Consider the following 62,404-nt stretch of genomic DNA (forward strand, 5'->3'; position numbering starts at 1 on the left):
TTACGACCCGATTCATCATATCTACTATAGTACTCACCACCTCGATCCGATCTGATGATTTTCACTTTTCTATCTAATTGTCTTTCAACCTCAGTAAGAACCATCTCAAGGACCGTAGCGGCTTGAGATTTCTCATGTAGCAAATAAATATATCTATACCGTGAAAAATCATCTATGAAGGTGATAAAATACTTTTCTCCCCCAAAACATTCTGTGGAGAAAGGTTCACATATATCTGTATGAATTATTTCAAGAAGCTCCTTACTCCTTGTGGCACTTTTCTTTGTATGTTTGGTTTGCTTTCCTTTAATGCAATCCACACACATACCGAGATCAGTAAAATCCAAAATCGGAAGAATCCCTAACTTTACTAATCTCTGTAACCTTTCTTTGGAGATATGCCCCAACCTTTTATGCCACAAGTCATAAGACTTTTCATTAATCATGTTCCTTTTCATTCCAATACAAACTTCATGGTGTTGGGTGTAAACATTTTTAACAAAGGTATTATCAAGGCAAAGCTGATAAAGGCCATTAGAAAGGAAACCAGAACCAATAGGAATAACATTCTTAAACAAACTAAAACAACCATTCTGAAAGGAAAAAGAGTAGCCATCAATGTCAAGTCTTGACAAGGAAATCAAATTACGCCTTACAGAAGGCACAAAAATAGTATCATGAAGGTCTAAACAATGACTGATACTTAAAATTAAACGAAAGGTTCCAATGGCCAAAACTTCGGCCTTATTCTCATTTCCTATGAAGATGAAACATTCAATTGGATTTGGTGTACGGCTTGTAAGGAATCCCTGCATTGTTAAGGAAACATGAACATTAGCACCCGAATCTAACCACCAAGTATTAGTAGGAACGCTTACAAGATTTGATTCGAAACATACACAAGCATAAAGCTTACCCTTCTTTTCGAACCAAGCCTTATGCTTTGGACACTCAGCTTTCATGTGTCCAGGCTTCCTACAGAAATGACATTATGTATCCTTTCCTTGAACCTAATTGCCTTTAGCAGGTCCCTTTCCCTTTGGTGGTGCTTGTTTCTTTCCTTTCCCATAATGGTGCTTTTTATTTCCAGCTTCTTGAGTCACAAAATTAGCAGAAAAAGTCCCTTGTTGTTTTAGTCTTATCTCCTCCTGAACCACCATACTAGCCAACTCATTCACATTCCATTTATCCTTGATAGAATTGTAGTGCATCTGGAATGGACCATACTGAGGTGGCAATGAGTTCAGGATGAATTGAACAATAAAGGACTCCTCTACTTTCATTCCTAGAGTTTCAAGTTTGGCAGCTATATTTGTCATCTCAAGGATATGCTCTTGCATTCCCTTAGCCCCATTATATTTCATGGTGGCAAGTCTAGCCATTAAGGTCCCCGCTAAAGACTTATCTGCTGAGCGAAATCTCTCCTCAACACTTGTCAAAAAGGTTTTGGCATCCTCTGTACTAGGGAGTGAGTGTTTGATGTTTCCAGCTATGGTCATTCTTAAAAACATGAGGCTCAACCTATTTGATCTCTCCCAGGCTTTGAAATTGTCTTTCTCATCTTTGCTACTGTTTTCAGTAAGAGCAGCTGGTTTTGGGGTCAAAAAGGATAAATCTAGATCAAGAACTCCTAAGGTGAATCTGACCCTCTCCATCCATTCTGAAAAATTACTCCCATTCAGCATAGGGACAGATGATGCTTGTGAATGTAAAGAGACCGGCACACTTACTGCAAAGAATTTCAATTTAATCACATTAATGCTTTGAATTAGACACTCATAAATATAATAATCAGAATTTAAATCATAATGGATGAAATAGGGTATCATTAAAATCCAACCTTTGGGAGGATCCTAACATACAAGTGTTCCTTCCAGCATTTAAATTCTGTGGATGAACTAGTAGTATCATCAAAATTCCTCCTTTGGGTAGGAAATTTTCACATACAAATTGTTCCTTCCAATATTAAAAATTAGTAGATGAACTAATCGTATCATTAAGATCCAACCTTTGGGAGGATCCTAACATACAAGTGTTCCCTCCAATATAATCCATTCATAATTATGATGTCAAATATTTGTCATCTAAAATCAAGTAAGATTTTGTACCTTTGGGCAAACAAATTCTCACATGATTTTAGTACAAATAGATTATCTCAAACAATTCATGTCCAATCAATAAATAAAATTCATCAAGCAATAATGGAATTTTACATATAATGGACTAAGATACAAATTAATACATGCCCAACCATAATAAAATTCAATTAACAGTTAAGAATTTAACACATAATGGGCACAAGGTAATCTAGAGGTAATAAGAATAATTTTCACAATTTTTTTTTTTTATATGTCAGATGAAGTCAGATGCACCATTATTTAAATTACATAAACAGATATTATCATCTATCTAACCAGTTAGATGTCCTTATCATTGCTGATTAAACAAGAAACAAATTACTTTGAGGGCCTATAAACCAAGATCTAATTCTTTCATGTTTTGGGAGAAACACCATTACGTTCATGAATCAAGACATCACCTTGTTGAAAGATGGTATATTGCAATCAGTAATATACTTCCTTCTCATGAATAGATGCCTATAGTGTTTTTTCACATGAACAATATGTTCCAAGAATATAGACAGACCCATGTTTTACATAATAGGAAAGAAAAACATAATAGAAAAACTAATAACTTGGTTATTAGCAGACCTGCATAGGAAGCTAATAACAGCAAGCTCATAAATCAGCATTCCCAGCTAACTGTATCAAAATAGTGGGAGGAGTTACAAGGACGGCCACATACAGGTTTATCTTCATTTTCCTATTTATTCGCTAGAGGTGGGAGATGATAAAAAAATGGTGCTGATGTCCACAGGCTTTGCTCAGCCAGCACAAGCATTTGATGCATTCTAAGTGAGTATTCATTCCTGTCAATATAACACTGTAGGCGTAAGCAGTGGATTTGTCATTTATGCATAAAATACAATGTTCCAACTTTCAAGCCTGTTGGGTCAGATTTACGTCAGATCATGTAAAGATTCAAATTTACTATATGGAAACCCTGCTTTTATAAGCCCAAAAACAATTCGGACCAAGCCAAACTGTAACAATAATAACAGGCACAACAACCATTGCAACTTCAAAAAAAAAGAAATATTCCTTAACATGAACAGAAGGACAGAAAATATTTTAAGAACTAAACAAAGGTATGAACAAACAAAATGCAGAGAAGTTTATTTTGCCATTAATAACTTCTATAGGAATGCTTAGTATGAATATACAATTGTGAAAAACTTGTCCACAATTTTTAGAACTGATATGTAACACAGCAACTGTATCCACAAAGTAAATGTTGATGAGTCAATTTGACAAACACGTGGAAGGCATGCATATTTATATAGCTCTAAGACAAATTTTTGATAATAGGTTATAAAACTAAGTAGACAGAAATGAAGTACATAAATCCATCATAATCTTCAAACCTTATTTGATGGCAGATTCTTAATATCAATGGAAAAACATAATAATCCACAACAATGGGTCTGATACCAAATGTTATATTTTCAAATATGAAAATACATCAAGATCTTGGATTATCATGTTAATCACATGCCAATGATATCAATAGTTGGAAAGAAGATAGGGAAAAGGGTTGGTAGTGAGGATCTTGATTTTTTTACCTTCAAGAACTTTAACTGCCGTGATATTGCCTAACCAAAAAAAGGAAGAGGTAGGATATAGTTGGAGCTATGATTTTACACTATAGCAACGAATAAATTAGAGTAGGACAAGATAACTAAAGCAGGAAAACTAAAGATAGATGCAAGAATAAATAAAAGATAAAGATAAAGATAATGATAAGTTATTTGATTGGCTAATTTTTTTTTTTTTAAGAGTTACAATTTATATTATAAGTAACTTCTATTAACCACTAGGATAGGTGTCACTATTTAACTTTTGACACTTGTCCTTGTTGGTTTGTACCACATGGATGATCATAGTCATCAGTCTAAAATGATGAAAAATATATATAAATTCTAAAAATGATAATTTAAAAAGTATTTTTAAATTACAAAAATATATTATGCATCATATATCTTTTATTTATAGACTATATATTGTTATATTGTAAATAGCATATTTCATTATACTACACGTTATAAAATCCATGAAATATATTTCAGCGAATGAGGAAAATAATGTATAACTCATTGTTATATTGTTATATACTATATATGATTAATTATAAACTATATTATATATCACATGGTATTAATATTATAGTAGATTGAATGGCATTACTTTAATATATACATATGTTTATGTCCTCTATATTGTAATATAATAATTTATTAAAAATACATTATTTAATTCTAATATTTATTATATCTTCTAAGGTATGTTGTAATGAATAATGATTATATTTTTAAATATTATGTTATATTTTTGTACAAACTTGAGTATGCTATGAAGCTATCTTGACAAGTTTTGCATTAACATGGGCTCATTCAGTTTCCAAATATAGAATTGAAATCAATCATTCATTATTAATCCTGGAAATGGGTATCCTAGAATCGGAAAAATAATTCATATTTTTTATTTTTGACAGCAAACATAATTTTATTTTATTTCTTTATTATTTTTAAAAGCAGAAAAATCTGCAAATGGTGGTGGTTCTAGTTTTGATGTACAAAATCTAGAGATATTGTGCCGGTGACAATTACAGATTGAAAGATATGATAAGACATCGACGAGGGTACATATTATATTAAGCCAGGGTTCTGGTATTAGCTAGTGGTGGTGGGGCTCTAAAGGCAAAACCTAAGATTGCATATCAGCTCTTTTATTATTATTATTTTTCATTATTTTTGTTGTTGTTTTTGTCGTTGTTGTGATCACCATCGTAATCATCATTTTTCTATCGTAATGTAGGCGTATTCCCGGATCTCCCGGATCCGCTAGAGCGCTACCGGATACCCCACGGCGCCATTGCGTGGGTGGAGGAGCGATTCCAGGCCATGGCCATGGGTAGGTTTGAAGGCTAAATAAAACACGATTCCGTCTTTTCTTGCCACTGTTGGATAATCAATGAAGCACCGGCATCAATTGATTAAAGGCATTTGTTTATGTTTATGTTTTTTTTTTTTTTTTGAAGTCCTTGATCTAACCTTGTTCATGTATTTCTTTCATTTTTACGATAATGCATCAATAAATTATTTTTAAAAATAACTATAGCAAGAAATTTTGTTTTTTTTCTTCTCCAACTAAATTTAAAATTGAATAGACAAAATCCCAATTAAGAGGACAATTTGGTGAAACCCAACCTATTTAGGTTGTAAGATATTTTTCAGGATATCTTACATGATTACCAATTTTTAGTAAACATTAATCAAAGATCAATTTAAATATATACTACTTTGAGACTTTCAATTAGAAAAATTATACAAGAAAATTTGTTCTCTTTAATTTAGTTTTTTATATTCTCTATTTTATTTTTATTTACTATTATCGACTTTGGACTATAGCTGCTTTATACTGTGTATTGTATATGCCCATTTGCTTTAAATTTTAATTGCTTGGACAACTGCTTAGATTTATCCTCAATTATAAGGTTAATATACATTGAACTTTGTAGTTTTAGAATTCCATAATAGTAAAGACTAAGAAACATCTAATTAGTAAATGCTAGAGTTGCTCCACTAGAGATGAGGCTATGAGATTCCAAACTAGTACCGCAGTTCTTGCTCTCGACCTCTTGCACAACCTTCTGGTTCGAGACAAGGACTTGCGTTGGATTGGCGCATGCTCAACTGCAACCCAACCTGATTTCATTTTATGGTCATGATTTTAGATTTAAACATAACCCATTAGCTGATAAGGTCAGCTCGCGTCCGATCCACGAAAATAATTTTAAATCTAGTGGGTGATGCAGAACCAGAATGAAGTCAATTTGAAGCCATGTAGGAGACTTTGTTTTAGGTTTGGTTGAGTCTTGTTTAGAGTCCTTGTTTAGTTTAAATTGGGTCCTAAATTATGTTTGTTTCAGTTTTAAATTTGGACTTAATTAGGAGTTCATTTGATTAGAGTTTGATTAGGGATTAGGGTGAGTCATGGCCATAGTTTGGGTGCCGTATAAAGGAGTTGTAGAGGGGGCGCCGTCCTCATTCTTTTGGATCCATTGTTTTTCCTTCCGGTGAATGAAAAAAAAAAAAAAAAAGAGAAAACTCTGCAAGGCTCTGTTAAGAGCCCCAAAAACCCCTGTTCCTTCTTTGCTTGGGAGATTCAATCCGGCAGTAGAACAGAGGTCATCTTCTTCACCTCGCTTCCCCTCATCATTTGGTATCAGAGCAGGCGTCTCCTGCTTCGATGGCGGATGACAACGGCGTAGGTGTCCGCCCCGTCGACGGCGATCACGGGGAACGAGCCCTTTGGGCAGCGATCCGCGGGTTGGAGGGAGCCGTGCGTGAAATCCAGCAAAACCTCCAAGCCATGCGGATCGAAAACGTTGTGGATCCCAACCAGGAGCGTGTGCAGACTCGCGAGGATCTCCCTCACGGTCCACCGGCACCGGTGCGAGATCCACCCCATCAGCGGCGCCAGCGAGTTCCTCCGGAGTCTTCCGATGAAGAGGAGGGAGCCGCGGTCTATGGGACGGTCGGTGGACCGCATCTGCACCCAGGTGAGTACGGCTTCATTGGGGGCGAACGGGACCGAAGGCCCTTCTACCACCGCTTTCCGGATGAGGGGCCGCCTGAGGAAGAGCTTGGTGGGTGGCGTCCATGGAGGAATCAAGACCGTGCGGGCCACGGGCTCCGTGGACTCGACCGAAGACCCCCTGGGGATATGGCTCTTGACGGTTGGCCACCTGATGACGATGGAGTATTCTACGAAGCACAGGAGCCGCGTCCACGGGTGAACAGGGTCCCTGCAGGAGGTAGGAATGCGGAACCCGTGAGGAATAGGCTCCCTTGGGGCGTTCGTGATAGGGGCTCCCCTGATTTCAGATTAAAGGTGGATCTCCCTGCATTTAACGGTAATCTTCACATTGAGGGATTTTGGATTGGTTGGCCGAGGTAGAAAAATTTTTCGATTATATGGAGATCCCAGATCAGAAGAAGGTGAAGCTGGTCGCGTATAAATTGAAGGGAGGAGCATCTGCATGGTGGGATCAACTGCAACATAACCGTCTACGGCAAGGGAAGATGCAGATCACCACCTGGCGCAAGATGAAACAACATTTGCGTGGCCGTTTTCTCCCGCCTGACTACGAGCAGGCACTCTACCATCAGTACCAGAACTGCCGACAGGGCCCCCGGACGGTGACCGAATACACTGATGAATTCAACCGCCTCAATGCCCGCAACAACTTGTCAGAAACAGAAAATCAGCAAGTGGCAAGGTACATTGGTGGGTTGAAGCCGGCCATCCGAGATCAGGTGGATTTATATCCGGTGTGGAGCCTGTCGGAAGCTACAAGTTTGGCCTTAAAACTAGAGGCGCAGGCGACACGAAAGGCACACCAATTTCAGCCCATGAATAGAGCATCATCCTCGCGCTCCACCATAGCAAAGCAGAAGACTGTTGAAGGGGCGGCCACCTCGAGTCAACCACCACCGATATCCACATCGAGAGGAGCCGGAAATTTCAGCAGGCAGCAGGCGGCCCCAAAAGGTAGTGGCAACCCCTACGAGAGACCCATGCCTATAAAATGTTACAGATGTCAGGAGGTTGGGCATCGGTCTAACGAGTGTCCGAGGCGACGGCCAGTCCATGTAGTCGAAGCTGAGGATGAAGAAGAAATGCCGCATGAGGAGGAGGATCATGAAGAGGGGCAGACCGACGATGAAGACGTCGAGGTGACGGCGCCGGATCAGGGAGTTCCGGCCTCCTTTGTAGTTCAGCGAATTTTATTTGCCCCGAAGAATGAAGAAGAATCGCAACGCCACAGCATCTTCAAAACTTGCTGCACTATCAACAAAACTGTGTGCAACGTGATTATTGACAGCGGCAGCAGCGAAAACATTGTTTCCTCCGCATTGGTTCGTGCGATGGGATTGAAGACAGAAAAGCACCCGTCTCCTTATAAGATTGGATGGATTAAAAAGGGAGCTGAAACGAGAGTAGAGGATGTATGCCGAGTGCCATTGTCCATCGGAAGGTACTACAAGGATGAAGTGGTGTGCGATGTGGTGGATATGGATGCATGTCATGTTCTACTCGGGCGTCCATGCCAGCATGACACAGATGTCACATTCAGGGGCCGAGACAACACATACTTGTTCCGATGGCAGGGTAGGAAAATTTTGTTGGTGCCTATGAAAGAGAAGCTTACCCCCAAAACTTCTCAAGTGGAGGGGAAGTCTTTCCTTGCAGTTTCTGGTGCGCAGTTCATGGCGGAACTCAAGGGGGCTGAAGAGGTTATGGTGTTGATTGTTAAGGGGACGGAGATGCCTATCCTGCAGCAGGTGCCCGAGGAGTTCAAAGAATTGTTGACAGAGTTCAAAGACATCACTCCTGCAGAACTACCAAATGGACTGCCTCCCATGCGAGATATTCAGCATCATATTGATTTGGTGCCCGGTGCAAGTCTCCCCAATCTGCCTCATTACCGCATGAGTCCCAAGGAGAGCAAAATTCTGCAGCAACAAGTTGAAGACTTGATCAAGAAGGGGCTGATCCGGGAAAGCATGAGTCCGTGTGCGGTGCCTGCACTTTTGACGCCGAAGAAGGATGGGAGTTGGCGTATGTGCGTGGACAGCCGTGCGATCAACAGGATAACAGTAAAATACCGGTTTCCCATACCCCGTTTGAATGATATGCTCGACATGTTAGAAGGAGCCAAGGTCTTCTCCAAAATTGACTTACGAAGCGGCTACCATCAAATCCGGATTCGCCCTGGTGATGAGTGGAAGACGGCGTTCAAGACGAAGGATGGGTTATATGAGTGGATGGTCATGCCTTTTGGCCTATCCAATGCACCGAGCACCTTCATGAGAATAATGAATTAGGTACTAAAATCATTTATTGGAAAGTTCGTCGTCGTCTACTTTGATGATATTTTGATCTATAGTCGCAATGAAATTGAGCATAAGGAGCACTTGAGAGCAGTTTTGCTTGCTTTATGGGAGAATCAGTTGTTTGTTAATCTTAAGAAGTGTCATTTTGTTACAAAACGCTTGGTGTTCCTGGGATTTGTTGTTGGGGCTGATGGCATACAGGTTGATGAAGAGAAGGTAAAGGCAATACGGGAGTGGCCGATTCCTACAAATGTTAGCCAAGTCCGCAGCTTTCATGGGTTAGCGACATTCTATCGGCGTTTCATTCGAAACTTCAGTACCATCGTCTCTCCCATCACCGAATGCATGAAGAAGGGCCAATTTCAATGGAAGGAGCAGCAACAAGCAAGTTTTGAACTGATAAAAGAAAAGCTAACTTCTGCACTAGTACTAGCATTACCGAGTTTTGAGAAGCTATTTGAAGTGGAGTGTGATGCTTCTGTGGTCGGCATAGGGGCTGTTTTGACCCAAGAAGGACGGCCCGTGGAGTACTTCAGTGAAAAACTTAGTGAAGCACGGCAAAAATGGACAACCTACGAGCTAGAGTTCTATGCCATCATCCGGGCGTTGAAGCATTGGGAGCATTACCTTATTCAAAAAGAATTTGTTCTGTACAGCGACCATCAAGCCTTGAAGTACATCAATAATCAGAACAATTTGAACCGAATGCATGTTCGATGGGTAAGCTTCTTGCAGAAATTTTCCTTTGTGTTGAAGCATCGGTCCGGGCAGCAGAATCGGGTGGCAGATGCTTTGAGTCGACGCAATGCTTTATTGACTACTATGCAGGCAGAGGTCGTGGGGTTTGAATATTTGAAAGAGTTGTATGCAGAGGATGAGGACTTCAAAGATGTATGGGCAAAGTGTACAAGTCATCAAGCAACTGGAGACTTCAACATTCAGGATGGTTATCTATTTTGCGGCAATTCCTTATGTATTCCCAGATCCTCATTGCGAGAAAAGCTGATTAGAGACCTTCATGGTGGCGGTCTTAGTGGGCATATGGGTCGGGACAAGACCATTGCCAGTCTCACGGAAAGGTATCATTGGCCGCAGCTGAGAAGAGATGTTGGAAAATTTATTCAAAGGTGCTATACTTGCCAAACAGCGAAGGGACAGTCGCAAAACACTGGATTATATATGCCTCTACCTGTGCCAAATGCTATTTGGGAGGATCTGTCGATGGATTTTGTGTTGGGACTTCCCCGAACACAAAGGGGTGTAGATTCAGTCTTCGTGGTGGTGGACAGGTTCTCCAAGATGGCGCATTTCATCCCTTGCAAGAAGACATCAGATGCATCCCACATTGCAAGGTTGTTCTTTCGAGAGATTGTTCGATTGCATGGAGTACCACAATCTATAACATCAGATCGGGATTCCAAATTTTTGAGTCACTTCTGGCTTACTCTTTGGAGGATGTTTGACACTTCATTAAATTTCAGTAGCACTGCGCATCCTCAGACTGATGGACAGACAGAAGTGGTTAACAGGACACTGGATAATTTGATCCGTTGTATTTGTGGGAGTACCCCGAAACATTGGGATTATGCCTTGGCCCAAGCAGAGTTTGCCTACAACAATGCTGTCCATAGTGGAACCGGAAGGTCGCCTTTCTCCATTGTCTATTCAAAGGCACCAAAGCACGCATTGGATCTGGCGCGCCTACCGAAAATTTTGGGAAAGAGTGTGGCTGCAGAACATTTGGCAGAGGAGGTTCAAGCTATACAGTTGGAGGTGAAGAAGCGCCTCGAGGACACAAATGCTAAATACAAATCAACGACAGATAAGCATCGAAGGCACAAAGAATTTCGAGAAGGCGACATGGTGATAGTTTTCCTGCGCAAAGAAAGATTTCTCGTGGGAACTTACAGCAAATGGAAGCCAAGAAAGTATGGCCCATACAAAATTTTGAAAAAGATCAATAACAATGCTTACGTTGTGGACCTACCAGATGATATGGGAATTTCAAAGACTTTTAATGTCGCTGATATCTATGAATACCATAATCCTGAAGAGCAGTTATATCCTGATACGAACTCGAGGACGAGTTGTGTTCAAGTGGAGGGGACTGATGCAGAACCAGAATGAAGTCAATTTGAAGCCATGTAGGAGACTTTGTTTTAGGTTTGGTTGAGTCTTGTTTAGAGTCCTTGTTTAGTTTAAATTGGGTCCTAAATTATGTTTGTTTCAGTTTTAAATTTGGACTTAATTAGGAGTTCATTTGATTAGAGTTTGATTAGGGATTAGGGTGAGTCATGGCCATAGTTTGGGTGCCGTATAAAGGAGTTGTAGAGGGGGCGCCGTCCTCATTCTTTTGGATCCATTGTTTTTCCTTCCGGTGAATGAAAAAAAAAAAAAAGAGAACTCTGCAAGGCTCTGTTAAGAGCCCCAAAAACCCCTGTTCCTTCTTTGCTTGGGAGATTCAATCCGGCAGTAGAACAGAGGTCATCTTCTTCACCTCGCTTCCCCTCATCAGTGGGTCACTCAAGTCGTGGTCAACCACGACGCAGACCTAACTCCGAATATTTGGATTTGCGATAGGGATTGGGCCAGGATTACATCAAGTCTGGTTTGTAGTTCGTGACAAACATCTAGATATTTTTTTATAGCTAAAATATAATAGTTTATAATTAAATGTGAAACTCTTAAAAACTTAAATATAACCAAAAAAGAGCCAACTTAAACTAGAACTTTCATTCAAAATTTTTTAATTTTATCCAAGAAATTGATCATTTTTAAATTTGCAAAGTACGATTTTAATATATATTGATATGTTTCAAAGTATTATAAATAAGAATCCACCAAAATAAATAATGAATAATGAATGTTTAAATATAATTTAAGCAGATAATGGGAGATGTAATTGTTGAGATGAAAAGGGGGAATTAGTTTAAATGATAGTTCGTCTAGTGGATTGAAAAAGATATGTCGAGTGAAGGAAAACGAGACTTATATAATTTAGAGTTTTGAGTAGGGCCGTATCGTATTTGAATCGATTTAGACCTATTTTTTGTTGATCTAAATTTGACCTAGATGATAAGTTAGGTTGGGTCGGATTGGGTTGAAAATATAAGACCCGCATCCAACTCGGACTTTAGATCAGCTCCAATTTTTGAGCCCAACCCATGTACAGATGCATACCAGATCTAATTGGGTTGGAACTGCATTGGGTTATGAGTCAACCCGGCCTTTTTGTGATCCTATTTGTGACCATGCCATTACTAATGAGCAGTTGGGTCTGACAAATCTCCATTCCAGACTGGGTTGGCATCATCGAGCTAGATGAGGGCCGGAGATACCGAAGCCCTATTCTTTTCTTTGGATTACTCCACTAATGATCGATTTCCCCATGCTATATTGTTGTACAACTGAATAGATGGGTGATGCAGATCTAATGAGCTGGCATTTTCAATGCAAAACAAATAGTCATTATCTTAAACTCCTGCTTAAGGAAACTTGATAGCCAACATATGTATGTTGTGAGGATAAGGCTGGGGTGCTGTGATCTAAAACCTAAGAGCATTCACTTCTTACATATTTTATACTAGATGTATCAACAAAAAAATTTAAAATAATTTGGTCTAGGCTACTGCAGTTTTTACTTTGTCTAACCACTTTTTTTTTTTTTGTTTTGTTTAAATGTGAAAAGGATTAGTTCCCTTTTAGATTTCTCGAAATACTTAGTTCCCATTTTGATTATCAAAAGGTTCCTTCAGGCATTCAATCGGCCGAATGATAATGCCCACTTGAATTACTGCATACTTTCCTGCTAAACTGCCACATGAATTCCTATTTCTAAACTGCAGGTCGCCGTTTCGGTCGAAGACGCACTCCAAATGAAGAAGACCCTGCAGGTATGTTCTTGCAAGAGAGACTACTCCAGATGGAGCGACACATGCGGTATTATTTTTTCTTTTTGACATCAAGGGAAGGTAGAGAATTCACCCAAGTTTATTAAGAAAGTGAAAAAGAAGTAAAAGGGGCCTCTTAAAGAGAGGAGGAAAAGGAATGGATACAACTTCCATTACTAAGTAATGCAGCTGGTTGATTTTATTTCACATGATGGAAACTTAAGGCTAGTAACCATCTCTTATTATCAACATACATTGACTCAGCATGCGGTATTTTAACTCGAAATATACACAATTGACTTATGCTTTTCTCGATGCTTTTCCCCTCTGCTTTTCTTTTGTGGACGAAGGCAGGAAATGTAGAGCATTCACATTTTAGCGGCAACATATATTGTCCGACAAATGGTAGCTCACATAAGTTTATTTTTTCCTACTCAAAATATACATAATTGACTTTGGCTTTCCTCCTCTGCTTTTCGTTTGTGGATTAAGGTAGGAAATGTAGACCATCCATATTTTAGCGGTCACATATACATTGTCCCACAAATGGTATAGCTCACATCATTTAATTGTTTTCTATGTTGACAATCTCTATTTTTTGTGAACAATGGTTATTCCTTAAGGACTCATCTGTTTCGTCAGAAAATTTTTTTCTTATTGAAATATTTTTTTTCTGAAATGCTGATGCCTCAGTATATGGTGAATGGAAAAGTGGTTTTTTGCATGTTTGGTTGACTATGAGAAAATGACGTATTTCAGAGTGGTTTATGTTTGGTTAAGCATCTATTTTCTGAAAAAATTGTATAAAATATTTATTATACCCTTAATAAAGGTAAAGACCTGATCCCACTCTATCTAAAAGCTTGAGAGTGTTTTTGAAAAAAAAAAATTATTCCAATTTCCAACCCTTGAGAAAGTCGCTTTCTCATGACCTACATAGATTTTTTTTTTCCCATGGGATACGAGAATCTTATTCTTATAGAAAAGCTACTTTTCCATCTTTCTCCTGTTGGAAACTCCAACCAAAATGAGGTATTTCTCCATTTTTCCGGAAACCACCTTGTTAGATATGTTTATGGCCGTACAGCATCTTTTATCTATGTTGTGACCCATGAGAAAAATTAGGCCTTGAAATAGTAGTGTTTACAAAAAAATGATAGGGAAGTAGGATGCGCCTGGCTGGAACAGTCAATCCCTCCAGTCAAATTTGTGCATCAGGAACCGTGAGACAAACCTATGCAATTTATAAGCAACATTAGGAAAAAACCTACATCTTCTTCTCTCCATTAGCCTTTTATTTTCTAGCTAATTAATTGCATCATTACTCTCTTGTCACTAGATTTCAAAAGTTAAATATCAGAGAAGGGTTAAACAATTTGCATGAGATCCCAAACAACACTTGTGAAGGCATAAACAACTCAAGAAGGAAAATTGGACAAATCTTTGAGTTTGATATTATGTTAACTGAGCACTGGACCTCAAAAGCAATGTAAATTAGACCTTAACAGTAAGAAAGATGTAACCTAGACATCTTGCAGCCTTTTCATAACCATAAACAATTTTAATAATGCATATGCCAGGCACCCAAACATGATTCCTGTTCAATTGTTTTGTGATGCTTGGGGTTGATATATATCGCATGTTATATATAGTCTTGAGTGTCTCTCCCTACTCGTTATAGCAGCAGAGATGACCATCATATATTAAAAACTGCCATCATAGTGTAAAATCAGCATATTAATTTCATGGGCGCGCCATTTGCAAAAGTTGTTGCTTAGCCAATTAACCTTTTTTTGGCAGAGAAACGTGAACATGAAAGCGGCCAAGCAAATCAAATGAATTCTGAGCAAGAGAACCAAAATTTCCATAATGTTCGGCGAAGATTTAAAAAGAACTGTAATGCACTGTTCCAGTTGTTCAGGCTTGCGATGAGTTTCCTGCTGGTTATCACTGGAATATCTGGTTCGTAATCTAGCTTAATTATAGTTGAAAGATCTTTCCCCCCATTGGAAGCATATTCATGAGAAATAGTGACAAATCATTATCTGTGTTAGCCATACATTTCTTTCTACGGTAAACAAAGAAGCGTGAAGGTTGCACACAGGAGGCCTAATCCAAATTAAAAATGCTTTGCGCCCTAAAACACTACAACAAAAATGACTTGTGGCGCTAAATTGCTCGTAGTATTTTCTATTATATACTATTATTTTTTTTGCTGCATTATAGTATAAATGCTGCTATCTTCCAATAAATATTATTTTATTAGTGGGACTTTATTATAAATACTGCTATAAATTTGTATTCTACGGCATATAATTTGAAGTGCCAGAAACTAGAACTGCTATTTTGGCATCTAACTAATATACCGATAAATAATATCATAATTTGTAGGATTTTGAAAGATTGCTGCTAAACTTTAAATTGTTAATTTTTATATAGAGCTTGGGTTCGGTCCTATTGATGCCATCAAATATGTTATCGTACACATATTCTGTTAGCATTACTATATATAGGTCATTTGTTCGATCGAGCTGGTATTAAAATATTAAAAATTAAAAATTATCTAAGATAAAAATGTAATATAAGAATATTACTATTTTTTGCATAAAAATCATTATTACCTTTGATTATAGCATAAATAAAAGTAATCATGAATAAACTATTCTTAAACAGTTTGTGAAAAAATTATACATGAATATGATGATGTACACAAGTTAATTTTTAAATATTTTTAACAATAAAACTTTGAAAATATCATAAAGAATTAAGTTCATTTTTGAGTTTTGTGAAATATAGAAGAATTTTTTAAAATAACGATTAAAATATGAAATATTAAAATGTACATCAAATACTTATTTTTTGACATTAATGTATGTTAATAAGTTAAATAAACGTACTTAATAACAATACAAGTTGCTGCTCGGTGGTTGAGAGCTTCAAAATTTTTCATAAAAAAAAATTTATCGATATTTTTTAAAAATACCGATAACTAATTGCTGACGCTATCTTAAAACAGTGCATAAGAAAATACCATAAAAATGCCGGCTAAGACATTTGCGGCATTTCTGGTTTACAGCGGCACTTAAAAATATCGCTAGTAATTATTTTTGTTGCAGTAAAGAAAGAAATATTATGTTAGGGAATGGAGACCAACGAGACACATTTCTCTTGGGAAATATAATTTTATCTTGCCGTCCTGTAAACTGTGGTCGTTCTTTGTTATTGCAGCAATTGTATGGCTGGGGATGCGAGTAGTCGAAATGAAGAAGCAAAAGACGACACATGTACGTGCACGTCAGATCATGATCGAGATTCTTCAACGTCAAACAAATTGGGATATTGCCAAAGTTGGATGGGATCCTAGCAGAATGAGAGCTTGGTTCATGTTTCATCGAGATTTAGAGAGAGAAGAAATCCCAGGAGCACCCGACGTCGACTTGGAACGTCGATCTCCGTCAAAAGAAGACTCGGAATATTGTGGATTAAAAGAAGAAGTACAGCTTCCACCATTACCCGAAGGCGACTTCGATCGTGGATTTCTATCAAAAATAAAAGAAGAAGTACAGCTTCCACCATTACCCGAAGGCGACCTCGATCGTGGATCTCCATCAAAAATAGAAGAAGAAAAACAGCTTCAAACATCCAAAGGAGACCCAGTTCGAGGTATTCCAAGTTCAATCCCCATGCTAATCTTTACAATTCATTGAACCACCAGCTTAAAATTTTAAAGATGCAGAGTAGCCGTTACACCTCTTCTCCACGTGAAACGAGGTTTTGGATTCAACTTTCGGTGGTGTCATAATTTGCCAAATATTTCACCCGAGCAATTCTTTAAAGAGGCGCACCCACCATCGTTCTCATGAAAAAAAAGGGAGGGGGTGGCAGATAAGCCACTTTAAAAGATAGATAGTTGGAATATTAAAAAAAAGAAAACTCACTAGGTATTTTTTTTTTTAAAAAAAAAATAGCATTTGCTGGTGCCATAGTCTCTGAGAAGGTTGCAGGATCGAGTGTCTAAACAAGATAAACAATTAAATCACCATTTTTTCTATGCTAGGTCTCTTGTTTCCCGTAAGTTAATCTTCTGTATTCGAGTTTTCTAGAAATTGCCATAACTCAATAATCTTTTATAAGAAACCTATAGGCCATATCATTCTGGGCATATCTTAGAAAGATGGCATCCACCATTGTAGGCCCTAACTTTCTTTTTTGAATTTTGGGTATCTCAAATTTATCTAACTACCCCTAACTTTCAGGTATGCTAGGTTATATTTCCCTTCTACTCTTTATTAGGTGTTATCTCACGGCCTTTAAAGAAGACCCTATTAAAGATATATATGGCACGCACTAAGGACTAGTGCTCCCCTCACATGAGTTGTTTAATACGCCCGAGCTACTTGAACATATTAGAAAAAGTCCTATTTTTCTTCCTATCACCTTATTACATTGAGGTTAACAAGGACCTATGACCTTATGAATTACGTCATGGTCCTCACAAAATTGAGAAAATTTATCTAAAAGGTATTTCTCACTTAATCCACCATTCACTTACTATGGACTCCCACCTCCATTGTTGCAGATTCCAATGGATGAGGGAACAGTAGAGCAAGTTGTGCACGCTTTGATTTTATCATGTCGGAGTAATGTAACGTTGGAACCGCTTAATGTTTGGTTTCTCAATATCGAACAAATTGTAGGCATAGTTTGGAAGCAACATAAGCTATTGAGGCATAACTTCTTGTTATCCCTGATATACAGCTAACGTATACTGGAATAGAATGGGATAAGTAGGAATACTACAAAATTTGAATATGGAATAAGTAATTTTATCCCTATTTAATCGTTATCTCGTGCCAAGTATGCGACGTTTGAAGGTTATTATTTGGATGAAAAGACAAGTACATCATTATTTTTTTTGTTTTTTTGTTAATAAAAGACTTTTATGGATATTCTCACTAACCAAAGGAAATAAAAGATGGGGATAACATGGTTCTGGGACCCTTGAGAACCACCGATCCCCGGTTTTCCCATGTTTGACTGAACCGTCGGAGATTAACGGTTCCGGCCATCAAAATGTTGTGTTTGCCATTCATACAGGATAAGGTTGGTATAATATTGTGAAATGGGGTCTCAAGAATGTTGGATGGAGTTCTTTCACTTTTTGAATCAGTAAATATCAGTTGTAAAGTGGAGAAAAGAATAGAGTCGAATTGAGTTTATGAACTATGGGTGCCACTCTTATTGCTGCCATCAACGAATAATTCTTTTTTTTTCCTTTCTCCTTCAAGATTGGGCAGAGTCACCCATTTTAATTGCTGCGAAGAACGGCATAACAGAGTTGGTGGAGCATATTCTTTACAGGTTCCCAACAGCGCTTTTAGACATGGATTCAAATGGGAGGAACATCATATTACTCGCAGTGGAGCATCGACAATCCCGTATTTATGACCTCATGCTGAAGAGGAAAAAAAGGCAGAAGTTTGTGTTTGGAATAGTGGACAAAAACGGGAACAGCGCTGCCCATCTAGCTGCCGAGCTCGGACCAGACAAGCCTCATATCATTCCCGGAGCGGCTTTTCGCATGCAACAGGCGGTCAGATGGTTCAAGGTGAAACAATGCAATACCATCCCCCACCTCTTCTTTCTTTCATTTTGTGTTTTTGTCCCTTTTCTATTCTTTCCTTTTTTTTTTGGTATAGGCTAGGCAGGCTACTCAACAAAGGTTAGAATATCCCCTAATAAACGGCCCCATAACTCAAACAACCGAATACATACATATACACACAAACCCATACAGATGCACATGCATGCACACGCACATAGTTTATATAAAGTATCAAGTTCAAATTATACCTGGTATAATTCTTATAGAGTTACATATATATGTTTTAAATTAGATGATGGAAATCCCATATCTATAATTTGAGCTATTGGATATGATCTACCATCTTAAATGACTTACATCATAAATCATATGATTTAGATACTTATAGTTAATGCATCAAGTCATCAAAAATATGTATTATCTCATGTTATTTAAATTATCCTATTTTTGACTATTTGTTGCATAAACTAAGAATCTCCAAATCATATAATTTTTGGTATGTAAACAATTTAAAGATAGTGGGTCATATCCATTGGCTAAGGTGTAATCTTATAAGAGTTATAGGAGGAGATGTAACTAGAACTTGACCCTGTACATAGATACATATACAATTACATACATACTATATATAATGCAGGAATATAAAAAGGATCAGTTGTATGGCTGCACTGTTTTTCTCAACATTTAGATTTCTACTTCTTCTCACTGCTCTCCTAGACTGTCTTCCATTACCATTTTAGTTTCCAACTCCTAGTGTTCCAACGTCATTTCAATTAAATCAAATATAACTAGAAACTTAAATTTGCATTGTAAAGTATTTGGATTTTTCAAAATCAATTATATTATTCACTCCTCATATTAATTATTATACTTTTTATGGTTATTATCTCAAGTCATAACTTTATTAAGTATTATTTTCTAATTAATGGTAGGAGAAAGAAAATGAAAACATTGTTTGAAAGCCTATATGATAAATCATATGCTGAATTGAATCCAAAAAAACTCAAATCCAAACTTGAATCTATTAAATGAGTTTGGAGCTTATTTATAAATCCCAACATGAATCCAAACTTGATTTATCTTATTGAGATTGGATGTGCATACACCATGAATCTAACCTAAGTTTGACCCGTTTGCAATTACTATACCCATGTATTATGCTAGATAGCAGCTATACTTACTTGGAGATATTTTTGTCATTTGATGGGCACAATTGATGCACTACCAGATAAAATGATTAGTGCAATATATATATATATATATATATATATATAGAGAGAGAGAGAGAGAGAGAGAGGGGGGGGGGGGGGGGGGATTTTGTTCCCTTTAAAATATTTCTTTGAGACTTTCAATATTATGTTGTATTAAGACATATACGTAAAGGATTCGATACCATTTAAGTGCATACTAGGGGACTTTAACAATTCATTATATGTTAGGAATAGGACATTATTCACCTATGTGCATTGATTTATCTTGACCAAGAATTTTTTTTGAAATGAGGTTTACGTAGAAAATGCAACCTTCGAAAGAATAAATGTCTGAATGGAGAAATGAGTAGAAGTAATCAGAATAGAGAGTACATTTATCATTATAGAAATATATTCTTCATTATATACAAACACAAATAAATTATATATATAGTCAGCTGGAGGAAAGTAATCCATCAATTAACCGGTTTGAGTCCCAAGGTTAAAAATCTCATGAATGCGATGGTGTTATGCATGGTAGAAAGTGGAGCGTTCCATGGGCCCCGGATTCTTCCAGCGGTACAACAAAGAAGGCAAGACCGCCCGAGAAATATTCATAGAGAAGCGCAAGGATCTGGCGACAGAGAGTGACAAATGGGTCACCAAGACTTCCAACTTATGCTTCCTGGTCGCGACGTTCATTGCCACCATAGCCTTCACCACCACCACCTCTCTGCCCATCTCGGGCGTCAGCAATAACTCGAGCTCCTTGCAGCCCCTCGAGGGTAGCATCATTGTCATGTCGTCGTTCATCGCGCTCGGCTTCTCCATGCTGTCCCTCACCATTCTCTTCTCCATCGTCGCTCGCCGCTACGAGCCGTGGGATTTCGAGACCGATCTCCCCTTCAAGTTGATGCTCAACCTAATCTGCCTCTTCGTGTCTCTCGTCGCGATAAACTTATGTTTCTGTGCTATCTATTCCCTCTTGATGCACCAGGCAGTTTACCAGTACTACATAATTGGTGGCATCTTGTTGTTGCTGGCTTCATGTTTTGCTTCCGACTGGTATCGCTCTTTATCGCTCTCATAAAGGCCAAATTTGCTCGGCTACCAGAGCGTGCATTGCCTGCCCTAGAAAATTGATATGTTGATTGAGATCTAACATGATGGCCAGGGTTTGTTGTGTTGTGCTGTCCTGTTTGGCATAAATATTGTGTTTCAGCGTGATTAATAATCTGGTGTTGTTCTTCCGGTATTGTGTGTTGCAGCATTTTTAATGCAACTTTTAGTTTTTCGGTATTTCATTTGTTGCATGTTATTTTTTCCAAGTGCATATAATAAGGTTAACCCATATATATTTCCAGGTACAAGCGTGTTCGTAAGTCAGCCTATGCCGTGACCGTCATGCTGCACTACTTCTTACATCGGGAACGTGACAGTTGACGAAACGCACTGTTCATAAAACCAGATCAAAAACATAATTAAAGACATCAGAACCGTCAATCTGATACGATAAGCCCAAAATGAGACAATAGGGTAGAGAATGATGTGGGCTATTGCCATTATCTGGAACTAAGCTCATTTGTGTATATGGATACATTCATAGGGAGTGATTTACAACAATGCCTTGCATTCTTTCCTGGAGTGGCCCTGACTTGCCAAATATGTATATCAATATATCCAGAAAAGATGTATGCATATTTGATGTTTTTCTTGGAACCCAATATAATACCTGACATGATCTTCCTACCAGGATGCTCTTGCTGGTGAACTAAACATGTAGGACATTCGCTTGCCTTTATGAAAAAAATTATGAAGTAGCAAGGTGTTTTCCTGTCCCTAGCTTGGCCCTGTTTGTGCATTATCTTAGACAAGGTATGCCGTACCAGCCCGAATCGAATGGTATAGGACGTACCATACCGTATCGGTTCAGTACCGGTATGGGTGACATACTGATACTCGGTACGACAAAAAAATTTCGTAACGTATTGTACCGTTCGACACTATGCTAGTCTGGCACCAGTATGAGGTCCGATACCGAGACGACAAACCTAGCTTGATCTCTGATACGCAATGTACATACAATAGTACTAGAAAGCATTCTTGTCATTTCTTTTGTTAATATTGCCTTAATTTCATGGTGCAATATTCAAAGCATGGGGATATAAATATTGGTAAATTGAATAAAAGAGCAAAGTTGTTATATGCATAAACAAGAGCCAAAACCTGGCAGCATCAGGTTAGACCATGTATGATTTGTTCTATTACAACCCATAGTCCAACAGCTTGTGAGTGCAGTCCAAGTCAATTTTTTCTTAATAGTTTGATTGGAGTGGACTATGAGTTTCTTATTGCTGGAGGAATCACAAATGGTGATCCTGTAAAACGATCTATTTTGCGTGTGTTATTTTGTTTGTTTGGGTGGGTTGGGGAAGGATCTTTTCTGAATGTCTCTTTGTTCAGAGTTTGCCTGAATTTTTCCTGTGAAATAGCAGTAATTTGTGCAGGTCATTTGAAATTCAGTTGAGGGGTAAGAAAGAAAAATCAACTGATGCTGTACAAACCGCACAGCAGGGTGGATATTTCAGTTGATAGTTTCTAGTTATCAGATCAGTTTTTATAAGTCCTTATTCCTTTTTTTGTATTGTATTAGATCATTGAAGTCTCAACCCACATCCTCAAATCTTATGCTACTCTGAGAACTGTCGTGCAGGTTCTCTGTCATCATCCTTACATATGATGGTGTGAGAATCTTGTTCTCCCATTCTCTTGTTTCAGTCTCTGCTATAAGCTTCCTGAGTTGATGGAGTTGATGAATCAGCAGGGTACCGAGGTTCTTTGAATGTGATAGTTTCAAGGAGCTGGAATGGATTAACTGCAGAGATTTGTGGAAAGTATCCTACGACAAAATTGAATCAGACTCAGATCCATATCCTGTGGACGCTCATTGTCAATGACTTCTTTTCCTACAGCGAATAGCTTGAAGTTCAGCAAGTTGCACATGTTTGGTTTCAGCAGCACATGTACAAACACAACGCAAAAAAACAGGCAGAAAGTTCTCTTAGCTGACATTTTTGGGGAACAGTTCTAGAGAAGGTACGTCGCTTGGATCATTTCAGTAATGTATTTAAAATTCATCAATTCATTTGTTGTTTTCAGTTAGTTCTGCAACATCTGATAATAATATCCTGCATAGGAGAGCAGAGTTTGCAAAGACCAAGTACTTGGCAGGTAAAATCTAGTCAATTTTATGATGGAGGCATTGCATATATGCACTTCTATTCATTGAATAGCTAGTCCCAAGTCCTGAGCAAAAAAAAAAAAATCTTGTAGTTATCAGATTTTATTTATTTATTTATTTTACTGAGAAATGTAGGAGACATGCTCTATTAAGTAAATACAGGTTAATATAGATTTGGATGATTTGTTATTGATTTTGAAATTACTAATGTTGTATGAAAGACTTTATCTTTAGTGTTGATCCAACATGTATACACCTGAACACTAACCAAAAAGGATAGACAAAATCAAAATTAGAATCACAATAACAATGCTATCACCTGACAAATCGTGGCTGTTACAGAAACTTGCATGTTCCAGGGATCATCATTTTATTTGTCACCTGATTAGAAGTCTGTAATCTGCCTTTGTTTCATGAAATAACCACTTGGGCTTGTTGATGCGCAAGTTATTGTTCCCGGATGTTAATGCCCGAGACGCACATGAGGTTACTGAAAGTAGGTGTGCAGAACTTTTTTTCTCGGTAGATCCTGCAACCATCAAAGATAAAGATTGCTATGTAATTATTGCTTTTCCTCAAAGGAAGCATCAGGGCAATTTTACATAAGTTCATCAGAAACTATTATCATAACAACCCAGGATCTTATCCAAAAAGGCTAGCCAAAAGGTATTATTTAGATTCCTTGATCCCATATAAGTATCCAATATTTACCAAGCGAATAACTAATGTGGGACTAAACACACGCCCGCACGAGTCCTCACAACTATATGAAAGACCTTTCTAGAAACTAAAACAAAGAGACACGAGGATTTCATGTACTCTCGCTCCCTCATGGTTTGTCGATCCATCTTATCAAGCTTCCCCTGCAGATTCTGATGCCCTGTATATCTTGATGAATAAGATGGCCCCTGTTAGATTTTCATCTGCAATGGCTCCTGGCAAGGCTTCATTTCAATCAACCTGTTCCCAGATTTATCCGAAAACAACCCAACTAAATCTGAACTCGAGTCATTTGAATCATATTTGAATTAAAAGATACGACCTCAACCATCCAAAACGAATACAATATGGATCAGAAACTCTTCTTGAATTTGAGAATAGCAACTGTTATATATTTGATCACTACTCTCTCTGTTCATAACTTCAAGAAAACGCTTTTTGCACACATGCGTGTACCCAGACAGGGTTTTTGATGGGCTGCGGGGGATAAAATGGGTATAAATGACCCGCGGGTTACGGTGCCACTATTATGTGAAGCAGTAATTTCCTTTCCCGCGATTTGATAGGATGTACTCAAGCTAAAGCTATATAAATTGCCGCATTTACCAAAAAAAAAAAAAAAGCAGTAATCTAACTTATACCTGATTATTGTTTTTGTACAGGGAGTTGGTGCATCATAATTTATTAGTGCTGTTATAGCTATTGTTTTCTTGCATCATATATCTGTGATCTGCTTAAATAATTACCAATCCATTTATGCTTCTCATGGTTTTTGTTTGGATTATTCTTGTGCAGATTCAACCTCAAATATTGCTGAAATCAATAAATTAAATCTCAAAATGTACTAGTCCAATTCAAGCGGACCTTTAATACATACATCAGATTAAGATCATGCAAGAACTCGATCTAACCTGACCCGGTTGCAGCCTTAGCCCTTTAATTCATGGAAATAAGAGAGGCCACCTCAATGCTCCAAAGTGCTCTCACCTGCCGCGTTGCTACCCACAAATCACAAGCCTCCAAAGAACACGGAAGAAACCTCGAACAAGTTCTAGACCACTGGAATCTTCGCCACCTTTTCTGGTGGCCTCGCGGTCCACGTCGTGGCCCATGTCCATATGTGATGCTCATACGGTCCACGTCAAAAACCAAGCCATGGAGGTGATGCGGCCTCGTGACAGCCACCCCTTTGCCCATGTCCTGCTTCTTTTTCTCTCCCACCTCCTCTATAAATCTCGCCATCTAACAATTGCCTTCAATTCAACTCCTCCCACAAGGAAAATATCTCAAGATCTCAAACTCACATTTGATTCCTCCGCATTCTTAATTACTTCTTGCTACTCTTTGCTTCTGTATACTCTATTCTTGCACTTAGAGGCTCGAAGATGGCGACTTCAGCCACGCTAAACTCCTGCATGACAGGCCTCATGCCACTTGCCGGCTTGAGGAGCCATTCTACAGGCCTTCGCTCCACTTGCTTGCTGCCACATCAGCGTGCTGCCGGTGCCATGCGCATTGGCTGCCAAGCCAAGGTGAGAGTGATCACTAAACACTGCAGCATTCTTTACCTGCCTTTGCTCATGTGGAAACAGACATTCTAATGCAGTAAACTAGCGCTACATCAAGTAGAGATGTACTGAGTTCTGAGAATTTGTTATGGTAGTCTATAGTTTCTGTTAGTATATGCACTCCTTGATTTCAGGAGAAAATATTAAACTAAGAAAGGGAGGATGCGATGCATTTAATTTATTTGGGTGTCATGGATGGTAGATATATTGGATGGGTGCATAAAAAAAGTTGTAACCAAGTCATTTAGATTGAAGCCGAGTGCTAGGAAACAGCTTAATCGAGTTGGATTTAGCCTGATATTCGCACTCCTTTAAAGTTGGGTTAGAGCTTTAACATGGACATAACTTACTGATTCAATAACATAAAGGTGGAAGAAGGAAAGGTGCCCAAAAGGTCAAGATGCAACTTTTAGATTCATCCTTACAGAAAACAAAATATATAAAATTTTAATGACAATAATATTATAAATAAAAAGTAGTAAAGGAACGCCTCTCCTTTTGGTTTTTATATCTAGGCCCCATTCCAACCATTTTGAGAGATTTTCTCTTTTTGGAGGTTTAGTAGCTTTCTCAAGAAAAAGGAAAGGAGAATGAAGCCCTTTTGCAGGTATGACAAAGCCGAGTTCAACTCAGACTCAGGAACTCATATAAGATCTATTTTTCTAAAATTGACGCCATAAGATCTTTAAGAAACGAGGCTTATAAAAACAGATCTCTTCCCGTCTTTGTGAAACCTGTTTTAACGGAATCATATTTTATGAATATCTGTTTTAGTAAAATTCAGTGGCAACCCCAAAAAGAAGGCAAATGACATGCGAATTAGCAGATAGAAGCAATAGTCAAAAGAGAAAAAAGAAAAGAAAGAAAGAAACAAACATGGCAAATACCATTACCCTGATTTAATAGCATAACCGCATCATCATTCAGCCTTATCCTGTATCAGCTCAAATTAAATATGAAGGATTAAATCTTGAGTTCATACTCTGAAAATGAATGACAAAGATAAATAGTAGCTTGCATTTTGTGCTCCTCCATCCATACTAACAAAAGTATTTTTTTTTTCTTGGATAATTAAACAGGATCAGCCGCAGGTGCAAAGAGAGGAGCAAACTATACCTGTCACACCTTCACAGCAGCCGGCTCAGACCCCTCCGAAGCCCAAGGCCAAGGTATGCTAGCTATTAGCATGCATTGCTATCAATCATAATACCTAAATACAAACTCCCTTTTCCCATATAACATAGTGAAACTACTTCGACACAAATGCTCTTGTCAAGGAATCCTGTAATCCATGGATCTTTTTACTGACAAGATTACATTGTATCAAGTACAGATGAAGTATTTCATGCAATTTCATATATTTAGGAGGGTATACATACAAAAAACCCTTATTTCTATGTTCACCACATGAATATTGTCATTAGATGGCAAGTTATAAACCATACATACGTACTAGCATCTCTTAGCTCAATCTAATTACCATCTCGACGCATGACAGGAGAGCACAAAATTTTCAGACATGCTAGCATTCAGTGGGCCAGCACCAGAGAGGATCAATGGAAGGTTGGCAATGGTTGGCTTTGTCTCAGCTTTAGCAGTTGAGTTGGCGAGGGGTGATGGCCTTGCAACTCAGCTAATGAATGGCGGGTTGCCATGGTTTGCAGGAACTGCTGCCTTGTTGTCAGTAGCCTCCCTGGTGCCGTTGTTCAAGGGCGTGAGTGTGCAATCCAAGTCCGGTGGCTTGATGACGGCCGATGCAGAGCTGTGGAATGGCCGGTTCGCCATGCTGGGCTTGGTGGCACTAGCTTTCACTGAGTACTTTAAGGGCGGTCCTCTTGTGTGAAGGACTTCTCATCGGTTCATGTTCAGTTCTTTGATATATTTAGAGATGCAAGCAATGTATGAATACAAGTTAGCATTGTAGATCTCAAATACTTATATTGAAATGAATGAGCTTTTGTAATAATTTTTGGACAATGTTTGGCAACATAAGCCTGGGGTGGATTGCTACAACCACATGAGATTCCCCTGAAGCCAAGCTACAAATGTCTGCAGAGTTTGTCTATTGAGAAAATTAACCAAAATTCCCTAATCCCTGTTTTGCACAGAAATTACTTAGTAAGTCCCAAGGTGCAAGCTTTATGTATGGGATCGGCACTTGAGAACTAGTTGATTGCAAATTGAGATAGGCCCTTGTGTCATGTAAAACACCAACTTTGCTGTTTAAAAGAATTCTTTTGCAACATGTCAGACAATGCAGTCAAACCTTAATGATATCATACCTTCTTATCCTAATGCATACATATATATGCAAACATACATAGGTATATGTGAGGAATCTATGTATGCATATGTATATAGATCATATATACATGCATGTGCACATATATATAGATGCATATATATGTAGGGAGAGAACTTTATAATATCTAAGAGATAGTAAAGTATTTTTCATATCATGGATCATTTCGCACTCTTATACATATCATCTATAAATACGGCAACAAGCTTCCAATCTAAGTACATTCCAACAAGGATTTTGCCTAGTGTTGTCCTCATTAAACTTTTAAAATATAGTCACACAAAACTACACATGATAAGAAAATCTTAAGCTGAGGTACCGCAATCTTTAGTAGGTGTATTTATATATTTCCAGCTATATCGTTCTAGAAAACCAAAGGCATTAGAATCTGCCACCTCTTCTTCAATCAAATCATCAGATATTTCTTTCGAATCCTCTTCCGTGAGCTTCACCTTCAAAGATTCTATATCGGCATCAGGGTTCTTGATCTTGGCCATTCCTAAAAATATTGAAATCAATCACATGATAGAGAAGTTGCCATAGATACATCCACATATTATACCCAATACATCCTCAATATCGAACATTTTGCTTAGATTGGATACGCAAGTTTCAAATTTTTTATAAGAATTAATGATAGTGGCAAGTTTATTAATGCAACATTTGAAGGATTTTTACCATAACTGTGTGCTACTCAACTTTTTGAAAGCCTTCAAATTTAAACATCGAGCCATTGAAGACACTTCTATTGTTGTCGAGGAAGGAGAAAACATCGGAGCTATAATTTGGTATTATGAAAATATATGCTAAATAATTCAAATTACTCCACGAACCATAAAAGATATCAGGTCCTTTTCTTTTATCTTAAAATAGGTGTGATAAACCTTAAATCTTGGGCCGGTGAATTGGTTTCGAAAAATAAATGTCTAACATATTCACCATTAGTTTGTTCATGCGCTCGACTCTGTCCCCAATCTCTTGTTCATCCACGCATTTTCCATCAAATCAATCCCCACCGTCCATCACCTTTATCACAAGCATCACATGCATCCGCGTATCTCGCTATTCGGATTTATAAGCTCGCTTGAATCCGTCATATTGTAATCTCCCGACCTCTATCGATCGGGCGTCCCGAAACCTTCCCGTGTCCGTAATCTTCGAAACCCTAGTTCTTCGAGAATTAATCGAGAAGAAAGAACGATGGGGAGAAGGGAGAGATCGATCCAATTCGTGGAGGTCTTATTGATTCTAGGGCTTCTCCTCGGCTGCCCTCACCGTCTCTCCGCTCTCTCCGTCACCGTAAACGACGTGGAGTGCGTCTACGAGTACGTGCTCTACGAGGGCGACACCGTCTCCGGTAACTTCGTTGTCGTCGATCACGATCTCTTCTGGAGCTCCGATCACCCCGGCATCGATCTGGTGGTGAGTGATTCGAACCAGTTGATCTCGCGCTTGTTTCTTCCTAGGGTTTAGTTTCTTCTGAGGTTGTGTCGACTGAAGCCTCGGATTTGGCGGTTTGGGAATGGGATCGGCCTCCATGGCCTTCAATTCTCTACAGAATCAACTCAGAGTTTCATGAGCTATTGTTTTTCTATTATGTGGTGGAAGTCAAAATTGAATTCGTCCTGTCCGTTAGTTAAAATCGAATCTTTCTTAATTTTCTTGGGAAATATGAAGTTCATATTGCATATGCTTTGGTTTTTTTTATTGTTTATGGGAGTCTTTTGAACTCCAAAATGACTTGGTTTGATTGTAAGATGGTAAAGATGAAATCTTGGTACTGCATTTTAAACGTATTGCTGAGTTATAAAAGAAATTGATAGCATTGTCCATCGTGATAGTGCCTTGAAATAGGAAATCAATGAGTTAATATATGTCTTATGTTGCCTGAAGATCCGCTGGCTTGCATAAAAACAGTTAATCACCTTCACCATAAACAGTGTTTCTGAATACACGTGTTTCTAAATCATATGTCTTTAGTGTCACCATAAAAAGAGTTAATCGCATTCCTCCACCATAAAAAGAGTTAATCATATGTTGCCTGAAGATTAGATGGCTTGCATAAAAAGAGTTAATCACCTTCCTTCACCATAAACAGTGTTTCTAAATACATGTGTCTTCAATGTCACTTTTGAAGTAAGTCTTGAATGATACGTGGTTGCAAGTTATGGTAGTCTACTAACTGCTTGGACATTGCTGGTTGCATTTTTGACTTATCCGGCTGCAAGACTAACAATTTGTTGTTATAGGGAAAGGACCATGTGTTGTAAAAGGCATCTTGCTTGACTCGTCTGCCATAAAGTCATGAATGTCCGAATAAATTATGAGCTGCAAACCTAGGAATGACTTATCTTAAAACCTCTTTTGTGTTGGTATGACCCATGGAATATCTCACCAAAAATCGATGCTTAACCACAACTTTCTCATAGTCATTCAGCCAAGCTAGTTGATAGGAATGTTTGTTTCTTTCCATCTTCTAATTTAACTTCTCAACCAGCTCAGAAAATTTAACTTCTCCAACAGCACAGATAGCAATACATTTTTTCTGAAATACCTCCATCAATAATGAGACTAATTATTTGGCTGGGCAGGTTACTTGAGTTCTAGAAATACTGGTTTTTCACTGATCAGTGTTGAGCATCACATCAATGCAAAATGTTACATGATGATTAAACGAGGCATAGCTTAGGTGGTTCTTTAATTTCATCATCATTTACCTGAGTTCTTTTTTGAAGTTAATTCTGCTAGTGCTACCTGCATTTTAGGACATACTCAAAATATGTCCTAATTTTCATACTTGTAGATAACATATGACAATCTCTCTTTTGGACCAACCATCTTAGTTTATTAGAGTTGTTCTTGTGGTAGACATCCTGGTTTTGAGGCTTTGGCTATGGAATTATTTTTGTAGCTTAAATTGGCTTTCAGGTTGTCACTTACCATTTTGACTTATCTTCAATTTGTATAGCTACATGCTTCCTCCACTATACAAGAACATGAAACCAGCCATCTCATCTTGCACCACTCTCTAGAGTTGCAGTCTATACTTTGCTGCTAACATTTTCTCTATCTTCATAAATCTAGCTTGCATTGGATAACTTAAAGAATTTCTCAGTATACGTTCCTTGTATTTCTTTTTCTCAAGCTTGGTGCTGGCTACCCATGGGGGAAATCTTTCTTTTTAAGAGTGCTTATCACCCAATATTATAACTATAAGTATGCCACTGATCTTTTTTGCTTCTTGAACCCAACTTTTCCACCACATGTGCTCAGCTCCCCTTAACGTTGCTGTATGGTATTGCACCTTTTAGCTTATTAAATCCAAAAATTGTGAATTTTTTATATTTCCACGTAAACAAGAAAGATCCTATTACATCTACGAAATTCCCAATTTGAGGAACAAACTATGGAGAAAAATTATGAAAGATACCTTTTCCTTTTTTGCAAAGCATGTGAAAATTTTGGGATTTTTGTTAAATATCAATATGGATGCATGCATTTGTTGCATAAGCATGTTGAATACAATAATTACGGACTCATTTATACTTTATACAATCATACTTATTAGTTCTAGATACCTTACTCATTCAATTTTTATAAGGATAAAGTTGATATTAGATGATTGATGTACGTATAATAACTTGTGATTTTATAGCAATCATTAGATTGTTAATTGTAGTCATTTATTTTGCTAATTTAATTGATGTTCCTTAGTTCATCTACTTAAGCATTAATAAGGTTGGTCCTCATCTCATTCCCTACCTCTTTGAAGCAATCATTAAGTTTAAAAAGTTATATTGGGCTTGTCGGGCAACCATCTTAAAATTGCATTATTGTTGGGACAAAAATCCTTCCAAAGTACATTAACTTTGATCCCACATTTTCAGTGGCAAAACTAGACCAAAGTATATATGAGAGTGAGCAATCTCTCAAAACCACTAAGTTTCTTGCTATATAATCTTGATTTTTGTTATCTTTCTGCAAAGCTCATCCTCACTTTATAGGAACTTGTTTGTGTTGCCACCTGTGGTGAGCATAACCTCAAGCCTATAGGTATTTGCGGAATGGATACGATTTGACACCCCAATATATTCTTCTGCTTCCCAAGTGGGGATTGAGTATTCTGCTGCTTCCCAAGTGTGTTTTTTTTTTTTTTTTTTTTTTTTTTTGGGGGGGGGGGGGGGATGGATAAGATTTGACACCCCAATATATTCTGCTGGATTGAGTATTCTGCTGCTTCTGCGCTCGCCATTAGTGGGGCAAGCAAATTCTTTTCTATTTTATAATATTTGTAGTCGCATCCTTGTAACACCTCTATTCATCTCATCAATCTCATATACCTAAAATTCTGTTTTTGTTGAGAGAGAGTAAAGGAGGGAGACCCACGGGTACTGTAATTATCTAGTTCTGAATACTTGGAGATGCAGCACTCAAAATTTGAACCTAGAATCTTTTGTTGCTAACTAGAGGGGTTTGATGATTGGAGCGAGCTCCAATTCATATTTCTAAATAAGCATGCTGTGGCCAAATTAACAAATGTATACACCTGTTATTGAAATTCCATCACCCTAATCACTAGTTATATATTTCATGAAGATCATAACCGTGAACATAGACATCTAACTCATGAAAGTTCTTATCATCTAATTCTTTTATTCTGTTGAATTTCATCCGTTCAGCAAATCGAGGTTTGTTGTACCTACCCATACTACTTGGTACCAGGTGTACAGTATCGGGTAAAGTACCACTATGGTACGAGGGCTTGATCGATACTTTACTAATATGTGATTAGTTGTCTCACCTTCAATGGCATACCATGTGCTAGTACAGGGTTGTACCATGTCAATATGGCACTATTACGGTGCTTGATGCTGATACAATAAAATTTGTTTCAATTTTTGCATGGATGATTTGAGATGCTAATGGGTTGTGTTGCCTTTATTGACCATGTTTGTCGAAACAATTGAGTGGAGCATAAGCTTAAACATGATACACAAAACTAAAGTGGTTTAAGCCTTTCTAGTAGATCTAAGCATTATCATATTTTAGTCGCCTTGCCTTCTAGAGAGTGTTTTGTATTCATGTGGAATATTCTTAACAAAATGAAGGGTCTTCTCAAGGTCATGATTGAGTAGAAATTACTGTTCTAAGGTATTGCTTTCACCAAATGTAGCGCGAAATTCTGTCAAGTCTTTATGCAAGAAGGTTTACTCTTTATATCTCTTTTAGTGTAAGACAATTCTTACATTTAACAGTCATCGAGAGGAAGAAAGAAGAATGTTATAGTGGGCTTGGTTATATATATGCATTCTCTTCCCTTTTACATATTGCTTTTAAATCAATTTTGATTTATTAATGTATGCACTCATCTATGTTTATGTATGCACACCTTAGTTTATTAGCAATATCCCATCATCATGCAGTATGCTTTTTGGGCCATGACATGTATGGATTTTGTGTGCAATCCACTTATGAATGCATTCAGAGTTTCAAATGTTCTGATCTTTACTTTTAGCTCTGTGATTGCTGAGTTGCTTAAAATTGATAAAGGAGAAATCTGGGGCTTATGCTACCAGATATAACGTTAATTTGAAACTGCACTTGAGATATTGCCATGAGTTCTGTTTTACTGTGCCTAGTTTTCTGGGCCTGACTTCCTTCATCTCAATCCGTAGCATAGTTGTTGGTATCATAACTTGATAATTTATATTGAATTCTGTGGCATATTGCTGAAATTCCTTCAAATAATATGCAGGTGACATCTCCAGGGGGAAACACTGTGCACTCTTTGAAGGGAACTTCGGGTGACAAATTTGAGTTTCAGGCTCCAAGAGCTGGAATGTACAAGTTTTGTTTTCATAACCCAAACAGAACACCAGAGACCGTGTCTTTCTACATACATGTTGGTCATATTCCCAACGAGCATGACCTGGCCAAGGATGGTTAGTCCATAAAATATTTGCTATCTACTACAAAGGTTTTCTTTTTGGGGGCATTTACGCATTCTTTTCCCTTTTTTCTTTTCAAAAATATGCACATATATATATATATATATATATATATATATATAGAGAGAGAGAGAGAGAGAGAGAGAGAGAGAGAGAGAGAGAGAGAGAGAAGGACAGGAGCTTGTCTATTCTTTCTGTTGGTTGAATGACTATGGTCTCATAGATGCCTTGTGTAGTTGGATATTTCTAATTCAATTTATCTATTCTGAAGGTTCATTTTTTTAAGATAATTGGCACCATGCGGGTTTCCTCCCATTCATCTTACTTCCATTCTTTATCTAATAAAAACATCATTTTTTCATGTTAAAATGACACTTGGATATTGCAATGCACTGGCGCAGTTTGCTATTTCATATATTTTCACAATTTTTCTTTATTTTTTTTAATCTTGCAGAGCATTTGGATCCCATAAATGTAAAGATTGCACAGCTCAGGGAAGCATTGGAATCTGTTACATCAGAACAGCGGTACCTGAAAGCACGTGAAGTTCGCCACCGTCATAGTAAGTTAAATTACAAAACTCAACTAAGCTTTAATCCCAAACTAGTAGATTAAATTACATAACTTTATATATTATCATATTAGCTAGGCAGTGGAAGGAAACACATTCTAACACTGCTCGGCTCATGTTCATCTAAAAATAGAAGAACTCTGGTGAAATCAGCCTTTAGCCTTCACACTTTTCTAGCTGCTATTCTGAAAATTTATATCACTCCAAATGGTTGGTTGTTTCTTAAATAGTTTTTATAGACAGTTGGTTTGATCTTAAAGACATTTTCAAGTAGAAAATAATTTAGACAAAAATCTGAAGCCTCATTAAATATATGTTATATTTAAAAAAGAATTTCAGAGACAATTAAGAAATATATGAATATTAATTATGTATTGGTTATGTATAATGGCATATCTTGACGTAACATATATCCATTATATGTTTTTGCAAACTAAGATAACATTTTTCCAAATACAATAAGATTCACTTGAAAAAATTAGCAAACAAAAAAATAAAAAGTTCTGAAGATGTGGATGGTAAAAAATTGTTAACTATTAAGAACTAATATTACTGATTAGATTGTAAATCTATAATATCAACACATAAACTGAGAAAAGCTCATGATGGTGTTCCTCGATGCCAATAGGGCCCATTAGTCAGTTCCACTCATCCTCCGCATCCCGCGCGCATACCACCCCCCCCCCCCCCCCCCCCCCCACTCCCACCCCCACACCCAAAAAAAAAAAAAAAAAAATTGCTTTTGTTTCACTGCTATAAACACCATGGCATCAGCATACTAATCAACCTTAAATGGTGTTGATTGCAAGCCTGATTGGTTTGATCATGATTTTTTTTGAAAAAATTGATTTGGGGAAGGTAACTATCTCTGGAGTAAACAGAAAAGGTAAAGGCCTTTTCAGTTTTAGATCAGCTCTCACTTCTCTTGAAAATTTAGCTTCTTTAATCAGGATTTGTATAGAACATGTCAATTTTGATTGTTTTCCTCCTTTAGACAAAATGACGGATCTTATGATGTCAAATAATAATGCTGTTTAAAATCTTCGAGAGATGAAAGCTTTCAAAATTTTGTTGAGAATAAGTCTCTGACCGAGTTGGAAAATTTTGCGAGTATTGTTTGTAGAAACACCATTTCTTTTTTTTTTTCTTGTTTTTCTTGCAAGCAGAACTTCTTGTTGAATATATTGACAGTATTGCAAACAGTATTATGTTGTGTTCACTGGTCATTCTTTGCTGAAGCATTTGGAAAATTGGAAACCATCTCTTACCTTCACTGGTTCTTTTGTATGCATGCAGCAAATGAGAGTACTAGAAGGCGCCTTATCTTCTATACAATGACGGAGTACTTGGCGCTAGCATGTGCTAGTGGACTTCAGGTAGCCTACATCCGTCGCCTGTTCAACAAATCAGTGGCATATAACAGGGTTTAATGCTTGCAATTTAATATTCTGTTTTATCCTCCATAGTTTCTTAATTTAAATAAAACAGATTTTTTGGTCATCTTTTGTATTATGACTAGCTCCATTCAGCCGCTGAGCTGAGTTTGGGAGTTTTGGTTAGAATTCTCCAGTCTTGTAATCGCAAGGATTATATTTATTCAGATGATTTAGTTATATGTTGCCAGACAAGAAAGGGGAAGAAAAGTGGCTGACTTGTGTTCATGAAGAGAGTAAATGCAGACTGATTTTAGATATCCTTCCTGAAGCCATAATTAACGTAAGCTCTTGAAGTGTATTGTAACAGATCTGTTGGCCTAGTACTTGATGTATCACCAAGATATAGGCTCCCAAGAGATGAATATTCTTATAGCATTTTAGAATATGGAGCCCTTTGCTCATGACTGGTTGCAAGAATCCGAGTCCAGTAATTTCTTGGAAGCTTGATTTATCATGTTTGACAGCAATTGTATCTGGAACATGAAGAAAAGGGGGAAAAAAGCCTGAAAGGGTAAAATAACAAAAGAAGCTGGTTTGTGGCGACCAGCCCTGAAATTAGGTTGTGCTAGTACGTGGTCAGGATCAATTTTCAAGTCATAAGTCTCGTGAACCAATTCCATTTATCAACAGGATTAGGATGGGTTCTGGAGAACCTATGCTTGTAAATGGCCAGTGAAATGGATATCAGCTCTGAAAATCAGAGAAATTTGTTAATTTGTTTGCTCAAGATTTTTGCCGGATTTATGATTAGCCTTATAATCTCACAGAACTAAGATTGCATAGCTGATGTGTGGCTTTTATTGTTGTCACTTCGATCAGAAAGTTCGCATGAAAAATTTTAAATTCGCGTTCAGCAAATTGTACGTGCTTTTTCTGGGCTTATAAGAAAATGATCTTCCATTGAAGTAATTGAACGCAAAACTCAGAAGTATAGCGGTGCATCATGTCACATGTAGCGAGAACTCATCGTTCCCGATGTTTATTCATATGCAAGCAATGACTTTCTCCTTCCCAGCTTTGCTATTTAATAAATAATTAACCATGCATCCTTTTGGGCACCTGTAATTTATTTGCCCTCAGCATATTGCATACCTCACATAAAGCTGATATCTGCTTTCCCCAGCCAGTATGGATTTGTGCCAGGAGAGACGTATCACCTCTATTAGGTGCACCGTATTTGGCTTACCGCGGCATCAGTTGTAGGCTCATGCTGATGCACCGGACGTCACCCAGTATCTGGGCCAATGCCCCCCATACTCTGTAATTTTTAGTTGGACCAGGTCCAACATTGAGTTGGTGGACCAGCCCAACCATGAAGCAACGTACACGGAAGCGCACATATTGCGCTCTTTTCTAGTTTGCACTCTTTTATACCTCTATTTTTTTATTTTTCTCTCTCCAGACGAATATAGTTTATAGGAATGATGGATGGTTCAAGCTTGGAATTCGCGCAAGCAAGTTTACTTTAGTTCTTCGATTAGATTATGAATTTATAGTTAATGATTTTCAGAATATTAAAGATTATGAGTTTGGTTTCATATTTGGATTTAGACACTCTAATCAGTATTGGTTGTATTTATTGGATAATAAAATTGATTTTCTATTTATTTTATTGTATTTGAGATGGATTTGAAGCTAATGTAATGTTGGCTTCGTGTTATCATGGGATGGTGTGCGTGTTGCTCTACAGTTAAGACTAGTGGAGACTAGTCCACTAGCTGAGCGGTGGATATAGTCCAACTAATAATCACTCCAATGCAAGGGGGTAAAACTCCTGCTATACTTCTAAACATGGATTCAATCCCATGCTCACTTAATTTTAACAAAACTTTCTCCTTTGCTCTTTTTTCTATATATATATATATATATATAAAAGAGTAGCCTTACTTGAATTCATTCTATTAAATTAATAAATGAAAAAATATACTTGCTGTATTTCTCCTCCACAACATTGGAAATAGAGCAATTACAGAAATACACTCTTGTGGTAAGTTGCGCAACTCTCAACCATTGCAATCTTGAACTCACTTTTTTTTTTTTTTTTGCTAATACGGGTGGATCATACCTGTCGGGTACGGATACACCCAATAAAGTCAGAAAATAGGATACCTCGGAGTGCCAAAGGCAACTCCCCATCTCCAGTCCACAATGTGTCTCCGGAGTGGCGAGCTACAAATGCAGCCACCCAATCCGCAGCCCCATTGGCTTCACGGTAGATATGCTTGGCCTGAAAGGCCCCTCCATCCCTCGCCATAGTCCATATATCACGAAGCAAAGGGTGGTCACTACCGTCACCCTTAGGACCCTCTCGGATCCAACTGATAACGGTGGCAGAATCACCCTCTAGGGTGATAGACCTAGCCTGTAACACGCATCGGGCATGTCGAAGGCCAGCCCAGGCAGCGCTCAGCTCCGCGCTCGGAACCGAGGTATCAAATAAGTGACTGCCACCAGCGGCTACAACCCTAGCGAAAGGGTCCCGAATGACGAAACCCGCACCTCCCCTCGTGCCACCATCCAGGACTGACCCGTCAAAGTTGACCTTGAGGAAACTCGGGGGTGGGGGCTCCCAGGTGAAAAACACCGTGTAAGATACTGCCGAAGCATGGTGGGGGCCCCAGATGTCCCGAGCTGTCAAGGTCCCTCCAGTGGTGGAGGCATGACACATCTCTGCCGCCTGACTGCGGGCACTCTCGACCACAAATCTCGGCGACATACATCGTTCACTGAATATACGAGCGTTCCTGGCCAACCAGATCTGGTAGGCAGTGCAGCTCACTCGAGTCACCTCCTGACGAAGCGCCGGGGACTCCGAGGCCTGGCGCATGGCCTGTAAGAACTGGTCCCTACAGATCCATACCGGCTGCGAGACCCCTGCCAAACGCCAAGTGTCCCTCGCCCTAGAGCACCGAAACAAGACATGGTCGACCGTCTCGGCCACTCCGCAAACCCCACAGTCCAGGGGGATCCTCAAGCCTCGTCCACCAAGTACTGCTCTCGTTGGAAGACGGTCCCAGACCACCTTCCAGAGGAACAGCGCAACCCTCGGGAGGAGGCCCAATCGCCAGATCCAGGCACAATCAGGACCAGGTTCGTACTCCCGCCTAAGAATACGAGAAAGGACGCTCATCCTGACTCTGGGACTGGTCGAGGAACTCCACACTCGTACATCTGGTCCACCGCTCTGTGGCAGAGGGAGGGAGCGAACCCGCTCCGCCAGATGCTCCCCGAAGAAGCGGGCTAATCGAATCTCGTCCCATCCAGCCTCCCCGGGAGTCATAAGATCACAGACCTGTAAACCCTCCCCTGCCTCAACACTAACAGTAGTCGGCCAGCGGCACAGGGGGAGGCCATCAACCCATGAGTCCCTGGACACATCGATGCTGCGGCCATCGCCTATCAGCCATCGAGTGTGGTCCGACACCATGGGCACATATCTCGCAATCTCACGCCATAAAAAGGAACATCCCCGCCCTCCTCGAACCCCGCCCTCCTGGCCTATCCCCCCATAGCGGGCGGTCATGATCCGGCTCCAGAAACCCTGCGGCTCCAGGATGAAGCGGGAAGCATGCCGGGCGAGGAGCAGCTCTCGTCTCTCCCGGAGAGACAACACCCCAAGGCCACCCTCCCTAAGAGGGAAATACTCTCCCATGCCACCAGGTGCACCCCACGGCCCCCATCAAGCGAGCCCCATAAGAAGCCCCGAATCAGTCGCTCAATCTTTAGGAGGACGGATCTTGGCACCACCGTGCTGGTCATGAGATAGATAGGCATAGAGCCCAAAACAGATCTGATCAGCAAAACTCTACCCATCATGGATAGAGACGCTGCTCGCCAGCCCTCTAGCCTACTCTGGACCCGTAGCACCATCCCGGAGCACTCAGATACACGCAGTCTCCTACCTGTGATCGGAACACCCAGGTATGCCCAAGTCCCGTCCTGCTCAGGCATCTCCAGAATCCTCCGAATCTCACGTCGAACCCCGGGTGGCGAACTCGGGCTAAAGGAGATAGAGAATTTCTGGGCATTCACTCTCTGACCAGATGCATGGCAATAGGCGGCCAAAGCCCGCCTAATAGCCATGGCATCTGCTACGCGGGCACGCGTCAGGAGTAGGCAGTCATCGGCAAAAAGTAAATGGGATATCGGCTGGGCCCCTAGAGCTGGGACGTAAGCCTCCAACTCTCCGGCGGCACATGCAGCCCGCAGCAATCGAGACAAAACATCAGAACAAATGATGAATAGGTACGGGGATAGCGGGCATCCCTGCCGAAGCCCCATAGTAGAACTAAAGAATGGGGACGGAGAACCGTTGATCAAGATAGAGAACCGCGGACTCCGGACACACCCCATGACCCAACCAATCCAGGTCTCATGGAAACCCAGACTCTCCAAAGCTCGCCTAAGAAAACTCCACCTGATTCTATCATAAGCTCGTTCCATATCCAGCTTGATAGCCATCAGGCTTCGACGCTTCGGGGCCCGTCGAAGATCCCACATCATCTCTTGGGCCACCATAACGTTATCGAAAATGCTCCTACCTCCAACAAAAGCACCTTGCTCTTGACAAATAATGCCGGAGAGAAAAGGCTTCATACGATCCATCAGTATTCTTGCCACCACTTTGTATAAAGTAGTACACAAACTGATCGGTCTAAAATGGCTCGGCTCGGACGCATCCGTTCGCTTAGGTATAAGCGTGACAAAAGTGGCCTTCCAGTCATCAGGCATACCTGATCGACTAAAGAAACACAGGACCGCTTCTACCACTGCGAACCGAACGATACTCCAATATCTCCGGAAAAAGAAAGGAGGGAAGCCATCTGGGCCCGGAGCCCTGTCCTCGCCCAATGCCCAGACAGCCTCTCGCACCTCCCCCTCCGTCACTGGTCGAACCAATAGTGCATTCGCAGCCACCCCGATTTGGGATTCAGCTCTCGCAGCCCAAGCCATCTTGAACTCACTATTGGCAGGTAAAAAGTAATATTATATGTAAATATGAGAACTTTCACAGCAGGCGGCGGCATTGAGTTGAATTAACTCAAAACAAGTAGAACTTGATGCTAAAACATTTTATAAATATCTTTGATATAAGAAACATTTCAAAAATAATGTCTTTGTCTAAATAATGTGCGTGTGCAAATTACTTGCTCATGTGCTACTAGGAGGCTGCTAATTTCATGTATATAAACCCGATGCCTCAGAAAATTTCAAATAGCACTCTCCTTGCATGTATATATCTAGAGACTTGGATGCACTCTCCTCCTCCTTTCTTTCTTTCTTTCTTCTTCTTCTTCTTCTTCTTCTTCTTTTTTTTTTTTTTTTGCTTAGACGGGTTCTTCATGCCGTGCGTGTACGAATACATCCAATAAAATCAAAATACACTAGCTCGTGGAGTGTTAATGGCAGCTGCTCCTCTTCTGACCAAAAGATGTATCATGAGTGGTCAACCGCGTAGGCAGCCACCCAATCGGCCGTTCCATTGGCTTCTTTGAATACATGCTTGGCCTGAAAGGCCTCCCTATCCCTCATCATCATGCCTATGTCCCGAATCAGGGGGTGGTCCGTGCTCTCCTTGACCAGTCTGCAAATGAGCCTCTCCATGTAAAATATATTGAAAATGCATGGTAGGACACTTCTAACATGTTATCTCTATCTTCTGTATGATTGTGTAGAATATAGGCTTGCAGGTGTTAGACCACTTCACTACTAGTATCCAACCTTGAGAGGTGAGCGGACATAGGATGGTAGATGGAGATTAGTTCCTCCTAATCTCAAAAAAGATTATATCTATAAAAAATATGCTATGTCACATAGTACGAGAGGATATGCATAACTTGTAAGCAAAACTTTAATATCGGGATCGATAATGATGATACATAGAACAGTAGTACATAAAATAAAAGCATACCAATTAATTGCTAAATTATATTGCCGATATTAAATTCTTCCATAAGAAACGACTAACCCATTCTCTTCTGTATTTGAAAATTTTCAATTATTATGAGAAGAGATATCATAACCCAATATATATAGGCTTGTTTCTACGGGAGCCGTCCGTCCGTCATGGAACTTTGATTGTATTGTATTTCTAATTATATACTAAGCTTAAATTATTGCATGAGCCAACTTTTGGTTTATGAGCCTGTATAAAAAAACCATGTTTTCAATAAGAATGGTATAATTTACTATATTCTTATAATTGAATTCTACCATTTAGGTTTTATAAAATATGGAAACTTGCGAGATGATATAAAATCTAACATAACTTTCAGAATCAACATACATGTATAGATTGTTCAGGATACTGAGATATTATGGCAGCATTGTGTGGATCAATTTTTTTTTCCTTTTGTATAGACAATTGGCTACAAGTATTTTCTTTTTCTTTTCTTTTTTTAATCCTGCTAAAACACTAATGTCTCCAATTATTCGTTTCTTTTTATAGTACTACTAATCGCCCTCATTTAAATCTAACATAACTTTCTATTAAGTATTTTTTTTCTTTCATAACGCCATTAAGATACCAAAAAGAATCTTGCCGCTCTCTTTCCGCTCTTACCCCTACCACTATCCATTTATTTCGCTCCCAAACGCCCCGATGCAGCCGCATTATGCCGTCCAAATGCAAGGGTATATTTGGAAATCAGATCCTCGTAAAATCCATCCTCCCTTCAAGCGCAAACCGATCGGTTTATATATCCCCTCCAGAACTCCGCAGTAAGATCAGAATTCCAGAGAGAGAAGGATTCGGAGTTTGGGTGCATCGGATCGACGGTGGAGGATGCTGAATGTGTTCGATCGGACGGTGGCGAAGAGCCCCGAGGGGCTGCGGAACATGGAGTCGGGGCCGGGGGAGAATGGCCGGCGTCGGCGAAGTGGCCTCCCTGGCGGACCACTTCGTAGCCACTCGCGACGGGGCGGTGACCATAAGACTCGGCTCTTCCGGTTCCATGGCGTAAATGGTGGAGAAGCAGAACCCCCTCCTCCCCAGGTAATTATTAAAAAGAAAAGAAATATATAGACAGAGATCGAGAGAGAGATATAAAGGAGGGACCTTTCTTAAGGCTTAATCTTGGAAATGATCAAAGATCAAATTTTTCTTATTTTTCTACCATGAAATAATTATGAATGAATGTCTTCATGTCAGCTATGTCAGTTTCTTGAGTACACTGAAAGTTGAAAGCAAAATCTAGAATTTTTTTATATATAATTTTTAGTATTTGCGATTTTTTTTGGGGTAACGTTTGTGTAATTAGTTTTTGTTATTCTTGATCAAGGAGTGTTGTTTTCAGCCTCTCTCCATCTGAACTATTTTTTGCTTTAAAATTCTATAATTCTGTCGATTTTATGAACTAATTGTGTGACGCTACTTTTTGTAAACATTGGTTGTGGACTGGATAAAAAACGACGTTGATCGTCTGTTATGAGTGGTTCGTAGACATTGCTAATTACCATGCGATCGCTTTACATAGGATTCAAGTTATGAAGAGCTATTTTTAATCTCTTGATTGCATACGAAAAGCACGTAGGATGAAACTTTTTTCATTTAAACTTAAATATTATCTGCATCATCCCTCTTTATGTTGAAACATTATCTTAATATTATTTATTTATCTTATTTTGGCTATATATTAATAACGTAGGTTACTCTGAAATTTGACTCGAAGTTGCCACAGTTCTTCTCATAATTAGATGGCAGATTTGCATCCATTGTATAAGTTGTTGTGTCAGGTATCTGGTTATGTTCTTGATCAGTATATTTATGTCTAAATGAAGTATTTAAGAAAGATGGCATCCAATTCAAACATAAAATAACAAAACATAGCAAATTTAAGGTTGGTAGGTGGATCATCTATGGATGGAGTACCAAATTTTGCACATCATTCGAAGGAGATTAATTGGCTTGAAGCTTGTGGCATGTTATTTCCACCAAGAATACTTGGTTTGAAACTATTGATTGTCCCATACAAGGTATTTAACTTGAATTGACCATTTCACACCAAGGCCAGCTTGGTAGCCCAGTAATTTTAAACTTTACGAATTAAATTTTCAATACCTCCTCCTTTAGAATTAAGCTTTCATCCCTAAAACTGAGAACTTTTCATGATAATTAGCTTCTCAATATTATCTATACTTTAGCTGAGGAGTTTTACCCCATTAATTCATTAGGTGACACTAGCAAGGCAAACCGTTCTTTATTGTACTGGTTAAATATTAAGCCTTGCTATCCTGCACATCTATTGAGTTTCCTAGTTTTGATGTTCTGCTTTTTACCACCTAACAAATGGCAGGCAATATGTTTTAAGTGTTGACCTAGTAGATACATATGGCAGTGGAAGACTCATCATTGCGATTTTTTGTTATTGTTTACCTAACCAGTTGCTAGTTGTTCTGTCTTGCACCATCAAGTGAAGCAGGTATGATTTCTTGATATTTTCCTTGTACAGGTCTTTAATTAATCCAAGTTGTTTGTTGCTTGAGTTCACAACCTATGACCATCTAAGTCAAACATCTTATGGTTTTTTGCCTGATGCTCAAATTTAGTATTTTGAATATGATCAAGATTATGGATTATCAGTTATGAGCTGAGTATCGGAATTCATTCCTCTAGGGTAGTCTTGGAATCTGATATTGCTTATTTTTAGTGTTATGCTGATCTGCATTATGAGCATTATCAAGGGTGGTATGAAAATTCATAACTTTTATGGATGTCTAACACTATATAATTGTTGAGAATTGAGTTATTAATCTTGGAAAAACTGAACTTGCTTGGCTAATGCTTAGTATGATGGCTTTTCTTCTTGTGTCGTTTCTAGGGGTATTGAGAATAAGAGGCAGTTCTTATCATGCAAGGGGTGCACTGCACTCAAGTACAGAAGTCTATTTCTCTGTAAAATTCATATAGCTGTTTTCCATTTCTGAAGATACATGTACATTACTACAAACAAATGTCCACCATTATATGTTGTTAGTGAATGATGGATACAAAGGACAAATAAGTAGTAAACCTTGTACCAACAGTTGGTGAATGGGGATTGTCATGTTCTTTTTATTCTTATTATGTCTCATTATTATTTTGCTTTCCCTCAACTGGAATCAATAGCCAATTTGATGTTTAAAATTCATGTTTTCCTCCTTTTTTTTATTAAAAAAAACCTTTTTTAATCTCTGTTTCACTCATTTTAACTTTGTCAGTGATCCTCAGAGGCAATGTCCACATCCTTCGTAATTTTTTTGCTTCACTTGGTTCTCACCTATTAACATTATTAGCAATGTTATGGTAGCATTCCCTTTTACTGGGGAACTGATTCAGGAGACCATGTTGTTCTTTTTGAGGATGTGGATATCATAAAAAATATCTGTGGAAAATCATTTGCACCATTCCCAGAAGGTATAATACAGAAAACAGTTATAGATAATAAAGCTATCAAGTCCCATAGTGAGCTTTGTTTCCTATTCCATATATGGCCTTAGTAATTTTGTGATGTTTCAACCAGTTGCTTCTTCACGACCTCAAGGGGATTGCAGAGTTTTGCACATCTTTTGAGTGAGGTGAAGTTCATGCCAAGCATGGTACGCTATGCTGGCCCGAACCGGAAAATATATATGGCGTACCATACCATTTCGGTACTGACACTCGGTACGGATGGCATACCGAGTACCAGTTCGGTACCGACACTCGGTATAGGTGGCATACATACACTCGGTATGCCAAAAAGTTCCATACTGTACCGTATCGATACTGTGCTAGTATGGCACCGATACGAGGTCCAGTACCGAGATGACGAACCTTGATGCCAAGGGTTGACAGCTAAGGGCAGGTGTGCGGGGCTACATATGAGATTGATGCTGAAACTAAGAAGGAATCAGGCATGCCAAGGGTTGACAGTGCTGCAAGCTGGTCTTCTCACTACTAATCTACTGAGTACCATCTACTAGGCTTTTCTTGCTTTTGCCTTTGGTAATAGTTTACCTATGCTTTGACTTTCTGGTCCTTTATGGAATGTTTTATGAATAAATGGGGAACTTTATTGCACAAAGAGTTGAGCTTTATGTGAGTCCACTCTATCATTGGGACCACCTATAATTGTTCCATATCCATGCAGGAAGTGAAACTCAATGTTTATTAAAGATTCTTGCAACCATGCGTTATAGTTTGTAGTGCTACTAATTGAATAATGCAGATGCCTTCATTTATCATATCCTCAGAGGTACCTTAGATGTACCCTAAGAAAAGAAGTTTTTTGGGTTGTTGAATATGATCTTCGGAAACAGATTGTCTAGCTTAATTTTATTTTATAGATTGCGTCCTGTAAACCATAATAAAGTTTGGAAGGTGTTAAAGCAAGACTTGAGCAGTATAAAGTAGCTTCGGTTGTATGTGTTGTTTTGGTGGAAGAGGGGTGTCAAGCTGATGCTCACATCAATGCTTATGTCTGTAATGAGGATGCCTGCTGGTGGATGCATGATGGGAATCAAGGAAATGGAATTATCATCCAACTAGTGTTTTACCAACCTAAGTGACATTTTGCAGCTTGATGTCTGCAACTTATAGTATTTTGATATCTATTGACTTTAATTGCTAATTTTATAAAATATTTGATGTCTTATTGACTTTTAATTGCTAATTTTATATAATTTTGATGTCTGCAGTGGCATTGTTTCTTGTTTTCTCTCACTTTGTTGATTTGTTGATGTGCTTCCTGCTTTGTATAATCTAATGTCTACTGGGTACCAACCACAAGTAGGGTGGCAATGGAGGCTAACAGCCTGCTGATCCACTCAACTTCCAGAAAAAAATTAGATCCAATATGGATATCACTCTGGAGACCTGATACATGAGTTCAATTATAACAGTTTTTTTGTTAAATAATTTGCAAATGCTTGTCCATTATGTATTCATACAAAAATCATATATGTCATCACCCGATGTTTGATTCAAATGTTATGAATATCATATACTAGGTTAAACTCAGTTAGACTCATAAACATGCAAATGATATTACAATTATGAATATTCTAGTCATTTATGTATTCAATTGCTCCATAATCATAGGTTGTTTTAATGAAGAAAGGAAAAATTCTGAGAGAAATAACATTACAAATAATAATTTTTGAAATACATTCCTGAGACCTTGAATTCCAATTGACTCCATGTGAATGCTGAATTCAACAAGATTCAAATTCAGACATGATTTTTTCTGAGAGAAATAACATTACAAATAATAATTTTTGAAATACATTCCTGAGACCTTGAATTTCAACTGACTCTATGTGAATGCTAAATTCAGCAAGATCCAAATTCAGACATGACTAGCTTATCCGGATTGAGTGCACTTTTCCAAATTTTCACACAAAACCCTAAAGCTGTATTTTATAAAATGAGCAAAAGTTGAAAATGATTAATATAGTTGAAGTATGAAAAAAAAAAAGAAATGTAAAAGAATGATGCTTTTTTGTGTGAAAGGGCTATCAATATGTCAATTAAAACAAGTACTTTAGTCAGTGGCATGGTTGTTGCAGTTTAAGTGGTATAATTATACAAAGTTTGTAGGTAGTCTTGCAAGTGTTAACTGAGGCCATGGGGCTAAAGATGTCAAGTGGAGCTCTCTTATGCTAGCCCAATATAACTCAATCACAATAATATTTTGAACTGCATTTTGCGGTACCAAAGTTAAATAACTCTACTGTGCATTTAACTGCAGCCTCTCTCACCCTGTTTTCCAGACCTTGGCATTAAGATAACTAAGTCTTTATTTATATTCTGTTACAAGTTCAAACGACCTACAACATTATTAGAAGTGATTGTGGATATATAGGCCCAGCCCGGCCCTGCCCAGGCCAATCTGAAGACGGACCAGAACCTTATCATCGCCAAAAGAGATGCAGGTGGAGTGGGGCGCAAACCTTTTCCTTTTTCTAATCTCCCACACTTGTAAGAAGCAGCCTTAATTTGTAATGTTTCATGGGCTGCATGAGTTCACATTCAAAGAATCTTGTCTCCTTCAAAACATGTATATGAGCGATTAAGGTTTGGAATATGAAACTGCATTGTAAGAAGGGAAATGTATTTAGTATCAGAATATATGATGACAGCAAAACAGTCCAGGAATCAGAGCACAGCGAACGCAGAGCCAGGCACTAGTGTTCATGAGAGGGATGCTTCCTTAGATAGGTCTTTGGCTGGGACCAGAGCAAGCAAAGCTCTTTATAACAACTTGCTTCTCTCTATTGCTACTTCCAACTCACAATGATAACAGATAGAGGGTAATGCTTTCTAGGCAAGAACCAGAAGTCTAGGAAGAGTGATCCATCTTCTAATCATCCAACTGACAGGATTTATCTCTGTCCACTGCTTGACCAGTTACTTCGAGATCCACAGCTGCTATATTCTTGATGTTGGCAATGCACTGCAGTCCATTGTGACCGCTTTCTTATCTACATATCATGCTCCATTCACCTGATGCAGCAACTCAAAGAACCCAGTCTTCTACTCAGACAGTACTGCTTGTTATGAACTCTACTGATGGTGCTTTACCATCTGCCTGTTTATTAAGCTTTTGCACCCACTTATTTTAATTCTCAGTATAATCTATAACTAAAACATATTTCAACAATCACCATGAATTAATATATATTTCATTAATAAGTTCCCTCAAGAAAAAGAGTTATCAGTCAGGCTGCATGTACATTTGTCTTGCATAGATGTTTGCTTGTTTCAGTTTATCCTACCTATCTATACAATACTGTTAATACAATATATTGCTAAGATAGAGATTAATATTCATACAAATATTGTTTTGCCTGAATTTTTTGCCTTTCAAGTTTCAACTAACGCAGTCTTGTTGCATGCTGTGGTGCCTTTACCTACACCTTAGTGTGCAAGAATGGACTAATTCTGAAATGCTGCGATCAAATACTTATTCATGAATAGGAAAAAATCAACCAATCTGCAGGCTGCGCAAATCATATATAGTTCTTATAAACAGAAATTTGCTTCTTGAGACTATTCAGTTTGATAATAGTGGTAGCATTCATTCATGCATCACATTCGATTTTATGGCGGCATGTGAAAGCCATACAGTGTGATAAAGGCCCCTATGGCTGCTCTGATGTAATCGAACGCCGTTCATGTGCTGATGGTCCCACTGCGTTCTGTCCGATGGCTATGTGGACGATCCATGAAAATTTAAATAAGCGAAGAGATAATATTTATAGCAATCTCTGCTGATGATACAAGGGATATTTAAAGGTCTGTTTCAGTTGCACAGGCTGTGTTCTTTGTTGGTCGGGGAGTATCATTGAATGGGGGAGATGAGGGCATGCAGGACCACATTCTATGAAACAGTAGCTGCAGGGAAAGAGAAGGCCATCAATGGACCACTCACCCAGAGTTTCTGATTCTAGGGTTATTTAAGAGTTTTATTGGGGCAACATGGGGAGTGGCTTCACTGTCTGCAAGCCTTGCATGGAACTTGTAAAACTGGCATCACCTTGGAATTGGTTCCCAACTGAATTGGCAAGGACAGTGATGGATGAACTGTGAGTTCTTGTGGAGATGGGTACATGAGCATCTTTCCAATTTGTTTCATACTAACCTGCTACTATCATATATATTGCACATGTACAACTGGGACCACTGCATCATGATACAGTTCATCGATCGATCTGACCGCAATGTTGCGATTAATGACTGGAAGACAGCTTGGAAAGCACATTGCATGTCCTATTGACCGCAAAATCTAGTTTTGATCCATTTGATAGCAAACATTGTGCATGGTACTTTGATTCCCTGTCCATTTCATGGGTTGCCACAAATATCCTGTTCTAGTACAAAGACACAGTACAAAGACACAATACCAGGTTTGTACTAGCTTTCTCCAAGTGGTCCAAGTGGAAGATAGCAGAGGATCAGAACTCCCATCTCTAACTCAACCGGATTGGACTGACTGTGCGGCTTTATTTACGCAGGTGGAAGTAAAGAGATATGGATGACAAAATTGGAATACTTAGTCATTTCTAGCCATGTTCTTCTATCAATAGAGATTCCTTCTTTAGCGAAAAGAGTTGGGAGCCATGGTGGTGGATCTTGATGTTATGTTGAGGTGGTTGTGTTCCTAATATACATATGAATACACACACACATATGTATGTATGTATGTGTATAAGTATATATATATACATATATGTATATGTGCGTGTCTATATATCTATATATATATATATATATATATGTATATATCTATATATATATATATGTATATATATATATATATGTATATATATATATATGTATATATATATATATATGTATATATATATATGTATATGTATATATATATATATGTATATATATGTATGTATGCATGTATGTATGTATGTATGTATATATATATATGTATATCTATATATATATATATGTATATTGTTACATGATGGGACCTGACCTTTGGGGAGAATGATAGCAGGAGTGGCTTTTTTTTTGTTGACGGTTATTCATACAATGCTTGTACGAATATACCCAATAAAATCAAAAAACACAAGCTCACGAAGTGCCTGTAGTAGCTCCCCTTCTTCTGACCACAGGTTGTATCCTGAGTGGTGGGCCACATAGGCAGCCACCCAATCAGCCACCCTATTGGCTTCTCTGAATACATGCTTGGCCTCGAAGGCCACCCCATCCGTCATCATCATCCCTATGTCCCGGATCAGGGGGTGGTCTGTGTTCTCTCCACTCGACCCTCCCGAATCAACCCAATGACCGTGGCCAAATCATCCTTCAGGATGATCGAATTGCCCTGCAACACCTGCCGCGCATATCGAAGACCTGCCCAGGCAGCTCGCAACTCCGTCCCTGGAACCAACATATCAAACAACTGGTAGCCGCCTGCTGCCACCACCCTAGAGTGCGGGCCTGTATAACAAAGCCCGCACCGCCCTGCGTACCTCCATTCAGCACCGACCCGTCAAAATTGACCCTGAGAAAGCTGGGGGTGGGGGCTCCAAGGTGAAAAACACTATCTGAGGAGTTGCCTGAGCAGAGAGGGAACTTCAGATGTCCCGAGCTGTCAAAGGTCTATCTGAAGAGAATGTGGGTCTGAACTCTATCGTGACTCCGCAACAAATCTCGATGACACCTTATGCTCGCCGAAAGTACGAGCATTCCTTGCCAGCCAGATCTGATGCACTATTCAAGTCGCTCTGATGGCCTTCTAACATGTCCGCGAACTGGCTTTTGATTAGGTACAACTGCAGCAGGAGCATCTTTATGATAAAGTGTTATATCTCGCCCTAGACTAGACTTGCCCTCAATGCTTGCGTTTAGGGCCTATAGGCTTCTCTATATAGAAGAAAGGCATGAAGTCCAACATGAAATACAAATCTTTGGTTAAAGATCCTTCAGAAATTAATATTCACTATATTTAGTTTTATTTTTTTGAAATGCTTGTGGTATATTTCCCATGCGTAAACTTGCTCGGTCCATCAATTCTCCTATTAGTGTAACTTCTTTTTTCACTGTGATTGCTGTTTACTGACTGTTAGGATATTGAAAACATCGGGTTGAAGAATGGCAGATGATATCCCCCCTCGAGCATAAACTTTGTTGAACATATTTACTTAGCAATAATGGAAAAATGATCCTCGCGGAAGTCTATTAAAATCTGAAGTGGGAGTTAAATCACTCAAATTACTCGGCAATGAAGAAATGGATTGAGGGATAGTGCCCATCTTTGTTCTCACATACTGTTAGTACAGTTCTTGTCAGCTTCTTTGAATACTGTGAACCATTTCTGAGGAATGACTGCATATTCTTTGAGAGTGTTCGATGGCCAGTTAGCTCTATTATTCATGTCTCCCCAGTAATAGCAGTATGGGAACCCTACAAGTTGTGATAGGGGTATTCGCTTCCAAGTTCCAGCTCAGATGAATGAAATGCACAACTGAAGGCATCATTTGGTGGGCGTGCAGACTTAGATGGAATGCGGTATCACCAAATGAACCATTTGAGAATTTGGTCCCCTAAAGGTCCTCTCTATGTTCTGAAGCAGCCCATGCTTGCTCGTGATCTCACCATATGCATGTATATGTGTGAACGACATGACTGAAAGTTTTTGAAGTTGAAATGCTAAGGGAATGATGCAAAGTAGTCCGGCATTGGTGGCGGAAAATTGGAGCCTGACATTTTCGAGAGGGATAAGTTTTGTTATAGTGTTGTGGCCACCTCTTTTTGAAGGGTACAAGGCATCTTTGCTTCCTACGAAAAATCCCATGCCGGATGATACCTGCAAACTAATGCCATGCTTCCTGCGCGTGGATTACTTTAACCCATTTGTCCTTTGTACTTTCTTTTCTTAATTTTGGGGTGAAGATTGCCAGGGAAAGAAGATCTTAATACAAAAGGGAGAGCAATAAGCAATCTTGTGCAGGAGGCATGCTGGCTCATGAGAGAAATTTTCCACCCATTCACTATCCATCTCAGTGGATATAATAAGTTAGCATTCCGTATTGCACAGACATATGCTTTTCTAGGAGCCTTTTGGGGAAAAAAAGAAAGAAAGAAACCTTAGAAGCATATCTATTATATGTTTTGAGAAAAAAATTATATATATTAGTGACTTATTTCTTTAGTTTACAAAAATTCAGTCTTTGGGTAGTTTACAAATCATTCAAGGGACTGATCACCATTTCACAAAAAAAATGTAGACGAGGATGACACTGTTACTTTCAACCGTGATGCATCACCTATTTACATTGTACGTACTGGTCTTGGAACATCATCATTCCCACAGCCAGGCTCGCAAAGATCCTTCACAGTAATATTCACAGAACATAGATTTTATTCCACTTTCCGTCCAGAAAAATTATTGTTAACAATTCCCTCATCACCTCTAGTTTCGTTCACCCTTTTGTCATTTCATTGGGTATGCTCCATGGTCTAATTGTGTCGCCTTGTCTTTAATTTGGGTTTGTATCTTCTTTCACACCAGCACCACTGGTCCCCTACTAGCTCATTGCATGCCACAAGCTTGCCTCGAGAGTGCAATATAGATTAGTGTGCTATTTTTTACATTTCAATATGATAAGTTTTTCTCACCTGAAAATGACAATAACGACGATGACGACAACAACAGCGATAATAAAAGTTAGACACATTTGCAGGGATTTGAGTTTTTTACTTTTTTGCATAATATCTAGAATTTGAATTTTGGACCTTCCAAATAGATAATCCCTGTAGGAGTGAGATGCCAGCCAACTATGCTAATAAGTGTTAATAAATGTGAATTTTTCTTTATTTCTAATTTCTTGAGTCAAAATGGCAATTTCTGTACTCCCTCTATAATCCATATCAAGTACAAATACATAACATTCAAGTACATGGATTATCATGTTCATTCTGGCCGTGTCTAATATATGACCCACATCTATATAAGTTAAGAAGGGCAGACACATCCATTCTTTTATTAAAAAGTGTCGGACCATATTTTGTAGTCTATGCTTTCGCTGTTTAGTCTCTTCAATTCCTTAGGACCAATTCCTTTCAGCAAAGATAGCAGATTATTTCATTTCCAAATGGCAATATTAGGTTATTCAAAACGTACTCATTAATTCATGAATTTTATAGTTGCATACTTGCATATTGCATACAGATTCATGAATATCTCATAGGTAACTTACTATAGTTGTTGTTGTTCATTTTTCTAACTAAGGAATGGGGAAGTTCTGAATCTTGAGGGCTGACTATCTAAGCTATAGGTTTCAGACAAGTTTGTGGCTCTTTTTGATGGAAACATCTTTGTTGTTCTTTGCGTTCTAATATGTAGAAACTGGCATGGGCACTCATTCTGCAAGTGATAGAAAGTTGTAGCTGTGAACATGTTCTGAAAGAAATGAAGATCCCCATGATACCTCTTTTCTTTCTTTCTTTTTTGTGAGCAAGAGGTGGTTTACTACCCAAATGTTGGGAAATACCTGTCTAAATTTTATGTTCTGTTGTTGAGCAAAAAAGATAATAAGTAGTTGAAGTTATAGGAGTCAAGTTCAAGCGATTACGTTAGAGAGTAAAGAAGCTATCAAAATTTTTACATTCTTCATTTTCCCTTAAAATTTGAATTTTATTTTTCAGTCATCTAAACTTATTCTGAACTTTCCATAATATTCACTAAAATTATCCATGGTTAAGTAATATTTATGCACCAATTTGTATAATTTCACTCTATCGCCTGACAATGTTGTGAGGACTTGTGCGGATATGTGTTTAGTTCCATATCGCTTATACACTGGGTAGTTCTTAGATACTTATGCAAGGCTAATGGTAATTATTAGCAATTCTGGATTCATGTAGGTGAGTTGCAACTTGCAATCCGAATGAGATAGGTTTTTGGAGTGTTCTCGCCCTTAAGGGATTGTGACCTTTTGGCCTGACTATTGTAGCATGTGCGTCACCAAGGGTATAAGGAACATGATGACTTGATATTATACTCACCTTCCTCAGCCTTACCATAGGCATTTGTTTGGGATTCCAAAATCAATGGTAGCAACTAAACACGAGGGTTGCGTTTATTGTGGGACTTAACCCAAAAGCACCCTCTTTGCTTTGCATTGAAGTGAATCCAAATTACACGTTTCGACTAACCTTTTTAGGTGGTCCTGCATTGTCACAAATGGTATCAAAGAGGACCTGACCTATAGCCCATGTGTACTAGGGCATTGTAGTACGAGCCCATTTGGGTTGACCACGGGCTGCTTGTGATATTTATGATTGGATTTAAATAGATTTGGATCCTAAGCTGGGCAAAGATGTTAGAACTTAAACCGAAAGAATATACGAGGACCCGTGTAGCATGTATTTAGTCCCATGTCGATTATACACTCGGTAGATCTTGGATTCTTATACAGAGTTAAGAAATTTGTATAACACTTTCTAGCTGTTCTATATGGGTAAGATCGGAGATTATTATAAATGGTATCAAAGCAGACCTAACTTATGGCCTATATAGACTAGAGTACACTGTAGCACTAGTGATTAGATTTATGGTACTTATGATTGAATTTAAATAGATTTGGACTTTTATCCTTATGAGGATGTAGAGGCTTAAAAAGAAAGAGTACGTGAGAACTCGTGTCGGCTTGTATTTAGTCCTATATCAATTATATATTGGATAGATCTTGAGTGGATTTTATACTACAAATAATATAAAAACAATCTTGGCTTATGGTCCATGTGGACAGTATGAATCCATTCGGGTTGACCAGAGTTGACCATATTTATAATTAGATCTATAATACTTATGATTGGATTTGAATGGATTTTATACTTTTAATATGGCGAGGATGCCAAGGTTTAAATGGATGGAGTGTGTGAGGACCCGTACATGTATTCATTTAGTTTTTCATCGGTTATATACTAGACAGATATTGGAAACTTATATATGGACCGAATAATCCAAATAATACCTGCTAATTAACTTTTTTGGATGAAAAGCTGATTGTTATGAATATATTATTTTATTATCATTGCTCTTCCTTTGTCTTTTCTTCTTACCATTATTCGGGTGATTTTAGCAATGGCATCCCTTTATAATCTTAGTGGGTTATTGCATTTGTATCCCGTATAAAGTTGCTTTTTGTGAGAATATTATTCCTTTCATCCATCATAGGCCTTTCGAGTCTTTCACTGCTCTCTCTCTCTCTCTCTCTTGTCTCTTTCAATAACCTTTTATCTTCTTTTATAAATTCTCATGCCTTCATGTTGGCTGATCCAAATCTTTTCTCTACTTTCATCTCCACTCTATTCCATTGCCCCCATCTCCATGACCTTTTTTTTTTCCTTTTGAGTGACAACCCCATGACCGTTGTTTCTTTCAACAATTGTCTTCTTTTCTGGAGCACTGCTTATACCTACCACAAAGGTTATGATCCAAAGCCATGTTAGCAACGTGCGAACGTTGCCTTTATGCTTCATGTGGACGATGTACTTCCTTATGGACCATCGTTATCACTTGCATACAATCAGTTGTTCTCCAACTTGATATGTTTAGTTTGCCTTTTCAGATAGCTATTTAAGTATTTCAACCATTATGAATATATTGTACCAAAAAAAAAAAAACATTATGAATATATATGATATCATTTGAGCACCAACCAATTCAAATCATGTCATGGTGATCTTTCACTGTTCAAGTCATCAAATTTTTGAGATGTAATACCTTGTTCTTTTCAAGAGACCAAGTGTCACGACATTGCTTCAAAAGTTGACAGACTATGCTTATGATTCACAGTTCTCTTTCTTGCACTTATTTTATCCACTTTGTGGCATTGCGATGGCAACCACTATGCTAATGCAATCAATCTTTCACCAGCAATCAAAGCATATGAAGATCGAATATCACTTTTGCCTACATCCTTACGTAGTTCATACTAACGATATCACCTTACCATCTATGTCTTCACACCCTATGTTGTTGATCTGGATCAAATATATAACTTCAAGCAGGAGGTTGATATTGATGGATACATCTCTGCTGGTCTAGATGGGTGCCACATTTCCTCAATCTCGCAGGTACATGGACTCAGCAGCGTGCCCTTTCTTTAAGGCAAGGCGAGGACTCAGGAAAAGCTTCACGAGGAGCACTCCAACTGGATCCTTGGAAAGCATAAAATAATAGAGGCTTGGCTTGTAAAGTTATGGATCCCCTGGATGCTTCAACGGTTATATATTTGTATTAAATTAGGGTGCAAGCCTTTCCTCCTCCTCCTCCTCGATCTGATAAAAGCTTTAAGACCCAATAATCGCTATCCGAGCCCGCATGGGGGTACGGCCCCTATGACTTGCTCCAATCCTTTGTTGCTGCGCTGTGCCGCCCTACACCCTGCAACCCTAACCCTTCTTCCACACCTATGTCACCCCTATGCTCTGCGAAACTGAAACCCTAACCCTAACCCTAATCCTAACCCTAGTCTCCATCTGGATCCTTGTCTTTCTTCCCTCTCTCTTTCTACTTTATGGCTCACCCACCTTCGATGGACATGGGATCTTTAGCCACCTCTCCACCAGCTCTTCCCTCTATAAATCCCACATCCCAAGTGGGGTGGGTTTGTGAGATATTCCCATCAACTTCCTCCACTAGGGTTTTATGGTAGCCTTGCTTTGCTCTTTATGCTATTCTCACGTCTCCCATCTCCCATCTCCCATCTCATCTCTTTTTACATGCCTGACTTATATATTTGTGTGTTTCTTTTTATAATTGTTTCTTAGCTTCCTCCTCCTTCATCTACTCTACTTCCCTTTTGGGCTTGGTAGTTGCACCCAGTTTCTTTCTCTATTTTGTTCTGAAAGTTGTCGAATGATTTTTATCTCCCATCCACCATTCTTTTTATTTGCTTCTATTTTCCTTTTCATGGTGCTAGCCCAACTTGCAGTGGGAGTTCCTTGAAGGGGCTGTCTTTTTTTTTTTTTGTATTTGTTCTCATGTTTGTTTTTGTAGTCCTAGCAGACTCTTTCTTGTAGAATGGCAAGGTTGTATGGCATGTAGAGCTTCTCTTCTGGTTTGTTGAGTAGTTTAGAACGGAGAAAGCCGGGCCATGCGTGTAGCTTAAGTTTTCTTTGCATGCTTGCATGTATTGTAACATTCACAGGTTGGAAGGTTAGCTTCCCCTTTAATTTCCTACTAGGAGGCAACCTAGTTCTTTTCTTTTCTCTTCATTAAACGTATGATGCCTGCCTATTTGCATCCTACCTTTCAGATCATTCAGTACTCATATTGTGGGCTCCTTTTCCTCCTCCTCTAATTTCCTATAGACTGGACCACCCTATGTGCTCTTGCATTCTTTAGTATTTCCCTCTCATCTAGTGCCAGTTCTCTCTCTATCTCTCTCTCTTTCTCTCTCATACACACACCCACACCCACACAAACATTTCCAATCTGATGCTTCAGGCTTCCAAGTGTAGTGCCCAGGGGAATGAGTGAAGCTGCCAGCATGATCTAGCTTTGATTGACTAAAACGACTTATGTATGTGTGGTAGTTTTAAGTCAGCCAATCTTTGCTAGGTCATGCTGTGACAGCCTCACTTCTTCCCATATGAATGGGCATATATTGCATTCTCCCATAACCAAATGAAAGGAGGGTAAGAGACAAGGTGAGTATATTCCTTCTACCTATGTTACATAACATAACCATGCCTGCTGACAATTCTTGTGTTTCTTTAATCTTTTTCCAAGCATCAGGAAATGAGAGTTACCACAACCTGTTGCTCTGAAACAAAGAGAAGCCTCACTTGTATGTTGTGGTTTCATCTTTTTTTTTTTTCTTTTCTTGTCCTTCTATTTTGTTTTCCTAGTTAATATTTGGAACCCTGTGGTGTATCCATCTGGAGGTACAGTTGCCTGGTTGTCGCAGATGAGTCCAGGTGGTCCTCATGAACCAAAGGTCCTCTTTTTTTTGTGGTTGGTTACATCAGTCTCAGTTCAATGGATCATACTCTGTGGATCGAGAGCCTTGGTTTTGCTCCTGTTTCCAGTCTTTCAGCATTGGGAACATATCTTTCCTATCTGTAGTTTTGCTGTTTTGCACTTAACAGCAAAGCAGCTAACAATATTGTTATCATGGCTGCTAATCCTCTGCTAACAAATGGATTGATGTGATATACTTGTACCAAGGGCCAACCTTGGCCGTCTGATTAATATGCCAACTGTCTTTGTGAAGGAAGCTACTAATTTCAAACCAGTTCGGTCTGTCCATTTGTACTCTACTGAGATATGTCATCAGAATTTCTGTACTTAGGTATCACACAGTACGTGATATGTCGTTTCCGTTTTCTTTCTTTTCATTAATAAGCAAAGTTTCCATTATCTTTCACTTGGTATAAATTGCTCCTTTTACCATCATCAAAAGCCTAAGTTTATACTCAAAAGAGGAGCGCGAGCAAGTTAATATAGTTTGCAATCAACCATCCGTTAGCAAAATTTAAAGTAATAGGCAACAAGAACACTATAATAGAAGAAAAGAGAATTCTCTGAACTACTCAAGAACCAAAACTGTTCAGTCTATTCTGAACATTTTTCTACCAATGTCGTCATTTGTTTTTTAAGAACATCATGTAAAAATAAAAATCAGTGGCATAATAATGTCTGTTTTACCAAGTAGTGCCTAATTGATTAACTCCCTCTCCGAAGTTCTAAAACTCTACCACACTGGGCTCATTCAGACTGTTGATGAATGTCAAATCTTTGTTTCAGATTTATAAACATGAATTTCAGGCACTTGCAGATGTGCTGAAAGACCTACCAATTTTTGCCTTATTAAAACTCCTATGATTCTTAAACTTGTTCAAGAGAGCTTTTTGAAGAACCTGAAATCTGCAAATGATTACAAGGTATTTGAGAATTGAAACCTTTGTATAAATGCCAAGCCAACTGCAGTATTGGTTCAGTGCAAGTTTGGAATTTGTGAAGGAATGTAGAATTACATATTAGCTGATTGGAGATGGAATAGGGAATTTGAACTTTCGTATAAATGCTAAGCCAGTGGCTATATTGGTTCTGTGCAGCCTTTTTATTCTCTTTATTTATTCTTTCAATCAAGCATTGCTTTTTTTATGGAATGAACTATCCCTTTAGGTTACCAAGGATAAAAAATTTAGAGAGAGAGAGTGAGAGAGAGAGTGAGAGCTAACATACTTCAGAAATGGGGTAATCATAGGGAAAAGTACAAACATAAGGTGTGCAATAAGGACCGGGGTGCAGTAACCTGCGTTTGGGGATGTGAGGGTGCACACCTTGTACTCCAATTGCTCTCTCATCATTCTTGAAAGAGAAAAAGACATAGGATTCAGTTTGTATCTTTTGCAAGAATAACTGATTTTCTTACTGATTTTCTTTCGACTTCTTCAGCTTGTGTGATCCAATGGTAGATTCGTGCCAAGGAAGGTGAATCTTTCTTTCACGACATGTCATGCAACCAGTGAAGATGTCGTACCTACAGGTGGTGGTAGCAGTATGCCTTAAGCTTGCTCCCCTTGTCACATTTCATCCTCTTGCTACGGCTTTTGGTCAAAAAATGTCCTTCGAGGACTGCGGTAAAAGTTCTCGGACAGCGGTGGATTCAGGTTAGCTCTTAATAGAACATAAGTAGAATAGGGGTGGACCACATGGATTTCTATTCTACGTTGGATAGGCTCCCGTAGGGCCCCACCAAACAACTAGACTTACGTTTCGTGCAAGCATGTAAATGCCTAAAAGTCTGAGCATGTGTGTTGATTTAGTCATAGTGAGGGAAAACAATCCGGAGAAGGATAGATTTTGTTTTGTTTTGCATCATAGCAATAAAATTATGTTATGGTCATGCATTCATTGTGTAGAAACTCCCTGATAAATAATAATGGTATTGAACAGAATATGAGCATATAAGTCTTAAATAGCTACTTAATCTATTAAATTTATTGTCAACAAGGGCAACCAGAGTCACCAGACAACCTTTTGCAAATTTTTGGTTAGTAGCTGAATATCTTGCTTCTTATAATTACATTTACATTGCAAGGCTTCATTGCCTTTATGCAAGCTTGACATGTGTAGATCTCTGTCCATCATGTGAGCCTCATATATTCAAAATAAAATGGATTGTTTGAATAATAATGTGCTAATTATCATAATTACATTAATATTATTTGGACATGCATGCAAGGGATGCGGAAGCCACCATTTACTTTTTTTCTCATGTAATCACCACCACCGCGGCGCCGCCTAGTTGCTAATTATGATCTATTTCTGAAACTTGACTAATTATTAGAAAACAATGTGTTAGGTCATCCAATCCAATTTTTTGTGCGCTTTAGGGGGCTCTCTGACCTCATTTGTAAAGAGAGAATTCTCCTTGAAATTCTCCATGAGACTTGTGCCTATGAGACTCTTGCCAATGTAATATCAATGGTTTTTTCACTATTATTGTCTGATCAATGACTAACATGTGGCTTCTAGATGGCATTTTATTCTTCTATTCTCTACTATTAAAATGAAAATCCTCTTAGTCTTCATCTGCGGTCCCTTGCCATGCATCAGTGTTGAAATGCAAAGATCACAACCATAAAAGGCCATATGCTAACCCTACCCCTAATATCTAATACAGTTGATAAATTAATGTGCATGGTTCTCCTCCCATATATTTTACCACTTTGGCATGCTACAAGGTTCGGTGCTCATGAGAATGTCTGCTCCATTCTTTCAATCCAAGTCAAAAGAAGCTTTTATTTGGTATTCTTTTTGTAACCTCTTATATGTTTAACTATGCCAAGCTGCAGTTTTATAATTGCTTGATAAGATGTTTGATGTGTTATTAGTCCATATGATTAGAGGTCGATGGAAACTTATTCAACATTAATGTCATGTCAATAACTAAACTTACACTAAATGATGAAGAAACTTGAGGCCAGGCTCCTGAAGAAAATAGAAAACTAGAGGATTGAACGTATGCCACATAGAATTCGACTATATTCTCGTCTTAGTCAAAAGCAGGGACCTCAGGGTCTCAAAAAGCTACAGCCTACAGATGTGAAATTTTGTTCCCCACCAATGTCATGTAACAGATCGATAATTTATTCAGAACGCATAAGATTAGATTTGCTTTTGAAAAGAAATTTCAAAGAGTCATTAGATGGCATCCCATTTAATTAATTAGCGTTTTCCATGGAACAAACAAATAGGAAGGCGATTCGAGAAGTAATCATGGATTTCGTCCGCCTCAGAAACCAAAATTCTCCGAATGAAGCCTCTCCCCATTGTTGGGCAATAGATCATAGAACTAGGAATATGCAAAAATATACTCGAGTGAATGATATTGAGCTGTTGTAATGCAGACATCAATCTTATGGTGGTTGCACAATTAGAGATAAACATTTAATGATAGAATGCAACTAGAACAACAAACACAACATGGCTCAAAGCTTAGTTACGTTTATCTCTAAATAGGTATGGTTGTAAGCTTTATTAGGTTAAGCCTAATTAGAGACTCAATTCTATTTTGAGGGGGTAACTTAGGACAGTGCCCATGATCCAAAAGCAGATTGTAATCAGACATATCAATTTCTTTGTTGCTTGAATTAGGTTGTTGGTGATGCAGACTGAAGTTACAATGCGTACCATATGGAAGCTGCTGCCTTAAGCACCTACTTATGATCAACTGACACCACCACCCACAGAGGTCAGCTGCATGCTCCCAAGGGATGGTGGACCAAGGCTAACTAAGAAAAGCAGTCATCTCCTAACAAAGAAAGATGCTCATGCGTAATAAGCTAAATGCCAATGCCAAAGCCACCAGAGAGAGAGAGAGAGAGAGAGAGAGAGAGAGAGAGAGCCGAGTATAAACAAAGCTAAAATGGTATATAGAAGCACAAGTGAGGGGGGACCATCTTTCATGGACTCTTATGTGTTGTTGCATAAGGTTCACAAAAATGGATGAGGAGAGCATCTTAACCTAACAAATGCATGCATGTGACCCCTCGCTCTTTCTCTCTATCTCTCTCTCTGGCTAGTAATGTTGTGGGGCATCACTAAATTACCACATCAGCTCCTCATTCCAACATGGCAAGAGGGGATTAGTGTGAAGGTTTTGATTGAATCGTAACATGCCATGGGTCTACTCAGTTACCCTATCGGCTCGTCATAACAAGATGGTACGAGCGAATTGGTATATCTCATGGTTTGCAATATCGGTATTACAGTAATGGTGCGATACAGTACGGTAAGTCTGGTACTGGTTAGCATAGTATATATGGTGCAGGAAATCATGATACAGCTCACGAGATTGGTGCAATATTCAAGAAATGGTCAAATAATGAGCTATATGCAACTGTTTATCGATGTTGGTATTAAAAATAAATAAATTTCATTGCCATGTGTCGTGTGGAAATTGGTGCTTC

The 62,404-nt window shown here is 38.6% G+C and overlaps 3 protein-coding genes and 1 long non-coding RNA gene across 5 annotated transcripts; 3 read left to right on the forward strand and 1 right to left on the reverse strand.

Moving 5' to 3' along the window:
• Nucleotides 1–1,010: 1,010 nt before the first annotated feature.
• On the reverse strand, nt 1,011–1,655 carry LOC120104549. The gene has a single exon (XM_039115854.1). The coding sequence runs from the start codon at nt 1,653–1,655 to the stop codon at nt 1,011–1,013; it is 645 nt and encodes a 214-aa protein (XP_038971782.1).
• A 23,260-nt stretch (nt 1,656–24,915) lies between these two features.
• Nucleotides 24,916–27,243, forward strand: LOC103704509 (early light-induced protein 1, chloroplastic-like). Of its 2 annotated transcripts, XM_008787834.3 has the most exons (3): nt 24,918–25,197; nt 26,313–26,402; nt 26,732–27,243. In XM_008787834.3, the coding sequence occupies exons 1-3, from the start codon at nt 25,051–25,053 to the stop codon at nt 27,074–27,076; spliced, it is 582 nt and encodes a 193-aa protein (XP_008786056.2). In that variant the 5' UTR covers nt 24,918–25,050; the 3' UTR covers nt 27,077–27,243. The 2 variants fall into 2 exon arrangements, with proteins under 2 accessions (XP_026659405.2, XP_008786056.2); XM_026803604.2 differs by lacking the exon at nt 26,313–26,402 and having other exon boundaries at nt 24,916–25,197.
• A 1,386-nt stretch (nt 27,244–28,629) lies between these two features.
• LOC103704586 (transmembrane emp24 domain-containing protein p24beta3) lies at nt 28,630–35,715 on the forward strand. Its single transcript, XM_039115789.1, has 4 exons — nt 28,630–28,957; nt 33,291–33,477; nt 33,938–34,045; nt 35,351–35,715. Exons 1-4 carry the CDS (start codon nt 28,736–28,738, stop codon nt 35,482–35,484), a joined length of 651 nt encoding a protein of 216 aa, XP_038971717.1. The 5' UTR covers nt 28,630–28,735; the 3' UTR covers nt 35,485–35,715.
• A 6,474-nt stretch (nt 35,716–42,189) lies between these two features.
• Nucleotides 42,190–46,436, forward strand: LOC103704510. The gene is made up of 2 exons (XR_603626.3): nt 42,190–42,484; nt 44,310–46,436. It is a non-coding gene; the product is annotated as an uncharacterized LOC103704510 (long non-coding RNA).
• The last annotated feature ends 15,968 nt before the right edge of the window (nt 46,437–62,404 follow it).

The sequence above is a fragment of the Phoenix dactylifera genome, unplaced genomic scaffold, assembly GCF_009389715.1.
Source record: "Phoenix dactylifera cultivar Barhee BC4 unplaced genomic scaffold, palm_55x_up_171113_PBpolish2nd_filt_p 000007F, whole genome shotgun sequence".
Classification (NCBI taxonomy): Eukaryota; Viridiplantae; Streptophyta; class Magnoliopsida; order Arecales; family Arecaceae; genus Phoenix; species Phoenix dactylifera.

What these genes read in the sequence shown, in the direction of transcription:
- LOC120104549 (XM_039115854.1), bottom strand. Translation starts at nt 1,655, where the DNA reads ATGGAGAGGGTCAGATTCACCTTAGGAGTTCTTGATCTAGATTTATCC.
- LOC103704586 (XM_039115789.1), top strand. Translation starts at nt 28,736, where the DNA reads ATGGGGAGAAGGGAGAGATCGATCCAATTCGTGGAGGTCTTATTGATT. An exon ending in GCATGACCTGGCCAAGGATG is followed by an intron (nt 33,478 to 33,937) that starts GTTAGTCCATAA and finishes TTAATCTTGCAG; the next exon opens with AGCATTTGGATCCCATAAAT. An exon ending in TGAAGTTCGCCACCGTCATA is followed by an intron (nt 34,046 to 35,350) that starts GTAAGTTAAATT and finishes GTATGCATGCAG; the next exon opens with CAAATGAGAGTACTAGAAGG.
- LOC103704509 (XM_008787834.3), top strand. Translation starts at nt 25,051, where the DNA reads ATGGCGACTTCAGCCACGCTAAACTCCTGCATGACAGGCCTCATGCCA. An exon ending in GCATTGGCTGCCAAGCCAAG is followed by an intron (nt 25,198 to 26,312) that starts GTGAGAGTGATC and finishes ATAATTAAACAG; the next exon opens with GATCAGCCGCAGGTGCAAAG. An exon ending in CTCCGAAGCCCAAGGCCAAG is followed by an intron (nt 26,403 to 26,731) that starts GTATGCTAGCTA and finishes GACGCATGACAG; the next exon opens with GAGAGCACAAAATTTTCAGA.